This window comes from Ipomoea triloba, chromosome 11 (genome assembly GCF_003576645.1).
Source record: "Ipomoea triloba cultivar NCNSP0323 chromosome 11, ASM357664v1".
NCBI classification, from domain to species: Eukaryota; Viridiplantae; Streptophyta; class Magnoliopsida; order Solanales; family Convolvulaceae; genus Ipomoea; species Ipomoea triloba.
This window is the reverse complement of record NC_044926.1, coordinates 3,761,207-3,832,660: the sequence shown is the minus strand read 5'-3', so window position 1 is coordinate 3,832,660 and position 71,454 is coordinate 3,761,207. Positions and strand designations below refer to the sequence as shown.

Genomic DNA, 71,454 nt, shown 5'->3' with positions numbered 1-71,454 from the left:
AGCATCAATGCTCAACGGTTCAACTCCTCAGCATTGATGGCCAACGTTCAGCCCCTCAGCATTGACTCCTCAGCATTGATGGCCAACGTTCAGCCCCTCAGCATTGATGACAGACGTTCAGCTCCTCAGCATTCAACACCTCAGGTACTGATGTCCAACGATCAACTCTTCATCTTACTTCATAGTGAAGGGAATAAAAAGGCTCACAACCACATAGTGAAGGGGGACACTTCTTACTAGACAATAGATATTACATTCACTTGTACACTGAGCACTACGCTCAATATTGTTCTCAAGTACTCAAACACTGTACCATCTTACTTCAATAATACTTAGATTACATACCCGGTAACACTTTATTACCGTTATTGGTGCTCTCGTTGAGAGCCGAGATCAGATCTCAGGCTAAAATCACAAAATCAAAAAACCACTCAGTTCATCTCATCGCTATCAATGGTATCTGGATCCAGCAGCTCGCGCACACCTAGTCAGGTGAACAAGGGTCACCCCTCGGGTGATCTTCGTGAGCAGCTCAACAGTAACCATGGAGGTGACCTTCGCAGCCAACTCAACAACAACAACCGCAGTGAAGGTGACCTCCGTACCCAACTCAACGACAACCATGGTGGTGGCCGTACTCCCCTCCCAGCAACTGCTGCTCCCGCCCAGGTGGTGGACCTTCAGGCAGCAGCGCAGGCCATCCAACAGGCGGCGGCGACGATGGCCCAACTAGTCGCAGAAATGCAAGGCCAGATCTTACCGCCACCACCCCCTCTGGAGGGAGAAGTGCAATCTCCGAGGCAAAACAGAACTCAGGGGGTGCAAGGATCCTCCAATAGAGGTCCCCGTGCCCAAGCAGGAAAGACAGTAACCAAACGACCATCCGGAGAAAGGATGGGCGAATTTGGTGGATTGGCTCCGCGTCACTCCACTAGACACAAAACACCACAGGAAGGCCTGGTGGAAAGACTCCAAAGGCAGATAGATGATTTGGAAAAGAAAGTAGAAGCAAGAGAACACTCACCAGAACCGGAGGTAAGAATGGCCGCACCATTCTCTCCTGACATAATGGAAGTTCCTCTTCCAAAAGACTTTCAACTACCCACCATCAAGGACTACACTGACACTTCAGATCCGCGTACCCATATGACAAGATACAAGGCAGCCATGGTCATGATTGGGGCAAGCGATGCCATAATGTGCAGAGCGTTCTTGTCCACTTTGGACGGGACTGCTCAAGATTGGTTTAACACAATCCCAGACGGATCAGTTCAGACTTTTGCAGAGCTATCCAAAAGTTTCTTGTCTTATTTCTCAGGGAGTATACAACATAAGAAACCATTCTCACATCTCGGGGGGGTAAAACAGGATAAGGGAGAAAGCCTGCGAGACTTCTTAAGCAAATGGAAAAAAGAAGTCAACAACGTATATGACTTCGATTCGAAGGCAGCAATTCCCATCTTCATCCAAGCACTGAGGTCAGGCGATTTCCACAAACAACTGAACACCCACCACCCACGCTCTTATGAAGAACTCATGAGAACGGCCAACCGGTACGCAGACGCAGAAGAGGCTGACAGGAGAAAGAAGGATGAGGAGGAAGGACGAAAGAGTGAGCGACCTGATAAAGCAGGTCCGCCCAGCCAGACACCACGACCAAACCAACCACCCTCAACGAAGGGAAGAGATGAGCATTCTCGTCTCGCCCCACCGCGGCACTTAACACCGCTTACTCACCCGGTTAGCGTGATTCTAAGTCACGCTGAGGAAATGGGAATGGTGCATTTTCCCTTAGCACCAGCATTTGTTGAGTGTCCGGGACAGTACCAGCATCAACAAAGCCTACCCGACAATGTGTGGCGAAAGAAAGAAGATCCTGAGCCTTCAGCTTCCAACACCAAGAAAAGGAGGTGCGACCTGGGCGAGAAAGCAAGAAACAGTGAGCTAGAGGAAAAGTCCGTGCAACGCAAAAAACATGTAATTCGCTGATGGTCGGTCAAAAACTCTCCAAGTTGGCCGAAGTCAGTCCTCGGCCAAGTTTTTGGCCAAGTTTGGCCGAGGTCAGTCCTCGTCCAAAGTTTTTTTTTTTTAAAAATAACAATAATAATAATATAATTGGCCGAGGTCAGTCCTCGGCCAACACTTGGTCGAGGCTTGACCTCGGCCAACACTTGGTTTGAAGTCGACCACCTCATCAAGTGGCTCCTCAAGTGGTGTCACCTCATCAAGTGGCGCTGCTCCTCATCAAGTAAAAAACTCTATTCCCTTAGGGCCGGCACGAGATCCGGTCTCGCTAGCTACCTGACGGGAGAGTGTTTTCCTGGGACAAGCCAGATGCTTGATTTCAAAAACACCACACTCTAGTCCCTTAGGGCTGGCACGAGATCCGATCTCGCTAGCTACCTAACGGGAGAGCAGACCTTTGATCGAAGCCTACGGCTGGTCGAAGTAAGCTCGCGCACAGAACGTCAAACAAACAAAAAAAAAAAAACAAACAAACAAAAACAAAAACAAACAAACAAACAAACAAACAAAAAAACAAAACAAAAACCAAAAAACAAAAAGAAAAAGAAAACGAAACAAAAAAAAAAAATAAAAATTAAAGATTATGGCCGAGGTCCACCTCGGCCCAAATTTGGCCGAAGTCAGTGACTTCGGCCGATTTGGCCGAAGTCACGCTTCGGCCAATTCGGCCGAGGTGACCTCGGCCAATTTTTGGCCGAGGCGTGACCTCGGCCAATTAATTTTGGCCGAGGTCAGATTCGGCCAAAATTAATTGGCCGAGGTCTGACCTCGGCCACTACGGTTCGAAAAAAAAAAAAAAACAGTCTCATGCAGATCATTCCTCCCAAACCACCTCAATTACTCTCGTTGGCTAGGGAGTGGGGGGACTGGTGACAGGGTAATTGGGTACCCGACCCGGAACTATTGGCAGCACCCAAGACACCTCATCCCTCAGCATCAATGCTCAACGGTTCAACTCCTCAGCATTGATGGCCAACGTTCAGCCCCTCAGCATTGATGACAGACGTTCAGCTCCTCAGCATTCAACACCTCAGGTACTGATGTCCAACGATCAACTCTTCATCTTACTTCATAGTGAAGGGAATAAAAAGGCTCACAACCACATAGTGAAGGGGGACACTTCTTACTAGACAATAGATATTACATTCACTTGTACACTGAGCACTACGCTCAATATTGTTCTCAAGTACTCAAACACTGTACCATCTTACTTCAATAATACTTAGATTACATACCCGGTAACACTTTATTACCGTCAGGTACATAATTTGTGTTTATAGACACAAAATTTTACCATACAAAACATAAAAACTGATAACATAAAAACATAATTACTAATTTGTTTCAAATAGAATTTATATTATTAAAGTACAAAACTTTATAATATAAGATATAAAAATTTATAACTTCAGGCACATACACGAAAATTCAAAATATCCTTCGGCTTTGAAGCTTCAAGGGTTCTTAAGGAGCTCGGTGTGGTGTCACCTTTCGCTGGGAGGGTCTCACGGAAATGGTGGACTCCCCCGTGGGGGATAACCTCTATGTTTCGCAAATTTTCCACAAGACCTTTATTGAGGTTAACGAGGAAGGTACAGAAGCTGCCGCTGCTACTGCTGTTACAATAAAGCTCCGAAGCTTGGTAGTGGAAGAGAAGGTAGACTTCGTGGCTGACCATCCGTTCATCTTTTTCATTCCAGAAGATTTGACTGGAGTCTTAGCTTATTTGTTTCAATAAAAATATTGACACATCTTATTTTAGTTTTTGGGAGGTTAAGAAGAGAAGGTCTTAGCTTATTTGTGCTCAAATGTGCTTAATATAAGATTTAAACTGGAATTGTCATAGTATCTTGAACTATAAGCCGAGTACTCTGAGCTATAATAGACGTTGATGTTGCAATAAGTGGCTTTATCTGTTGCCTCTCGAATGCTTCTCCTATCTTCGTGGAGTTAGGACTTGTCTGTCTACAAATGCTAACTGTTTTTCCTATTTGATAGGGGAGTTAATGATGGATTTAAAGTGAATGCACAGAGTCATCTTCTTCCAATGCTGGCTACATCAATTAAGGTAGTTTTTGGACTGCAAGTATTGTAGCATAATTGTTAACTGTTAATACTCATTCTATTGTTGTGTAGTATGGTGTTGAACTCATTCTTCCAAATTTTCTCCAGCTTTTCCATAATTTTATTATATATATGGTTCTTTTGTAATGATATGATAATGATTGCATCCCCAATGATAAACAAAAATCTAAGACTAGTAAAGATTTTGGCACCATTGAACCATACAGAACTTGTCTTGCTTGATCTCCATATGTCAGTCTTCTAATCCTTAGTCAACTAGGGTTTGTAACATTCTTAAAAGTGGTAGCCTGTATTCTCCTGAATGGGTGATATGCAAGTCTTTCTATATATTTTCTTATCAATCTCTTCTTTTCCTTCTCCATCTCCTTCTGCAAAACATTCTAGAAGCATTGCTACATTTTAAGCATCCATTTCTCTCTGGGTTCATAGATCACTTGCAACAATACTCTTCCTTTAAAATCCATTAGCCAGGATGTTTTATTGTAAATGATTCTGCCACAAAAACCCTTGTGTGGTTCTGTTCTAGTGGCATTGCAAAAAACAGGAAGAATACAAAAGAAACAAAAGGCTCCTTGTGTAATTTATTAGTGCCTGATTCCAGTTATTCATTTCTTGATCCATTCAACATTCTTTTCATAGGCGGAGCTCAGTAAACCAGCTGCTGATTCAGTTGAAAATGGGGCTCCAAGTGATGGGAAGTCTAGTGAAAAGATAAACACTAATGCCAATAGGCATCATTCCCTTCTTCTGCAGGTAATAACCTATAGAGATTTGCATGTTTATTATTCTTGCCCTTATTGTATAGTTTCAAATAATGTGCACTGTTCTGAGAGGCTTGCAAGGCTTATGGATTCCAGATTTAGCGGTTTGACTTGTTGGTCAAATCCGCCAAAAATTGGTGGATTAGCTTTTTACCAAACACCCCATAGTTTTAAGATATGTGTTGAAAACATGAGTTGTAAAGCATTTCTTTCTTTCTTCCAGCTACTTGCTGATCAGGCTGGCTGTGAACCTGGTGACATATGTGATTTTGAGCTGCAAGTATGTGACACTCAACCAAGTCTTATTGGTGGTGCTATGAAGGAGTTTGTGTTTTCTGGAAGACTTGATAATCTTTGCATGTCCTTCTGTTCTCTAAAGGTAACACACATATTAATGCTAATGTAAGGGTTGAGTAAAATATATAAGTTTTCTAAACTTGAAAAGAGTGATGCGTCTGAATGTCTGATGTCTCTTTTGGTGAATTGACATTTCAAGAAATCTCTACTTCTAATCTCTTCTACTGTATTAAGTAATTGAAGAATTAAGCCTATGAATCATGCAATTTAAAAACTGGTACAGTACAAGTTATTACATTAGATAATATGAAATGATTAGATGTGTTGAACATTTGCATCAAGATGCAAGTGTAACTAGTCTATAGAGAACTTGTGGTATTTATTTATTTATTTATTTGTTTATAGTTATCTGGCAACACAATAGTGCGCAAGAAATTAGCAAAAGGAATTTTGATTTCTTAATATCATTTTCCACATTCAACTAATGATGGTTATTGATTGGTATGGAGTATATAATAATGCACAGGGCTGCAACTTCTTTATCTGAGTGTTGGAGCAATATGCAAAGAAAATCTTCAGTTTTTACTTGAATATTACTTGTAATAACTTATCAAAGGCTCTGATGCTGATGTCTTAAGTATTACTCTTTATGCTTTCGCTCTCTTGCATAAATGGTCGCAGCTGCTTAAGCTTGAATTTTGAAAACTGAATTCCCACACTAAATTGAACTAACTGAACTTGGTTTCTGTACTCAGTCTGGCAAAATCAATACATCAAACTTTTGGTTACCAGACCGGGCCAATGCTGTCTTGCAATTATCACTAGCATCTGCATGAAAGTGCACTCGCACATGAAAATACAGATAGGGGGAATAACTCATTTAGAGCATACATCATTGGTTTTCTTGTTAATTTCAAGGTATTTGTACTTGTTCTATATTTTTTCCTTAATGGAATTTGTACCTTGTTGGTCTTTTCAGGCATTGGTAGATTCAACCTCTTCTGAGAACAGTCTACAGGATGAAACTGGTGTAAGAATGGTGGCTTTGTTTGATCATGAGGAGGTTGGGTCCAATTCAGCCCAAGGAGCTGGATCCCCTGTCATGCTAGATGCTCTCTCTCGAATTACAAGTTCCTTTGACTCTGACTCGAAGGTAAAAAGTGCTCTAGAGTCTAGATCAAATATATTCTCATTGTTTGCTTCTGTTCTAATTTCTAAACACAAACCCATGCCCTCATATATTCTCACATTGGCAGATAATAACCCTTTCATGTTTACAAAAAAGCATACTCTATTTTGTTTTGCCAGTCATTGTAGTAATTTGAAAGTCAATCCAATGCTTCTTTATTTGCTAATTTTCATATAATTTTTAAAATTTGGCCTTCTGCCTTTCCAGAAAAATGAATGAAGAAAATTCCTGATTACTTCACCGACTTCATAAGCCAATATTGGAATGAACAAGCCTAAGAAAAATCTGATTCTAGGGTGTAATGGAAAAAAAAAACTTATGAAGTATTTGTTACATGTGTAATATTTTCCTGTTATTGCTGCCTTGTAGCAGAATAGATTTTAGAGCTCATTTTGTCAAGCTTATATCTTACTTTGCTGTTATTACATTCCAGTTGGTCACAAAAGCAATCCAAAAGAGTTTGCTAGTCTCTGCTGACATGGCACATGCCTTACATCCCAATTATATGGTAAATTAATGTTTTAATTGCATTTACGTTAGTTACATACTTGTCTTTTTTATTGCATTTTAAATTGATTTTGTTTTTTAGGATAAGCATGAAGATAACCATCAGCCAAAAATTCATGGCGGGCTTGTGATTAAACACAATGCAAATCAACGATATGCAACCAATGCTGTGACTTCGTTCATTTTCAGGGAAATAGCTGCCAAACACAACATTCCTGTTCAGGTGAGTTGAAAACCATTGATAGAAAAAGAATAGTGAGTGAAAGAGAAAGAATGATTTTACCCCATGAATTAATCACAACTTTTCCTTCCTAGAATTAAGCGGGAAGTTTTGCAAACCTTGGAATTACATTGCCCATATTACTATGCACTTCTTTAGCATTCCCAGACTTGAAACAAAAGATTTAACGAGTGAACATTATATTATTGGTCCTTGTTTTTGATTAACATTGTTTACAGGACTTTGTGGTTCGCAATGACATGCCGTGCGGCTCAACCATTGGACCCATATTGGCAAGCGGGGTGGGAATTTGAACTGTTGACGTCGGGGCTCCTCAGTTGTCAATGCACAGCATAAGAGAGATGTGCGGAGTGGATGATGTGAAGCATTCATACCAACACTTCAAGGCCTTTTTCGACGAATGCTCACATTTTGATGCCAAGATCAACGTGGACATGTAGCCAACACGAGCTGCTAAATAGCTTTGCCCAAATTCCTGCCTTACAAGCAAAGCTTTGATCTGTATTGTATTGGACTGGATTTCCCTTGTTAATCTCAACTTTTAATGATTTGGTATCCAAGTTGGTTGCTCTATTTACTTGTTCACTCCATTTGGTCTGAAATATCCAAAATTTTATTCTCTCTGCTGCATCAACCCCAATACTTAATCCAAGGCTTGCTATTCTTGGAATCGGGCTTGGGACCCAGAAATCTCTGTCCTTCAGCTTTTCGTTGTTAATGGCTCCTTTCAAAATCTCATTTTGTCCTATTAACTACTTCCCATAGCTTCCTACCAAGTTGGACCCCACAGATAAAAGGAAAATTACAAAGGGAATATGTCTTGCACAGATCAATTTGTTTTGTTTTGTTTTTTTGTTTTGGAAAAACACAGATCAATTTTTATTTTTTTTTTGGAAATCACAGATCAATCTGTTAAGAGCTTAGAAGTTAAATTTATCCAACAAATGATTGTAGGACTAAATTTAAGCAAAATATTTTGTGGATCTAGATTCACCTTACAAGGTGGATCCATATATGTAATTGAAGTTTCTTTTATCGATGCAATATCGTTAAATACAAAGACATTAACGATAAGACATAATCCAAGACCCATGTTTAATTATAATTATAATTATAACGATAAGACATAATCCAACAAAAATGGTCATGTCCCAATAATACTAAGATAAAAAATGAATGTTCTAATTAAAAAAAAAAAGGACTAAAATTGAATTATCACCTATAAATCTAGGACTAAAAATAGAATTAACTCCTTTAAAAAATTATAATTCAAACAAAATTAATTAAATCATAGTAATATATAAATATTGAAATTTGATAGGGCAATTATATCCACACACATCACACGTTTACCCGGAGTAGTCTATATATTTTTAAGAAAAATCAAATAAAAAATTACAAGGAATAATAATACTATTTTCTTCTTTTTAAAGCCGGTAGCTTAGGTTATGAAGGCATTGGTGTGTTGGTTTCTTTGAGTTGGAAATAATATCGCAAGAAAATATGAAAGTTTTATTATATTTTGAAAAATTGGTAGAATTACTATAGAATTAGGAAAGTAAATATATTCAATTAATAAGGAAAATCAAATCCTTAACTTATAAAGAATAATAATATAATATTTTATTCTAAAGTCTTTTTAAAGCCTTCTTAGGCACTCCCACAGGCCACAACCATCACAATAGTAATAGAGCCCAATCCTCCCCCTCGCCTTCCGATCCCCTTCCCCTTCCCGTCGTCTATGGCGCAGACAACTCCTATCAGATTTGAAGTTTTTATGTATAAGCTAGTTATATTAGCACTCGTGATAACATGTGCTACATGTATTTTTATGTTGCGTCTAGTTTACAAAGATCCCATAGAATTCCATTTTATTTTTGCACTTGTTCTATTGTTATTTTCCATTGGAATGTACACCAGTATATTTCTTGCCCTTAAAGTCAAGAGGGAAATTAAGGAGTTATCTTCAACCTCCGATCAAATTCAACGTGCTTTTCGAGTGGAGTGGCTGTTTGTGATGGGTAGGTGGAATACAGTAGGCAATAATGCAACCAATTTAACTATTGCTGAAGCCAGACTTTATGTAATTTTTCCTATTTTCAATTTGATAACCTACTCCGGTTTATTTGTCACTATCATTTTGGTTGAATTTCATAGTATTTATGTAGTAATAATTTTTGGCTCATTGCTTTTAATAACCTTGTATTTGTTATGGTTACAAATAATTGATCGGAGCAAAAAGATTTCCATTGCTGTTGCAGCCGCGGCAAAAGCTCATCAAGATTAGGTTTGGTTTTGAAGTTAAGTCTAAACTGAAGAATTCCAAGTCAATTTCTCAATGAAGATTTGATGCAGGAAAGAATTGAAGGTTGAGTTTGTTATATGAGAGATGAAAGATTGAAGTTTACGTTAGAGTTTGTATAGGATTAGCATTAATCCTTAGCTTCGAGTCAATCCTAGTTTTAAATTTTAAATATACTTAATATGTTGGAAAAAAAAATTCGGATAAGAGGAGAAAACAGGAGAGGAAATGAGATCTTAAGGCGTGATATCACTTTCCTATAAGCTTTTAACCTTTCCTCTTCAAAAGCAACGAGGTACCAAGATTAAATCTTATGGGATACAAGAAGATGAAAACAAAGTTCTTAGGTTGCTTTGATAAGAACTTACTGGAGAATTATTGAACTGTGATATATCAAGATATCATGCAAAATAAGTTGCGTTGCCCTGTTTGATCAGATGACACTCCCAGAACTTATAGAGATAAATTCTAACTGTTAGGAGCAGTTACTGGAAGTTTATACAAGTTTAAAAACTGACTTCCAAAGATATATATATAGGAAATATATTCTTTTGGATTTCACCATTCTGGTTCAGACAGTTACGTACACACATGTGGAATATAATTTTAAATTATATTCACATGTTAATATCTCCAAACTGATTTTGGATAAGTATACGTAGGATAAACTTAGAGTGCATGTAATATATAATTCAAACAATTATATAAACACTTTAATATTTCAAAGTGAAAAACACATGCAGACTAGTAAACTCACTGCCTCATTCGAGAGGTAAAAGTCTCTCACGTAACACATTTCAAAACAATGCATGCAAATATACTTCAAACTATTATCTTCATATTTTAATATCTCATATGCATGTGAACATGCAAAACAGGACATATTAAAATACACAAGTGCATGCATAAAACAAAAGAAAGAATGCAAAGTGAAATGTTCAAGCTTGTTCGAGAGGTACATGTTCGAGACATAAAAAGCCTTATATGTTCATGCCTTGCGTGTATACGAGAGGTAAGAGGCAGCGCTCAAAATGCCTTTGAGACATAGTTTCCACGCAGACCTGCGAGACATCGATAGAACGACTCACGCAACCCTTAGTTCGAGACATCGTTTCTTCGCGAACCGATCTCTCGTGCGAACCGACCTCTCGAGGCATCTCTCGCGATCTCTCGAACACCTCTCGTGATCTCTCGAACATCTCGAGATTTCTCAAATAACCCAAAAACATCTCTACCAAACTCAATAATATTTACTACTCCACAACTCCAAATATTATTTGGGCTTTCATGGTAGACATCTGAACCATTAATCTCCATTACTATATAAATATCCAACATAATATATATATATATAGTTTTATTCAAATTAAACAATTTTAGTTATAATAAATTAGAACATTACTTTGAAAAGAAAAATTAGAAAATTGTTATATTTTGCTCGGTCAATGTTGACACTTTTCTTCTAATGATGTGGCGTATTTTCTTTCATTCTCAGTTTTTATTAATGATGATCATCTAATTGTGCATCAAATTTTTTCTTAGAATTAATTTCCAAAATTCTCAGTTTTTATTAATGTTGAATAACTCGATTATTAACATGATGAGCAAGAATATGAAAAAATATTGCAACTTGTTCGTCAATAAGCATGTTCTTTGTTGGTATCAATCCTCCTAAACTTTCTAACATTACACATAGTTTGAAAAATGCTTCCCTACTCATCCTAAGTAGTGAAACACATGCCTTATCATTATCATACACAGTTCGTCTCACATAATCTCGTTTGGCATAAAATTCAATAGAATATTGTTTAATTTCTGGTCTATAACTATGAAAAGATGTCACTGATGCCATCAAAAGTAAAAAACTACTAATAGTAGTATACATCTTTAAGAATAAAGTCAAAGCAGCTGCAATTCGTTTTCTTCTTTCACCCATTCTAGTCAAACTTAAACGAGACATAACTGCAATAAAATATCATATATCATAAAAATGCTTTTAGCTTTTTAACACAATTATGAGATAATAACAACTACTTGCATAATCTTGAAAAGTTGCTGCAAATAAAGAATGCTGCAAAGGATTGAAGGAACATACACGAAAGATGTTGTATATAAACAATGCATATAAAGAATTCTAATTTTGAATAGGTTCTGCAATATAAAGACTTACAGAATGTTGTTTTCAAAAAATTTTGGCTCTGTGTTTTTTTGAAAATATATTCATTCTAAACCATTGATCTAGATTGGATCAATGGATGAGATTAAACTTTCATATATATATATATATAGCGAAGTGAGAAGAGCATCCAAAATTGAAGCCCACCATTTACCTATATAAGAGTCTGACAGGCTCATTGCTTTTAATAACCTTATATTTGTTATGGTTACAAATAATTGATCCGAGCAAAAAAATTTCTATTGCTGTTCCAGCCGCGGCAAAAGCTCATCAAGATTTGGTTTGGTTCTGAAGTTAAGTCTAAACTGAAGAATTCCAAGTCAATTTTTCGATAAAGATTTGATGTAGGAAAGAATTGAAGATTGAGTTTGTATAGGATATGATTAGCATTAATCCGTCAAGTTAATCTACGTACACAGTTTTAAATATATTTAATATCTACGTATATAGTTTTATTCAAATTAAACAAAAAAGAAAAAAAGAAAAAAAAAAAAAAGGACAAACAGAACAATGGTTGGTGAAGATCATGCAGGAGTCCAGGCACTACGTAAGGATCGCCGCCTCTCATCAGGCGTAAAGCTGCATGCCATTGATTTGCTGGTAGCTAAAGTTGATTTGCCCCCTTTGGAGTTGTCATTGCAGGAATTTAAAGCTTTTAATTTTATTTTTTTTCAAAACGGCAGGTTTTGTTTAATTTGTGTGTGTGTGTGTGTGTTTTTTTTTTTTTTTTTTAAATTTGTTTAATTTGTATATATGTAAAAAAAAAAAAAGTGTATTATTTATGTTGTTATGTATGATAAAATTTAGGGGTCAGAAAAAATGAAGACCGATATGATCGAGAAACCGATGACTGATAATTGAATCGACGAAAAATATAAATTTTCGATCGATTATCGGTTATCGTCTTAAAAAAATTCGGTCATTTCAGTTTTTCAATCAGTTATCGGTTTTGGCCTTTGGTCCAAGATCAATGAAATCGACCGATCGAAAAATTAACCTTCCATACTAGCTTAGCCTGAATACAAGTATGGAAGGTTAATAATGTAATTTAGTTTAAGGCCAATGGCCCGGTAGGGAATATTGGTGACACGGAATATGAGATATTTTTTATGCAATCATTCATTAGTACTGGATACACCTCACATCAAGAATTATCCTGACTCTTGACTGCGGGCATATGCTATTGGTGACAAGGAAGTTTCTTATGATCACCTCAGAGTCTTCGGTTGCAAGGCATTTGTGCATGTTCCATCGCACTCGCACGTGAACGACCTCTCGCAACGTTACGATATTGTAGGCACTCCCACAACCATCTATGGCGCAGACAGAACCATGGTTGGTGAAGATCATGCAGGAGCGCAGCCCAGGCAGTGCAAGAAGATCATCAGGCGTAAAGCTGCCAGTGATCTGCAGGCCAGGTACCAATTCAAAAGCTAATTTGTCCCCTTAAAGTTGCCATTGCTAAAATTTAAAGCTGCTTGCAGCTTTTGTATATGTAAAAATAAAATTGTAAATCATTAGTTTCTAGATAATGATTACTATGCCAAACCACGGGTTAATGCAACTTTCTTTTGTAATTTATTATCGAAATCTTAATAGAATTCTATAATATAAATTTCTAACTTAAAATTAAAATATTGAAGTTTTAATAGGATTCTATAATACAATTTTGTATAAATTTCTAATTAAACCATTATTCTACACAAAACAACGGTATATAAACCCTCCTTCTCACTGGTATTCACCCAAAACTAAATCTTCAACACACCATCTACGTGTCAAAATCTTATCATGCTGATTTTATTATTTGTATTTTTACTTATAATTCTATTATTTGTATTTGTACTCATAATGATTACAATCTTCTTTTTTTTTTTTAAATCAATGATGGTGTACTCATTGTTTAGTATAACTTCAATATCATTATGTAAATATATCTATTGTATAATCTGTTTATCTAATCTATACTTGTATTCTTGTATGTAATGTTGTGGTTCTCATTATATTCCTGTATAATCTACACATTTTAGTTACTCCTTACTCCATAGTCTATGATTTTTGAATTTATGTTGTGGTTCCCATTATATTATTTCATATCATCCTTTATGAACATATTTCCAATGGCACAAAGATATTAGTCATGGCAAATGCAGTAAAGTTAATTGATATTGACACACAAACTTTGTGGGTTAGTTGGAGTTTTAAAGTCCGTGTCATTAAGAAAAATGAACCAAAAAACGCTATTGGAACGCATGAGAAAAAGTATATGCTCATCGTCCTTGAGGATGAAACTGTAAGTAAATAGTAAAAAAAATTTCTCTTTATTATTATTATTATTATTATTATTATTATTATTATTATTATTATTGCAAGGTCAACAACTAAGAATTTCACATATCAATAACCGCTTACAAGATGAAGAATATATAATACAATTGAGGTCTAATCTTATACACAACAAGGCAAAAACATGGTATCATATATATCATAACATCATTGCACGAATCATTCTCATTCACTACCTCCAGTAAACAAGATACAATAAAGACATAGCAGCCAGCAAAAAAGAAACTCAACTTCACTAAAGATGGAGAAGATGAAGATAATTCCGAGCGTTAGAAAATGCGCACTAAGAAAAATTAATTTACTCTGCTCAAATTAGTACTCTTTATCCGATTGTTTTCTTCCGATCCATTGGTTGATCATGATAGATAGTCATCTATAGTTAGTTGTTTATTTATTTCTACTTACTTTATTTTATTAAAATATATGAGCATCGAGACAACTTATTTTATTTTATTTTATTAATTTAGCATTTTTTTTCTCTTATTATTATATGACTATACTTTAACCAATTAAGAAACACTAATTTAAAACTACGCATTGGGCATTGGTTTAATCGCGCAACGCGCGTGTGATAACTAGTAATTGAAATATATCCCCATAGCTTTGACATGTGCTTCAATAATGTGAGATTTTTGGTGGTTTTGTGGTGACAAGAAAGGCCCCAAGATTATTCCTCACTCCTTTTATGTAACCCCCCAAAAAAGAAATTCATATTTTGAGAGCAAATATGCATAAATTTATATTATTTAATTGCTTTTAGAGATTTAAAGGCAATCATCTTTAGGGAAAATCTTACTAACATTATGGCATTACTTTGACAAATTCAGATGCTTGTTCACGGCTCCTCCTTTTTACTCCCACTGAAACTAAAGTTGTATTTACAGGAAAATGTATTTTTTTTTTCATTCATAAATTTTTATTCTTTACGTGACCTCCATTCATTAAGTACATATGAATTGACTGATACCACTAATTAAAAAAGTAGAATATGGTCAATATGTAATTTCTTTTCCTTTATTATAAACTCTTTTAATTAAATGATAAAATTATATCATTTCTAAAAAGTCATGATCTTGTGATCTAAGTGACACGCAGTGACTCTTTCAAATAGGAGGTCATGAGTTTGAATCTCGGTGGGAACGATATTAACTCTTTGTGTACCTTCAAAACGTTGAGAAAATAGTTATGAACCCGCAGGCTACTTTGTCCATGTCCAACTGGATGGTTCCGTCCAGTTCTACATTCACAAAAAAGCCATGGAAATCTATTTTTTAATATAATTATTTTGATTTATTATTTTAATAATTTTTTAAAAATATTAATCTATGTGGCATGTGACTTGAAGATAACATGTTATTATAGGTCAAATTAGTTAAATGCAGATGTTAACAAGAGTTTAAGCATGAAGAAAATATAGGATAATGAAAGAAAAATAATTTATTGAATTTAGGTATAAGGTTTATAAAGTTTAAATATGGAGAAAATAAATAAATAAAGTTTAAATAGAGAGATAAAACCTTCATAGTTAGTATAAAGAAAATTTTGAAATTTTGGGTTGGATTTCAACTATTTATATTGAGAAGAAAAAGTCTACAAAAATTTTAAAATTAAAAAGTTTACACAATTCTTTTTTAAATCTTGATTAAATACCACTTAATTTTTAAAAACTTTCTAAAAATTTGAATTTGAATATATTAAAGTTCATAAGAGTAAATCTATTACGGGCTATTTGGTTCACAGAATAGGCAGGAAATGGTATAGCATTCCCAGTAATAGTCTATTCCGTTGTCTGGTTTGCATTTGTATTCCCAGGACCATTGTTCATGGGAATGAACTATTACCTAAGGGTAATAGCTATTACCAGCACCCCCTATATTAGCCTATTACTGACCTATTAGGAATAGATATTTTACTTTATTTCCATTTTTACCATTTTCTAAACCTTAAATTTTTAGACTCATTTTTCTCTCTATAATTGTATCACATCACCTTTCTCTCTGTCATCGCACGCATCTCACTTCCGCCATTGCAAATTGAAATTGTTCTTCAAGGTATTGTTCTAAATTTCTCTCTCTCTCTTTTTTTTTACAAATAATATATATATATATAAACTGTTGCGGTTGCGGTGTGGTGCGTAGTAATAATAATAATAATAATAATAAAAATTTTGTATAAGGGCATTTATGTCTTTTAAATATATATTCAATTTCTATTCCTTTAACCAACCAAACGCTGGAATACAATTCCCAAGTCTATTCCTTACACAAACCAAATACTATAATACAATTTCTATTTATTAGGACTCTCTGAGTTTGAGTCACGTTAGGACTAGCTATCCTACTCTACCTGAGACTCCCCTAGTATATATATCTCCTATTTCTCATCATTGTAATTGTTCAATTGAATCAATACAATATTCAGTTCTCATCTGGTATCAGCTAGCCTAGGTTTATTTTCCAATGGATGACGGCTCTGTTAATTCTTCCGAACGGACCGTTTCTGATGCAGCTATTTCTTCTGCGGTTTCTTCAGCAGCCGCTTCTCTGTCTGCTGCGCATCACTATGTTAGCATTAAGCTAACGAACAAGAATTTCTTGTTTTGGAGGACGCAGGTTATTCCGTTTCTTCGTGGGCACGACCTCATGGGTTTCGTTGATGGCACGAACTCTTGCCCTAATCGTTTTCTTCCCGTTTCTGAAGGCTCCTCCTCCGTTGCTGCTGCTCTACCCAACCCGCTGCATGCTCCATGGGTGCGCCAAGATCAGGCGGTCCTTAGCATGTTAATCTCTTCACTTTCGTCGGAAGTTATGTACCTCGCAATTGGTTGCACTACGTCGCGTGATCTCTGGTTGGCGCTTGAGCAGGCTCTCGCTTCTTCCAGTCAAGCTCGGATTATGCATACTCTTGGACAGCTGCAAACAATACGCCAAGGTGATGCCTCCGCCGTCGACTACATTGCTCGTGCGCAAGTTATGGTGGAAGATCTAGCTCTTGCTGGCCGTGTGGTTCCTTTGGAGGATCAGAATATGTATATTTTCAGAGGTTTACGTCCAGAATATCACTCTATCGTAGCCTCTTTGAATGTTCGAGGTCAGCCGGTGCGTCTTCCCGAACTCGCCGATCTCCTTGGCTCGCATGAGTTCACTACCGGTGATAACTATGGCAGTGTTCCAGCCCCTGCAGCTGCGGCTTTTGTTGGCCAGCGTGGTAGTGGAGGTCGGTCGCGGTCTTGGCGTGGCGGATCGAATCGCCGCGGTGGGAATCAGTCACGTGGCGGTGCTGTTTTCGCCGACCAGCAGCAGCAGGGCGGTGGTGTGCAGCGTGGACGTGGCTCGCATGGCGGTGGCAGGTCACGTGGGCGACGTGGTGGTAATTGGCAGCCTCAATGCCAATTATGTGGCAATTATGGCCATCTTGCACCAGCCTGTTTTTCTTTAATTGGCCGTGGACTCCAAGCTCATTTAACATATGCTGAGGATGCGCCGAATCTTGTGTCTGACTCGCATCTTTGGATTCCAGACACTGGGGCGACAAATCACGCGACCCTTGATATTGCTGCGCTCTCTACATCTGAAGAGTACACTGGTGGTGATGCTCTTCGAGTTGGTGATGGTACAGGTTTGCTTATTAGTCATACTGGTCATGCTTCTTTTTCTACCCCGTCTAAAGTATTTAGGATGTCTGATATTTTACATGTTCCTGGTTTGTCTTCCTCTCTTTTATCTGTGCAACGCTTTGCAAAAGATAATAAAGTCTTTTTTGAGTTTCATCCATCCTTTTTTGTTGTGAAGGATATAGCAACCAAGGCAATTCTTCTTCGTGGCAATAGTTGCGGTGGTCTCTACACGTTGCCCATTCCGAAAAACAGTCCCCGTGCGTTTATCTCGTCCCGTGCTTCCTCTTCCGTATGGCATGATCGTTTGGGACATCCTCATCAACGAGTCTTAGATCGTATTCTTCCTTTTTGTTCTGTTAGTGGTTCTAGTCGCAATAATCGTTCTACTTCTTCTTTGTGTTCTGCGTGTCAATTGGGCAAGTCTACTCGTTTCCCTTTGCCACGTGTAGACTCTGTTAGTTCGAATATTCTTGATTTGATTTATACTGATATTTGGGGACCAGCTCCTGTTTTGTCTTCTTCTGGTTATCGTTATTTTGTTCTTTTTGTTGATGACCATTCTCGTTACACGTGGTATTATCCTATGAAATTGAAGTCTGACTTGTATGCCATTTTTGACAAGTTTCGTGCCTTAGTTGAACGGTCATTTAATCGCAAAATTAAGGCTATTCAGTCGGACTTAGGAGCTGAATACAAAAAGCTACATACTGTTCTTCTTCAGTTAGGGATTAATCATAGACAATTCTGTGCCTACACTCATGAACAGAATGGTCGTGTTGAGAGGAAGCACAGGCATATTGTCGAAACTAGTCTTACTCTTATGGCTCGTGCGTCTGTTCCATCTCGTTTTTGGGACTTTGCTTTTGAAACTGCTGTTTACTTGATTAATAGAATGCCATCGAGTGTTTTGCAGAATTCCAGTCCTCATTTATTGTTACATAAATCTTCTCCCTCATACTCTTTTCTTCGTGTGTTTGGTTGTCTTTGTTATCCTCACTTGCGTCCTTATAATCGTCACAAAATGTCGTATCGGTCATCTCCTTGTGTCTTCTTAGGTTATCCTGAGTCTTTTAGGGGGTACAGATGCATGGACTTAACGACTAATAAGATTTATATCTGCAGACATGTACACTTTGACGAGAATGTGTTTCCCTTTGTTAGTAGGGTTGCTGTGCCATCTCCTCCCTCTGTGCAGAAGCCGTGGGCTGAATCGGTTTTACAAGTATTGCCATCTTCTCTTGCTGATTCTGCTCAGGCTGATTCTCCTGTCACCACCACTGCTGCTCCTACTCGTCAAAGAGGACGACCCCGTGGCAAGTCCACACGTCCGACTGTTCGCTCCCATGCAATGGCTACGAGGAGTCGGTCTGTGGCTCCACTTTTGGCTCTCTCTGCTCAGGCATGTCCTACCGAGCCCACTTGCTACACTCAGGCAATTAAATTTTCTGAATGGCGAGAGGCAATGGATCTGGAGTTCAATGCACTTTTGCACAATCAGACTTGGGTTCTAGTTCCTCCTCGCCCAGGTATGAATGTGATTGGGTGTAAGTGGGTTTTTCGTACTAAACGTAAAGCTGATGGTTCAATAGAGAGGCATAAGGCGAGACTTGTGGCGAAAGGGTTTAATCAAGTTCCTGGTCAGGACTTTTTTGACACCTTTAGTCCGGTTGTGAAACCCACTACAGTCAGATTGCTTTTGAGTTTGGCTATTTCCTCAGGTTGGGTGGTTAGGCAGCTTGACGTACACAATGCATTTTTGAATGGTGATTTGGCTGAGACTGTTTATATGCGTCAACCACCCGAGTATGCTGATGCTCAATTGCCTGATCACGTTTGTCTGTTGAGGCGTTCCTTATATGGCTTAAAGCAAGCCCCACGAGCTTGGTTTAATCGGCTGCATACTTTTTTACTCTCTGTTGGGTTTATAGCTTCAAAGACTGATGTGTCATTATTCTATTACTCTCGTGGTTCTGCATGTGTGTATCTTTTAGTATATGTTGATGACATTTTGGTAATGGGGACTGATGAGCTACTAGTGTCTGATTTACTCTCTAAACTGTCTAATGCTTTCAAAATTAGAGATCTTGGTGAACCTGGTTTCTTTCTTGGAATTGAGCTAGTCAAAACTAGCAATGGTGTTATTCTTTCTCAGCAGCGGTACATGTCAGACATCTTGAAACGAGCTGGAATGACTGATTGTAAATCTCTCGCCACTCCTATTTCTACATCGAAAACTCCATTGCTTAATTCAGATTCATATGAAGATCCAACGAAATACAGGAGTTTGGCTGGTGCTCTCCAGTTTCTCACAATTACACGACCAGACTTATCCTTTGCGGTCAATCAACTGTGTCAACATATGCATGCTCCAACATTGTCTCACTGGGAGCAGCTAAAACGAGTGCTCAGGTATGTCAAAGGCACCCTCTCATTCGGCTTGCGTGTAACTCAGTCAAATTCTAGAGAGCTTCATGCTTTCTCTGATTCTGACTGGGCTGGTTGTCCTGAGGACCGTAAATCTACTAGTGGGTATGCAGTGTTTCTTGGCACCAATCTTATCTCTTGGGTGTGCAAGAAACAGAAGACAGTTGCAAGATCATCCACGGAAGCTGAGTATAAAGCCTTGGCTGATGTTTGTGCTGAGGTCATATGGATCATGTCCTTGCTGCGTGAGATCAAAATTGATGGCATCCTTACTCCCAAATTATGGTGTGACAATCTTGGTGCTACTTATATGTGTGCGAATCCAATTTTTCATGCAAGAACTAAGCACGTGGAGATTGACTACCACTTTGTTAGTGATAGGTTTGCCAATGGAGATATTCAGGTTAACTTTATTTCCACAAAAGATCAATTAGCTGATATCTTTACAAAAGCTTTGCCTAGTCCTAGATTTTCTTTTCTTACTTAGGGACAAGCTTCATGTTAGTAGTTTACCCTGCGCTTGAGAGGGAGTATTAGGACTCTCTGAGTTTGAGTCACGTTAGGACTAGCTATCCTACTCTACCTGAGACTCCCCTAGTATATATATCTCCTATTTCTCATCATTGTAATTATTCAATTGAATCAATACAATATTCAGTTCTCATCCTATTCTATTCCTTACATATTTCATTCCTTATAGAATTGTATTTCTATTCCTTCCAAATTCTGTGAACCAAATTGCGGTTAAAGTTATACACACATTTTTTTTTAAAATTTTTTTGCAATTAATTGAATACACTCCCTAAAATCATGTTTTATATGTGCGTACTTTCCAGAGTTCAGATAAATAGCTTCCTCTTCCACCCGTTCATTATCAGTTTATCAGACGATTCATGTCAAAATTGTAAATCTGTATTGATTAGCATCTTTGCTTTCGTTCTTCATTGATTATTATTTATTTAGGCGAAGGAAGAGGACCGCAACAAACTGTGGTCAATAATGGCGGTGCCAGGTGCTGTTGACCCCACCAATGGTTATTGCTCTGAACCAAGACCTTTCAGAGTCTTAGACCTCCGGTATCCTTGCCTCCGGCCGACGAGCCTCTCTCCATTGCCGAATATGCCATCTCCCTGCTGCGCTCGCCGGCTACCGCCGCTGCGGACACCTTCATTATTGACGCCGCTACCGACCGGAAGCTCTCCTACTCCGATTTCCTGCGCCGGACCAGAGCTCTCGCCGGGGCTATCCGGTCCCGGTTTCCTTCTCTTGCGAGAAACGACGTCGCTTTTGTTCTCTCTCCGACCTCCCTCGACGTTCCTGTTCTGTACTTCGCCCTGCTCTCTCTCGGCGTCGTCGTTTCGCCTGCTAACCCGCTCTCCACTCGCTCCGAGTTGGCTCACATGGTCCGACTCAGTAAACCCGCCGTCGCTTTCGCTACTTCCGCAGCTTCAAACAAACTCCCTTCATTACCGCTCGGGACGGTTATCCTAGATTCAGCCGATTTTTCCGCGATGCTCGAGGGCCCCACTTCTCACCACGACGATTCGTCCGACCGACGACTCGTTCGCCAGTCCGATACGGCAACCGTTCTGTACTCGTCCGGTACGACCGGCCTAGTCATAGGCGTCGAGTTGACTCACCGGAATTATATCGCTCTGGTGGCCACCTTGTACAACAGCAAATTTACCGACGGAAATTCTACAGCTCCGCAGGAAGAAGCAGTCGCGCTCCTCATGCTGCCGTTGTTTCACGTATTCGGCTTTTTCATGCTTATACGAACGGTTTCCATGGGAGAGACGGCGGTGATAATGGGGCGATTTGACTTCGAGAAGATGCTCGCCGCAGTTCAGAAGTACAGGGTGACGTACATCCCCGTCTCGCCTCCGCTGGTGGTGGCCCTGGCGAAGTCCGATTTGGTGGCCAAGTACGACCTCAGCTCCGTCAAGTTGCTGGCCTGCGGCGGCGCTCCGCTTGGAAGGGAGGTCGCCGAACGGTTCAACGCCAGGTTCCCCAACGTGGATATTTCTCAGGTACGCGTGTTTGCACGCGCTTAATTTGTAACCGCCGGATAATAATACTTTTGCCATAGTCAGCGTGGCAGTGTCTTCACCACCACAATGTCCGGAGAATAATAATTTCTCCAAGTTTTATTGACTCTGTTACATGTAGAATCTGTTCAACCCACTCTGTTACATACTTACATGTAGTATCTGTTCAACCAACTCTCAAGTTAATAACTAAATAGAAAAATGATCAATCAATTTTAGCTACCTAAGGAAGCAATAATATTATAAGATCTAGAATGCAATTTAATTATAACTTATAAGTTATGTATTGTGTTTATTTTTATGTAATAAACATAAGTTTGAATTGTATCAAAAGAATAATTTCATCAAAAATACTTTTATATATGTGAATCTGTAACGCAATAACAAATAATTTATACAATGTACTATTTACTAATACATTTTTTTCAATGTTAATAAATCAATTAACATATATTTAAATTTATAATTATGTAAAATGATGTATATATACACTAATACTAGTAATGTCTACATACTAGGCAGGCTTGGCAGGCTCACGTTGGTCCGCAAAGCACGCCTATATGAGACATAAAATTCAAAGCCCACACTGCTTTTTTGGCTTGACATGACTGGCTAGCCTAGCGAGTTAAGCTCGTTTTGACAATTCTAACTTTAAGTGAAATCAAGTTTATAATTTTAGCAGGCCACAATAAAATAAATGGTATCTAGAATTGTAGATTTATAAGCAAAGAGTGAATAAAATTGTAGATTGTATAAAGTGAGGAGGTAGGGACTGATAGCACACTGGCGATTTTTCTCTTCCAAGTTCCAACTGCAGGGGATCTAAGAAGTTATGATTAGTTTAACTTAAATTGTACAGAGTAGCTTAATGTATAAAACAAATATTGATCCGATATTCGAGAATCATGTGTTCTGAATTGTGATGAAAATCATGTTTTGTATATGTGTACTCGCCAGAGTTTAGATAAATAGCTTCCTCTTCCATCCGTTCATTATCAGTTTATCAGACGATTCATGCCAATGTCTTGATTAGCATTTTTGGTTTCGTTCTTCATTGATTATTATTTCGGTGTGAAGGAAGAGGACCACGACAAGCTGTCATCAATGGCGGTGCCAGGTGCTGTTGACCCCACCAGTGGTTACTGCTCAGAGACCAAAACGTTTCAGACTCTCAGACAGCCGGTCTCCTTCCCTCCCGCCGACGAGCCTCTCTCCATTGCCGAATATGCAATCTCCCTGCTTCGCTCACCGGCTACCGCCGCTGCCGACACCTTCATTATTGACGCCGCCACCGATCGGAAGCTCTCCTACTCCGATTTCCTGTTTCGGATCCGCGCTGTCGCCGGGGCTATACGGGCCCGGTTTCCTTCTCTTGCGAGAAACGACGTCGCTTTTGTTCTGTCTCCGACCTCCCTCGACGTTCCGGTTCTGTACTTCGCCCTGCTCTCGCTCGGCGTCGTCGTTTCGCCTGCTAACCCGCTCTCCACTCGCTCCGAGTTGGCTCACATGGTCCGACTCAGTAAACCCGCCGTCGCTTTCTCTACTTCCGCAGCTTCCAACAAACTCCCTAAATTACCGTTCGGGACAGTTATTCTAGACTCATCCGATTTTTCTGCGATGCTCGACGGCCCCACTTCTCACCACGACGATTCTTCCGACCGACGGCTAGTTCTCCAGTCCGATACGGCAACCGTTCTGTACTCGTCCGGTACGACCGGCCGAGTTAAAGGCGTCGAGTTGACTCACCGGAATTACATCGCTCTGATGTCCACCTTGTACAACACCAGATTCATCGACGGCGATTCTACAGCTCCGCAAGAGGAACCGGTCACGCTCCTCATGCTGCCGCTGTTTCACGTGTTCGGCTTTTTCATGCTTCTAAGAGCCGTGTCCATGGGAGAGACGGCGGTGATAATGGGGCGGTTTGACTTCGAGAAGATGCTCGCCGCAATTCAGAAGTACAGGGTGACGTATATCCCCGTCTCGCCTCCGCTGGTGGTGGCCATGGCGAAGTCTGATTTGGTGGCCAAGTACGATCTCAGCTCCGTCAAAATTCTGGCCTGCGGCGGCGCTCCGCTTGGAAGGGAGGTCGGGGAACGGTTCAAGGCCAGGTTCCCCAACGTGGATATTGCTCAGGTACGTACGCGTGTTTGCACGGTCTTAATTTTTAACCGCCGGGGAATAATACTTTTCCATGCTTTTGAATCTCGAAAGTCAGCATGGCAGTGTCGTCACGACTTACGTGCACAAAGTTTACTATTTCATTATAGAATTAATAAGATCCAAAAAATAAGCTTAAACTTTTCAAATTAATTTTTTTTTAAAATATAACTGTAGTATCTGTTCATACATACTTTTCTCAACGTGTTGAAGCACAAAGAGTCAATTCTATTGACTAAGGCTCGAACTCATGACCTTTCATTTGAGGGAGGTCACTACATGCCATTTGAGCACAAGGTGCTTGGCATGTTACATTATTAGTTTAAAATCATATGGATTTGATTGCCTTATCCCCAAAATGTTAGCTAAAGAGTTACTCCTAATTTTTTACTTTTACTCCGATCATTATTACATCATTCCTTAAATTTGGTTCGCATTACTTTTGTCATATGGGCACATGATTATGTTTTTGTCCGATTCTGTCCTTTCGAAATCTATTTTACGTAAAAGTTGTCAAAATATATTACATTTCTAGTTCAAAATCATACTAATTTGAATACCTTAACATGTTTTTGGTGAAAAATGTATGAGTTAAAGGTTAAACTTTACATATTTTGACTATATCTAGTTTAAAATCATACTGATTTGAATAACTCATAATGCTAAGCATCTAATTAAATACTTGTATTCTTGATAATGATAGGGTTATGGTCTGACTGAGACAACCGGCGGGACAACAGGGATGATATGCCCTGAGGAATGTCAAAAGCATGGTTCTGCTGGCCGCATTTATCCAAGCCTGGAAGCTAAGATAGTCGATCCTGAAATTGGGGAAGCAATGCCTCCCGGTCATCGTGGCGAGCTATGGCTACGTGGGCCCTTAGTCATGAAAGGTGAAACTGTAGTAACACAAAAATGTGTAAATAATGTTGGGTTGTTTCATTGATGGCTCAGTTTTAATAAATTTAGTAACCCTTAGTCCTTGCCCACAAAAGAGGCCCAAATAATGTATAAATAATTTTTGGTTGTTTCATTGATGCCTATTTTTTAGTTTTTTTTTTTATTAAAAAAAAAAAAAAAAAACAAATTTAGTAACCCATATCCTTTGCTTGCCCACAAAACGGGCAACCTCTTGCCCCATGGTCCCTCACTCTGGTTCCGACCGAATTATAGAGAGATAAATCGCAGTGATTTAGCGGCTGGAAAAACAGTGTCTAGTATTCACAAAAAGATAAACTCTGCACTGCAATTGTTAGGACTTAATTTTACATCCTCACCTACAATTTTCCATCTAGAAACTAATTTAGTTACTCGGCCCTTTAATCGTTTACTATAACCAGAAACTAATTTAGTAACCCTTAGTCATTTACTGTTGTTTGATGGTAGGTTATGTTGGCGACAGATCTGCCACTTGTGCAACATTGGATTCGGAAGGATGGCTAAGAACGGGTGACCTCTGCTATTTCGACTCGGAAGGGTTCTTGTTTGTAGTGGACAGGTTGAAGGAACTAATCAAATACAAGGCCTATCAGGTGAGTAATTAAACTCAATGGTTAATTGGATCCGCCTATTACCATTCACATAAGAAAAACTTTTGTTTCTCCTATGGATCGGAACAATCTTCAGGTTCCTCCTGCTGAGTTAGAACATCTGCTTCAGTCAGTCCCTGATGTTGCTGATGCCGCTGTTATTCCGTATGTTTCCAACTGTCTTCTCTTATCCCCTAAAACTTTGCAATACTTTGGATTTGAAACTAGAGTGGGCGTGCATTTTGTGTTTGGTGAATATTACTTTATCGGGAAACGTGTGATTAGAGGTGTCATTGAAAGCTAGGCTGCCACACCACGAGCTCGGATTTGTTGGCCAGTCCATTAACTAGATTTGTATAGTCCTAACTTGTCTCATGCGGATTGGTGAGTTAGTCTACAAGCTAAGCTAATTTTGAAAAAAAAAATTGAAGAACCATTTTTGCTATATACAATTTATATATTTAATTTTTTTTATTTTAGAAAAATTTAGAAATTACGTTAAAAATATTACTAAAAAATTAAAACTAAAATTACTAAAGAAAATAAATAAAGGAGAAAGAATTGAGTAATGCTAGACACTCTTAAAATTTTCTACCCAATTTCTCATCGAGATTATTTAGTGTTTAATTAAATGTGTGTGAGATCAACTAATTCATGACATCCAATGAATATAAGTCACATTATGAAGAGAAAATATTAAGAAAACTTAGGATGGGAAAATGACATTTTTTCTTATTTTAATAATATATAAATAGGAAAAATAAGTTAACTTTTATGTACTACAGAGTATATTTTAAAGGATAGTGATTTTTTACTTATAAATATTTTATAATCATAACTTGTATTCATTATTTTTTAATATGATAGTGTACTAATTTTTATTATATAAAATCAATGACAATATACACATGATATGATTTTTTTTTTTTGAATACATACACATGATATGATTTAAAACATAAGGTTGTTTTAAAAGTACATAATGCAAGAATAAACATACAACATTTTACCTTATTTATTTAGCGAAGCTTGTGAGATCGTGAGGCACACTTTGTGGACCAAATTTGTTGGCTTAACCCGCCACAGTACGGGTGAGTCTGGTCCAATTCGTTTAAGAGATGCTAAGTATCTATAGAAGCTTCATTTTCAAGTATGGTAAGTAGTACGTACTGTAATTAGAATGCAACAAACAATCAGTTTTTAAGTCAGAAACATTACAACTGGGTTAAGTTGTGCATAGTACATATGTATAGATTCAAAAAGTAAGTGTAGCAATTATGGTACACTGAAATGCACATGTTGATTAAGGTACTCTCTGGCATTTTTTTGTTTATCAATTTTTCTGGTTTAGCATTTATTGTCCCCACATTTCGTCTTGAATTGAGGTGAAACATACATATAGTCTTTGACACACATACTTGAAAAGTTAGTGCCTAAAAGTTATAAAGCTTTTGATTATCGTTCAATTTCTAATAAGTTCCTAAAGCTGTGCGTGTGTGTTTTTTGTTGTCTTAGTCTAACTTGGAGCATCTTTAATAGTGATTTTTTGTGGAGTCCTGTAAAGGTGGAGGATAAAAAAAAGTAGAAGATAGAGAGAAAAGAAACAGTTGCTCGAACTAACTTTTTGTGAGGTCCACTAAAAAACAACAAAGATATTTATTTGTTGTTCGCATTATATGCACCTATTGGGAGTGCATGCGCCACCTGAACAATAAAAAATAATGGTTTTTTTTTTTTTTTTTTTTTTGGTTTTTTCCCTCTCCCCTCTTCTCTTTCCTTGGTCTTAAAAGAACTTCTCTAAATATCAATTGTGATGAGCTTGCTCTAATCTAATGATTCATTTTTACCTGAGTACTGCAGATATCCTGATGAAGAAGCAGGACAGATTCCAATGGCCTATGTTGTGAGAAAACCTGGAAGCAACATCACAGAAACTCAGATTATGGATACTATTGCAAAACAGGCATGCTATATATTTACTTCACAACACAAATAATATCTATCTATACTCCTAAAATGCATTTGCTAGGGTAACATATAGTTCGATTATCAATTTAAAATTTTAGTTGAAATGAATTGAAACACATTATAACCTTCACGCATGGATTCTTGCTAGCTTCTTGTAAATTAGAGCAAATTAAACGCAAACTATGCCACTTGTTTCTAACTTTTCATGAATGTTTTGAGCATTCATTTATTCATTGCGCCAATGAATTTATTACACAAGAGCGGTTGTTGAGAAGTGGCTACGAATTTTTTGGTAATCCAAAGAGATTTTTTTTTTTTTGAATCCTTGATATTTTTTGCAGGTTGCACCTTACAAGAGGATAAGACGCGTTTCATTCATCAACGCGATTCCTAAATCTCCCGCCGGAAAGATCTTGAGAAGAGAACTGGTTGCGCAGGCTGTTTCTACTGCTTCATCCAAACTATGAAACCAAAAAATTGCAGTATATTGTTGTGGCTGAATAATATTTATTTATTATTATAATATATGAATTAGTCGTTAAGTATGACGCTTTGGATAATGCACGTAATAATGAGTATGAAGTATAGGGTAATATTTAATTGGTTGATTTATAAACTCAAAATAAGTTAATGACTTTATTTCGCTAATAAACATTTGAAAGGGTGAGAAATAATGTATAAACATTTGAAAGGGTGAGATATAATTCCTTTTTATAAAAGGGAGTAGTTGCTGTTGTTCAGCAGTGTGGTGTCAGTATAATGTTAATTGCTACCATGTGTTGACATACACGGAATAAAATTTGATGTGATGATACAATGTAAGTATATTGAATGGGGGACTATGCAACGGAAGAGGAAAGTTTGTGGGGCGTATCTAGAGTCGGAACTTTATATGGAGAGCTCGCAAGAATATCTTACCTACCACTGTTAATCTTAGGCTAAGAAGGGTAGAGATTTCATGCATGTCTTGTGTGCTTATCCTTATGCACACCGTGTATGAGCTGTACTAGCCAGTGATGCCGGTATCTCTCTGTCTACCGGTGGTTCCACTTACGATTTTGCCCTCTTTTCTGGTGTAGGAATGTTTGAAGTTGTTGGTAATGGCCCCCTTTGGTGTATTCAAGAGCCCCTCAGGGCGGAAACACTAGCAATGAAGGAGGTTCTAGGATGGATTAAAATTAAAAATCATTACTTAAATGTACAGGTTGAGTCAGATTGTTCTATTTTCTTTGTCTAGTTTGATGGGCTCTAAGGAGAACCGGATGTATGTTCGCTCCATTATCCATGATTGTCTTAGACTTATTAGTAAGATAGTTGGCTATAGTGTACGTTTTATACATAGGGACTTAGTAAATTCATTAGAGATGATACGAGGTAAAAATATGAGAAAATATAACTACATTCAACTTATTATTATACAAAATGTTCTCTGCCACCTAAAGAAATGATAAAAGTAAGTAGAACATAATTTTTATATCAGAAAGTGATCAAACATCTTTCCAATGCTTACTGTAAATCTGCTAAAATCAAAAACCTTACTTGATATCTAGAATTCAGTTCTCATCCTATCCAACAAATAATCTATTCTTAATATTATAAAATGTAACTTACCTTTCACCAAAAAACCATTAAATAGAGTTGCTCATATATTCCTCCAAGAATCTCTTTCTATGACTGATTGTAAGAAGGGGTGTTTACCACTTCCTTTTATTGTTATTATTTTATCTTCCAAAATTTTAACGAAAATTTATGTGTTTTTCTACAAAAAATATTGTAAAACGTACCAAAAAAAAAACATAAAAACATAGTAAGAGAATAAATTTAAAAGGGAAATGCAACCTGGTTAGCTAGATTTTAAAAAGGTACATTAGATCTTACAGTCATCTTCCATTTATACTTAAAAAACTCTTTGAACAAATTCTAAAGCACATGCAAACCACCAAATTAAAGTAAAACTGCAGATTCACGGTCATTCCAAAGCTCCAGTACGCAATGGTTGTGAATTTTTCTGTCACACAACTACAAACAATATTTACAATTTGACAAAGGTTTTTTTCTTTCCCCTGCGTACGTTGTTGACTGTTGGATTAATTCCATGCATTCCATAATCCTTAGCTTGTATTTCACATTTTCACGTACCTATAAGGATAGAGCAGCCTCTGTATCTAACCTCCATGCATGTCCGCCGCCGCTCATTCTCCACACATCACAGAGGAGAACTTTAGAGCTCTTCTCCTTCCCGCACGTGACCACCCTTACACGGCACGTGAACGCCGCCGGGCTGGACGGCGGTAGCCGTACGCCGTCGCCCATCACCACGCACACCACCGCTTCGCCGCCGTCGGTGGCGCGCTGACCCAATAGGTTACGGTAGGCGGCGTTGGCCCACCTCACTCTGTTCTGGCCGTCGGATATGAAGGCCGGACACGTGTCGCGGTCGAGGTTTATTATTTTCTCTTGGTCCGTACGGCCTAAGCAGTTGCCGTGGTCGACCCACGTGCCGGTAATGCACTCCACCCGGACCCACGAGCCAACCACGCTCGCGGCCGGCGGGGTGTTCGCTGGGCCCACGCCGTACCGCACGTGCCTAGGCTTAGGCACGTGATGACTATCGCTCGGTTCGCGCGGTTGTTGGAGTTGGTTACCGAAGCTCAACCAGACCGGATCCTTCTGCTCTTGCTTCTTAGATTCCCTCGCCGGAGTCTCCGTCGCCGGGAAATCCTTCCGTTCCGGTTTTTCCGGCAGCAAAGGCAGAGTGATAACCGTCTCTCTCTCCAAACTGGACACCGACGAGCCACCGGACTCCGTCTTACCGTTAGACTCGTTTTCCTTTTCCTCCTCCGTCACCGCCGTCACCGCCTTCCTCTTCTTACAAGGCCTTCTGTTAGGGTTAACGCCGGTCGCCGTTTTTCCGGTAGACTCAATATCTCTAACGTACCTCCGCTTTCTACGGGCGGCCGTTGTACGGACCTCCTTATTTTCCGCGACACTAGATGCGCCGGAAACAGATCCATCCGCCGCCGGTTTCGGGGCGATCGGCCGGAATCTCAACATTATTCTCCCCACTTTCGACGCATCATACGCCGCTCCTCCCGTGTACCTCGCAATACAGCACCCCCCTCGCCCATCCATCTTCCTCGACGAGCACATACACTCACGTACTGTTTCACCTTCACCGGAGAACGAAAACAGCCGGCGGCTATGTGGATCGAAGCGACAGGAAAACGGAGCGATAATTTATAGAGACAGCGGAGAGAGAGAGAGGGGACGCGTGGGGAGGCGGAGGACACGTGTTGGAAGAGGGGTTAGCAAAGACGAGATTTGATTGGGTGGCGAGATGAAACGTGGCGAAGCGGGTGGGGAAGGGACCCACGGTAGGGTGGGGCCCGGGAAGGACCAATCAGGTGAGGGGGAGTGTCGCGTAATGCGTATGGCATCGGAGACGGGGGCACGTAGTGGGGTTGTGTACCTCGTGAGGCGTGTACGGCGGAGCGAGTTCGAGAAGGAGGTGTACGTGGTCCAATCTCCGACCCGAGCCCTTAAACGCTGCCTCGCGATTGCACCACGTCGACGCCCGATTGGGACAGCAATTTAAGGTCTTAGATTCAGACTTGACTTGCCAAGATTTTTTCTGTTTGTTCCTCTTTTGGTATTCCAATTCATTTTTTTTTATTTACATTTTTGCTACTTTCCATGGCAACAAATTTTTTACTTTATTTTATTTTATTTTTTATTTTTTTTAATTAAATGACTCTCGAACATCTCATGATATTTATCTATAACACGAGTTAGATCAAAATAGAAATGTAATAATTATATGATAAAATTTAATACTAATAAAAAAATAAAGTGTTTGTTACTTATAAGTGTAATGCAATACTTTTCAATTAAAATGTAAAAATATTACATTTTTCTTATAAATATCAAACACTTTATTTCTTATTAGTATTATATTTTCTAGTATAAGTATTATAATTTCATATTGACTCAACCCATCTCATATACAGAGTTTTTGCCTATTCTATTTTATTTTTGTGACGAGGTAAATTCTCAATACTTTATAATCCTAATGGACAAATAATCCTGCATTAGAACTACCTTATTATTATTATTATAACTGCTATTTGAATGTGCACATTAAGTGAAACTCAATTATCCTAGTGACCATAAAACGATTGACTCAAACCAAAAAGTTCAATAGACAACTTGTACAGAGAGTTGAACTTGAAACCTTTTAGTGACCAAACCAACTATTCAACCAACATGGTTGGGTTGTCATATATTATTCTAATTTTATCTTATAATATTAACTAAAAAAAATCAAATTTTACTAAAAAAATGATTAAATTACTAAAATCAGCAAGAATTTAATTTACTAATAAATTTTCCAAAGGTAAAATATTGAATCCGTAATTATATAAAATTATATATACATAAATGTTTTGGTAGATAGGGCAGAAGTTTGTATATAAACCAAATTAGGAGTACGTGAGATAGGTATTGGGCGTAAGTTCTTTATACTTACACTCATTTTTAAATATTAGGCATAGGTTACACTCAATTTTTACATCACTTGCCCATTTAATACATGTGTTAAAGATTAAATTTTAGGTTAAAAGAAAAAATTTAGCTGTATACCATCTTAGATGCTTTCAAAATTAGGTTTGCATTCATTTTTAGTTCAACAATTGTGTTGAGAATTAAAAAGAATTTGTGAGGGGACAATTCAATTCAAGTCAGCAAGTTTGTCAAGTTGTTGATTTGATAACCATAAATTTACAAGTTCGACTCCTATATATTGATCTTATTAGTTTGAGCCAACGAGATTTACTTTGTGCACACTTTTAAATTGATGCAATTATTCATACCTGTTATCAGTATTTGAAGTTGTATATTTAATAAATTTAATTATAATTGATCGACTGAAACTAAAAAGAAAGCATATGAAAATACTTACAAAACATGATCATATATAACAGGACGGCTGCAAATGATGACCAGAGAGAGATCATATGAGATCACAAATGATATGATTTACTGTTTTGGAATTGTAGGTGGTGGAATGGTATTGGGACGTATATGTAAGAGGTAAAGACGGAGCGATAAAGTGATTACGATGACATAGAACAGTGAGTCAGATTGACAAGATTGTGCAGTGGTGCTATATATGATTTACATTATGTATGATTCCTTTTTATTTGATGGATATATGGGGAACTAGGTAGCTTAGCTTGATCCAATGCAAACAAGACATCTTTCAAGTGCACCAACAATTATTACTTCAATTTTGCCCCATTTAATTTAAAGCTGATTTCTTGCGGATTTTTGGGATTTCCCGTGGCTGTTTTTTTGTGGAGAAGGGAGAGAAGACATATGAGAGGATTATTTGTCTATTGTTGTTGACTTTTTTGTTAAAATTTTTTTAAAATTATATTAAACTTGAGGAGGCTTCCACTTTTCACGCGCTAGATGGTGACCACTCGATCAGTTCGTTGTTGATCGATCAGTTCACCGGGTGACAATTGAGCTGACTGAGATTATGTTGTATTATGAGTAAAAGGAGATTACAAATGATATAATGTTGCAATGTAGAGTAAATCACAAGTGGTGTGACGTTACAGAGTAATGAATATGACAAGTGATGGGAAGACCCCTATTTATACCAAGCAGGTCGACTAAGAATTTAATGCTCCATATGCAAGTGGCTTGACGTGACATGCTCTTATTGGTCTGCTCAATCGATCACTCTATAGCTACATGTAGACTGATTGCTTAGGCGGTAGAGTCATCATTCCTGCACGCTGTCAGTGCCTTTCATTGCAGGCACAAGTGATCTCCTTTACTTGTAGCGTAAGTTAGGCCCTTCAACTTGCAAAGTGGGTCACTTAGCAAACCGACCAGGTGTCCCTGACATGACCAACCAGGAGGCATAATGCGCAAGTGAATCTCCTTTACATGTAGTGTAATCTAAGTCTTCCAACTTGCAAAGTGGACCACGTAGTGAATCGATCTGGTGGCTCTGGAGGACCGGTGCCAAGTAGCTAATTTGGTGGACTGATCGAATGGGATTCTGCCGGTGCGATCCCACAGGTAATCCAGGAGAGTCTTTAACTATCACTAGGTTTTTTAAGCTTCCTCGGTCACAAGCAATTGTGCTCCACCCGACCGATGGTTCTAGCGGACCAACTAGGTGGTTCTTAGCAGACCGATTGGGTGGCTCTGTCAGATCGATTGGACGATCCCACTGGTAGTCCTTGTACGTATTTATCTATTAATACCAAACCGTGCTTGCAATCTCTTCCCATGTGTCCATTCATCTAAATCATTAATTTAAAGTGGTCGATAACACTTCATTATTGCGTCTCAATAATGCAAAAAAGTTGTAAATTTTTTAAAAAATTGACCACTTTTTAGGTGATTAAGAAAAATCAGCTATGAGAATGTACGTGTTATTGGAACATAATTTAATTTGTGTACTACTTAACATGGCATGCCATGATGATTAGAGCCTTACTACTAGTACTTTAACTATGTCATCTATGTTTAGTTTATAAAATACTCCGTACTAAATTGCCTCCAAGCATATGGTAAGTGGTAACGTGGCAAAGGACTAGCCTATTGATGATGGTGTCCCTATAATGTCACAAGCCATGTTTAAATTCTTTTTAATACATTTAATCTCTTTTTATATTTTGAAAATAAGACATTAAAATTTTTAATTTAATAAAAAACTAATCTTAAAATTTCAAAACTGCTGTCCAAAAAATATTGAAAGAGATAAATTGTGAATCATTCCATCAGTCATCAGTCACTGACTTTGGCTCTTGACCCTACGTCACGTGAATGGCTATATCCACAAATTTTCTAAATATGAGCTATGGAAACACTCGTGATGAAATGTTGTTTAAAAAAATTAAATTTCATTTTGTATGGAATTTTTTTACTATTCCGTATAATGCACTGTTGTCAAAATTCAGAAAAATATTATTATTAAATGTTGACAAGACATCCACATAGTACGCTGTACAAATGTAATTGCATATATTATAGTAACATTATAGTTACAATCATTTTTTACACATATAAATGGAGTATCATTTACGGTATCATACATAAATGGGAAAAGGGTCAAATAAGCCCTCCAACTTTACCTAAGGAGTCAATTAGGCCCCTGAACATTTTAAAGTAGCAATTAAACCCATCAACATTGTATTTTGATGCAAAAAAGTCCATAAACCTGTTAATGACCTGTGATCACAGGTCACTAGGATTCCGGTCAAATTTTCAGCACCCATATTCCGGCACAAAAGTCAAGGGCGACCGTTCGACGGTCGCCGGTGACTCACTGGAGAAGGCAACCACTGGGTTTTGTGCCGGAATATAGCCTGAGTGTGCCGAAAATTTGACCGGAATCTTAATGACCTGTGATCACAGGTCGTTAATAGGCTTATGGACTTTTTTGCATCAAAATATAATGTTGATGGGTTTAATTGCTACTTTAAAATGTTCAGGGGCCTAATTGACTCCTTAGGTAAAGTTGGAGGGCTTATTTGACCCTTTTCCCTACATAAATAAATATCTATCAGAAGATTTCATAAAGAACTTAAATTACTATATTAATTTTTTTTTTGAGTACAAATTACTATATTAATTAATTTCATCCTTTTAGGTAAAACTAAAGGGTGTGTTTACTAACAGGAAAATTTCTGAAAATTTTGAGAATTGAGAATAAGAAAACAAGAACCATGTTTACTTTAGCTATTTCTCATTTTGAAAACAGAAAACTCTTCTCTATTTTATGGAGAATTAGAAACACAAAAAAAAGTTGTTTTCTAATCAGAAACAAGCGGATGAACAGTAAAAATAAACATAGAGCATAGCATCGATTCCTATCACAAGCAATTTTCTCTCCTCTTCTTCTTCTTTCTTCTTCTTTCGACCTCACGTCCGATCCCCTCCTCTTCCAGTCTTCCCTTGCCTCACCCGCCGACACCATCATCGACGGCGACTTCCAGCCCAAGATCTGTTATCATCCTCGTCAAGGCGAGGGCTCCAGACTGCATCTCCGAAGTCTTCGCCACAACTGTTATCATCGGCCACATCTCCGTTGCCGCATCTCCGCCTCGTCAAGGCGACGGCGACTTCCGCCAGACCTCTTCCAGTCTTCCCTTGCCGCATCTCCGCCACATCTCCGAACAGAAAACAAAATAGAAAATGGTAATGGTAAACAAAGTTTTGAAAATGAAAATTTAAAAATAGAGAAAATGAAATAGAGAATGAAAACAGAACAGAAAACAGGAAATTTAGAAAACTTGGTAAACAGACCCAAAAAGTTTGGTTTCACAGACCGTATACCCAACATGCAGGCCACCACTGTACTGTTGAAACAAAATGTTTCACATGCAAACCGTATATCCTTTTTAATCACTTTCATTTTTATTTTGAATGATTTTCTTTAATTTTCAAATGTTTAACAAACAATTTTAAGAAACAATATTGTATTATATGTATAGTACTTTGCCACGATTCAATCTAACATGTACTAGTGCATGATCATTGAGTGTAACTATAGCTACCATATATTGATGACTTAGTCGAGCTTCTAGATTAGCCTGTTGAGTTTAGTGTTAGGCTTTGCGGTAATTTCCCAACATCATGCCAATATAATTATATTCTAGAAGTTTTATAATGGTGACAACTATAAATTTTGTTGTATCTATAATTAAATTATTGGATGGCGACATTAATTATAAATAATTGACAGTGAATATTTATTACAGAAACTTTGATTTACGAGAAGGTTCGCAGCTTGTATTTAAATGTGCGCTCTGAGTGAAGCTCGATCGTTTTGTGACCTTAGCTGACAAAAGACTACAAAAAGGTAAACCAACTTAGAACAATATCAGCTGACATGTATTGTAAGAAATGTTTATAATGTGTTTGATTGAAACTCAGTTTAAAAATATTAGAATATGTTAACAAAAATAATAAACTATTTGCCAATAAAGTAAAGGGCAATATACTATTACGGGTATCCGTCGCTTTAAATATAGGCAGGGAACAGGGGAAATATCTGCTTAAGATGCTAATTACATGATAATTGTCCTTAAATGCAATGCTAATCATCCATTCCACCCGTCGCTGTCTACTGAGATTTCGCTACCCATTTGATTATTTGATACGGCACTGTCATTGCCCCATGAGAAGGTGACTTCTAAGATTTATTATTTTAGACAAATCATTCTTCTCATTTCAATTCTTCTCGACACCTTTTTTTTTAGTCGTACATATTCATCACTTTAGATCTTATCAAACACCAAATAACTGGCCTTTTTCTAGGCTATCCCATCGGCTAAGTTGACACTGAACGAGTGAATTGAATAAATTCACTATGTATAACTTTCACTGTAGACCCTTTTTTATTTCTTTTGAACCTTATCAAGCACGGGGTATTAATTTCCCACTACATACACACCGGCCTTTCAATGAGAGTACCAAATAATACGATACTCAAGTCAAGTTCTTAACTCAACCGCAAAAGTTAGCTCATGAGTGAAAATTCGACCCAAACTTAAGTACCACTTACAGTCTACAATCGTCTCTTGTAGAGGTAATGTGTGATGTATCATTATCCTACTACCCTATCATTCGACATTCTGACCCAACCCATTCCATTCGTAACTGTTTAGAAGTTGATGATTAGTTTTAAAAGACTTAGAGATCGAATTTAAAATTGAAACTGATTTTTTTTTTTGAAAAAGTTATATATTATATATGTACAAGCGACATATACTTTGAGGGCGAATTTTTATGCAAGATTGAATGACTTTGTTTAATCATAATTTAAATCGAGTTACATTTTTACGAGTTTCTTAATCCATCAAATAGCATTCCATTCTCTTCTCTTGATTGTGAGTTTTACGACGATTGCGTGATCTTATTTTATGCAATAACCCATAATTAAATGATTGTTTATATAATACATATTAATTAAATGGAAATATCTTCAACACTAATCGATAAACATGCAATACCCCATAAAATGATGCCTCGTATACATTTCGGGTTTGGTAATTGACAATGAATCCAGATGATGTCATACATTCATGCATGCATATGAGCCCATAAAGCAATTGCTAATGGCGTTTGTCCACGTTTATTAATAAAAAATGCTTTAGAATTATTATTTTATATACTAATAATGGGTCGGTCCAAACAACCTATAAGTATTTTTATTCCAAATTCCGCTTTCCAATGCTTGGAATAATGTGATCTTTGCTAAACATGGAAATACTATATAATATGTTATTATAGGACACTTGTTAAGTTATGGTTATTTGCTTCTTTTAGTGCAACCATAGTTGTATATTTTTTTAGATTTTCTACTTTATGCATATATGCGGTGGATGGCGTTTGCATATATATTATTATTATATTATATATACTATTACTAATTTTAGGAAATTTCAACAATCTCATATGCTTACACAGTGATGAGTTCTTTTGTATGCGTTATAAAGACGAGATAATATAATTTTATGAAAATAAAAGTATATTGAAGACACTATTATGTAAAATTTATATTAAATTTGTGGTTAATATATAAATAAATATTTTGAATTATAACATATAGTCTAATTGAGTCGTGAACTTATCAACATATTTAGCCTACTTAGCTCCAATAGCTTGACTAATCATGGATGCGACGATTAATCTTATTCAAGAATCAGGATATATATATAGTTGTTAAGCAAGTTTCACTCTATGCCGCTATTACATATATAGTATATCATGTGATGGGAAATATTTCCCGGGCCTACGACCGAACCTTCCTTAACGAGCTCGAGTTCGAGTCACCCTATGCTCGAGCTCGACTCGACTCATTTACACCCCTACTTTAAACAGACCAAATCCTCGTAAAATTGCTCTCAACATGAAGACGTCAGACCTACGAACTTTGCCTTTAAATCTCTTCTAATTAAGACAAACAGAAAAGAGTCATTTTCGACATTATATTTAGCACCCACCTTTCATTTCAATTACCCATCAATAGACCTACCAAAAAATTAAAATAATTTAGTGACCTTGGATAAGATAATCTCACCCAGCAAGGCATCCCCTAATTGGATCCTGCAGGCCACCTAGTATACAAGGTTTCCAATGACCTAAGGAATTAGGGTTTGAAAATTGAACATATCCATCATATCACTTTGCCTACTCATAGAATATTTTAGAGTTGTAGTATATATCACCATGGTTTCCAAAGAGGGATACAACATTTCAAAATATACCCACTTTAGTTACACTTTACTCATACATGCATAATTATATATTGTTAATTTAGAATATCACTTTTTTTTTTTAATAAGATTGTCCAATTTATGTGAAGTTATTACTACACCTGAATATAAATATATGTGGAAGCTTAGTCAGTATCGTTGAAATAACAGTAACCTATTAAATATGTAAGATATATCTCAATTGCATTTTTTTTGTCAGAGTCTCAATAATGAATTTTTTTTTTGTTAGAGTGCTTAATTGCACTATTTACTCAACTTATGGCTTATTTGATTTTTTTAAATTTATCTTCATTTGATTATTGACCATTGAGAATGAGTCGTCACTATATTGTGGAGGAGGATTCACCATATGCAATGTGGATCCTGATTCAAATTATGTTATTGTAGTTAACATATTATGTGCATTCAGCTTGTTTACTTACATACAATTCATATATTATGAACTTAGAATAAGGTTAGAACATGTACATGCATAATCGGTACGGGTGTAAGGAAACAAAACATTCGGTAAACTACTCGTGTTCGTGTTCGTGTTCGATAAACGTTCATTTATTAAGATAAACGAATATAATAAAAAATTTAGAGATTGTATAATAAACGAACACTGACAACTTATTCTTTCTCATATTCAATTTGTTAAAAGCCCTAATAATTGATTAATTAAATGTACATATTATATTAAAATTTAAAAGTATAGTTGCAAAATCTAGACCATGATTTATAATGTGAACCGTGAATATTGGTTCAATTATATATATTAGCTGAGAATAACCGGATGATGTCATGCATATTGAATTGGGTAGACTCTGCCGTGCATGGATATTAGCCCATAAAGTAATTGCTAATGGCGTTTGTCCACGTTTATTAATTAAAAAAATACTACTTAAATTATTATTTTATAAACTAATAATAGATTAATAGGTCGGTCCAACCCAAATATAATATATTTTATTTCGAATTCCTCTTTTCAATGGTTGAAATAGTTTGATCTTTGCTAAACATGGAAAAACTATATATGGGACACTTGTTAATTCATGGGTATTTGCTTCTTTCAGTGCAACCAGTATATATATATTTTTTATTTTTCTACTTTATATGGTCGAGTCTAATATATTTTTATCATTGAAAGGTGTCATTAATTGCTACATAACTACAAGAAAATAAAATTACACATTTGCTATTAGATATTGATTTTTGGCGTAATAGTAAATGTTTGATTTTGACAATGGGTACAATAGCAGGTCGCAGGTGTTGTGAGGATCAAAAATTATTTTTGAGGACTGAGTATGCTATACAAGTATAAGAAGGCGTTACTAATTATTATAGGGATGAATAAGTCGATAAATCGTATTTACTTATATAAAATAAATAAATAAAAGTAGAGGGTTTGAATCCTGAGAATATAAACCCAATGGAAAATCCAAACCTTGTGTACTACACACCCTCCTTAAAATCAAAATTCGCTACCTCACGATGATGTTAGGAGAGTTGTAGCGTCAACATACCAAACTTTATAATATTGTTTCCTATATCAATACTTAGCTTCCAATTTGTGAACTTTGTGTTCTGTTTTGATACGAAACTTATTGTTATCTTATATGCTTTATACTCAAACATTTTGGGATACAAGCCCAACATACAATACACTATAATAAAAGAAAATGAAAACAGACCGAAATGGAAAATAAAAACTGATATGATAAATATTGTTGATATATGATATGAGTGAAGTGAATTATTATATGAATCTCAGACTCAGAGCCTGGAAGGTCCATTGTTATTAGGATGATGGATGACGATGTGACTGTAAGCATCCAACGTCAGGAAATCGTCCAACGTTGTGGCCGTGCATTGGCGGGTGAACATCTTGCATGCTTCCTTGTACTTTCCATTCTTGAACTTCTCTTTTCCCACTTCTTTCTCAATCCTACCCATTTCCTCTTCCACCACTCTCCCAAACACTTCCTTGCTCACCTTCACGCCCGCCCCGTCGCCGTCCAGCTCGGCGCCGTACCTTAGCCACTGCCAGTTCTGGACGCGGCTGATCTCCGCCGTGGCGGCGTCCTCCATGAGGTTGTAGAGCGGGACGGAGCCGGTCCCGGTGAGCCACGCCGCCAGGTACTGGATTCCCACTCGGGTGTTGAGCCGCAGGCCATCCATGGTGCGGGAGCCCCGCGGGATTTGAAGGAGGTCTTCCTCGGTCAGGGCGGCGGCGTCGTCGCGCTTGGCGGTGTGGATTTGGTTGGGAATGTTGTTTGCCATGTTGTCGGTGAAGACTTGCATGCAGGCCGGTATTAGCCCTGGATGCGCCGCCCATGTTCCGTCGTGCCCTGCTTTCACCTCCCGCAGCTTGTCCTTCTTTACCAGCTCTAACGCCGCCTCGTTCGCCGCGGGGTCATCCCGGATCGGAATCTGAGCCGCCTGTTCACACAAAACAAAATCAGAATATAATGTTGGATCGTGCTTACAACTTCGTCAAAAACTACATATTTAACAGCAAAGAGTACATAATTTTATTTCTTTATACCATCGTTATACATTTTGGATGGTGAATACCAGACTTGACATTTTAAGTCTTTTATCACCCTCCGCCCAAATATTGTCCAAGTGGTTTGAAGCCGACAGGTTGACCTACACTCACCCTACGGTAGGGCGAGTTAGGACTACAAAAAATATGGCCTGCTAAAGGGTTGGCCTAACTTTCGAGTACAAAAAATATAGCCTGCTAAAGGGTGGGCCTAACTCGCGGGCCCACCAACCCGCATGTGGCAGGCTTGGGTTGCATGAACCCTAGTCTAAAGGGTTGAACCGCAAATGTCTACCAGAAATTAGGTTCACCGTGAAATGATTTAACACGCTTTGACAGTATTACGCATCTTATGCAGCTAAATTAGTGACTTGGTAATCATAAATTTATAATTTTGACTAATCACTGACATTAGTTTTTTGGTTTGAGTCAATCAGCTATAAACAAATTAATTTGATTTATTGAGCGATTAGAGTTATAATGCAAGATTTACCATGTGCACAATGTGAGAATATAGACTAGACTAGAAATATTACCATGCCTCCCATGGCGTGGGCGCCGCGGCGGTGGCAGGTGCGGATGAGGAGGTCGGAGTAGCTTCTCATGAAGTGTTGGGTCATGCCGACTTGGACGCGGTCAGGGAGAAGGCGGTCCGGGTGGGCTTGGAAGGTTTTGACATAGCTGAAAATGTAATCCCATCTTCCACAGTTAAGCCCCAGGGAGTGATCTCTCAGTTCATACAGGATTTCATCCATTTGAAACACTGCTGGGAGTGTTTCAATCAGGACTGTTGCCCTTATGCTACCTTTCTCCACTCCACCCCATTTCTCTGCTCTCGAGAACACGTTGTTCCAAATCCTTGCTTCCCTGCATGTCCAATCACAAAATATACCATGTGTTCATTATTCTCCAATCCAAACTTACCTTTGTAGTTTTTACATCTATGTTTTATATATTAAATACTTAATAAGTTGTGGGCCAATTACTTTTTAATATGTTACATGTATCTTTTTCTCAACTAAAATAATAATTATATGTTGAAAAAGCCTCGCTAAGCTAGTCAGATGCTTAATTTAGTAACTACAACTTTTCAAATTGATTCTCGGTGAGAATAACAATCTAGACTAATTTATTTCCTTTAAAGTTCTTTATTGGTTAAAGCCACAAAACGAAACTTACATAGTGCTCAGTATCAGGTAGCAACTATGAATTTCTCCCGTAACCTAATAAAATAAAGTATAATTATATGCTTAACATGTCCAAATTAAAAATATAATTGAATAGGTGATATGTGTTAGGTCTAATTGGTATACCATGGACCCAGGTCAATTTTGTGCCGTCATAATTTACATAATGTTCATAATTTACCTACGGGATGTTTACGTATCGCCATACTGGGTCCACCTTACCTTACAGTAGGTAAACTATGAATATTCAAATTTTGTGTGCTCAACAATTCAACATGTCCAAATTAAAATTTTGATTTGATAGCTACACAATTACTACTTAACAAATTACCTGGAGTGCTCCATTTTGGGGAGGTAGAAGAAAGGGCCATAGCCCTGACCTTGATTCTTGCGGAAGTTGTTATAGTTGTGGAAGAAATAGAGGCCAAAATCAACGAGGCAGCCGATGGCGGGCTCGCCGTCGATGAAGATGTGAGATTCCGGCAAGTGCCAGCCTCTGGGCCGGACAAAGAGCTTGGCAGTCTCATTGTTCAGCTTGTATATCTTGTTTCTAGCTTGGTCATGAAAGGTTATGGTCCCGTTAACGGCGTCCCTCAAATTCACCTGCCCTCTCATCAGATTCTCCCAGCTCGGAGACAGCGCATCTTCAAAATCAGCCTGACATTTAATCAAACACATTTAAGGCAACTTTTAAAGTTCAATTCCAAGAGAAATTCAGCGATTACGCACCATGAAAACTTTGGCTCCGGAATTGAGAGCATTGATGACCATTTTCCTTTCGACCGGGCCGGTGATCTCCACCTTCCGGTCCGCCACCGCCGGCGGAACGGGAGCGCAGAGCCACTCCCCTTCCCTTATGTATTTAGTGGCGGGATCAAACCCCGGCAACGCGCCGCCGTTGTACCGCGACTTTGCCGCCTCTCTGCAACTCATGGCGTACTTAACATGGCCTCTGAACTCCCTGTGTAGATCGGCCACAAATCGCAATGCATCCTTGTTGAGAATTTTGGCGAAATCGGGGTCGAATCTTCCCCTCACGTCTACTCCCTCCGGCACGTCGTACCCCATCTCCCCCTTCCCTTTACCGGACTGAATGAAATTTTCAAAGCCTAACGACATCTTGTAATGGTATTAATTACTTCCTTGTTTTGTATACTGAGAATGAAGAGTGCAAGTTTGAAATGGTGGAATATATAGAGAGTTTAGAGTGGAGGTTGATCATTATTCATTGATGTCAGTATGGATAGATACAAGGTTATGATGAATTTCGTTATCCCATTTTTTGTTTTAATATATCTTTTGGGTAGAAGTTTGCTATAGGTTGTGCATAAACATGGCAGTTTGGTATTACTCAGTTGGATGGTTTATTTCCATGCCAGTAAACCAATCTAGGTTCTCTAATTCATCAAAGTTAGGTCACTTTCACCGCAAGTCAAACTTATAACATTACAATGTACATTAGATAAATATAACCAGAATCAACAAAAGATCACGAGGTGATAACTAGACTGAGTTGTTATTTATAATTGTCCAGTTCAAATCAAGAAAGTAAATAGCTTAAACAAAAAATACCAGAAATTAAACTTATAACTTTATAATTATTAAGTTAATAGCCTTGCTAACTTATAATTGCTCATATATTTAATCTTTTTTGTTATAATGGAGTGGTGATTACTAAGCACTGAAATGTGACTCGAATAAAAGACTAAAACAAGTGGAATAACGTGATGGTCTAAAATTAGAGAATGCATGGCGTTATGTGCGTCAGAGGAGATTAGGCTGATAAGAAGGATGTTGCATCGGGCCAGGTCACGTACAGTAGATAATGATCTTGATAAAATTCAAACTTGGAAGGGATAAAGTTTCAGTTTTTGAGAATTGTGCCTGCCTCGAGAATTGCAATTCCTTTCTGCCCATAACTATTCGCAACAGCCAACCACGAACCACATCACAAACAACTCCATACATTTTCTTTTTGCTCTCACAATTTATCGCTCAAAAATCAACTGAACTATCCGTGCGAAAGGGAAAGAAGAAGAGGGTCCTGCCACCTTGTATTTACTCAATATTGAGAAATTGATGTGTATATAGGAAAGATCTGGTGCAACAAACTATAAAACGAGTCCAATATGAAAATCCAGTGAGTTTAATATAAACAGTCTTAGTACAAACCATTCTCTTAGTTGGATAGAAAGACAAAATGCAGTGTTGGTGCCTTTGGTTCAGTCCTGATATGATATAGCTCTTCTCTAGGGTGGTAAATCAATGTAAAACTTGCATGCCATCTGACACTTTGTTCCTTAAGCAATAGTTTGCACCGCTCTGTCAAAATTCTCCTCTGCGGAAGATGAGCGTTTGACAAGCATGTGATTTGGATGAGACAATTTCAATTGGCTGCAAAACAAAGTGACACAAAGCATGTGATTTGGATGAGACAATTTCAATTGGCTGCAAAACAAAGTGACACAAAACAGGGGTTACGGTCAGTAGATTTATTTTTAGCATTGCTGTTGAGGGAGAGGTAAAGTTGATGAAGTTTCAAATCCACCTGAATTCTAAAGAATTATAACTTTGTAATAGTAATGAAATGGATATTCAACTCTGGGCAATGCTCATAGCAAGCCTGATTTCAGTAGGTCAATAAGATGATGCTCGCAGAGAATCATAGAATTGAGTTGCAACATACCCAAGAGAATTTTCTCGGTCAATTTGAGAGAAATTTTTACTACCAACTTATAGTGAAAGATAAAATATGGGACTTCCAAAAGAATTATGGGCATCAATAACCCGGCACCATCTCATCCAAGTAAAATGACAACCTTGGTGTCACTTGTCATAAGCCAAGAGAAATTCCTTTGCCTTCTTGTTGGCATTGTTTGTGTTTAGAGTATGTTAAAAGTGTGCAACCAAGTTTCAATCACTTAACCATTTTCTGTACTTGTTCATTGAATTGGAGGATTTGGAGCTAAAACTAACTATTTAAATAGTATTACTATTATTATTTGATAGTAAAAAATTAATTTTTAGTTTTAATTTATTAAGAGGAATATTTTTAATCCCCTTTTTCATATTATTATGGCTATTTACTGGCTTATGGAAAAATTCTTTATGAATCAGGAAAAGAACAATTAAAATGTTGCTTTCTCTAAAAAAAAAGTCATCAAAGGAAATCTAATGTTTCTATTTGATTAGATATTATCCACATAAATAGAATTAATTGCTTTTTATTCTCTCAATCCTTTAAGTATCCTTATGAGCTACATCCATCCCACAACACTGATCACCACCATATCAAGATTAAAGAGAAAAGGTGTATACATTAAATAAAAATATAGAATCTAGGGATTCAGACTCAACACAAGTAACACAATGACAATTAGGCAGGGAAATATTGCATTTCTAGCATGTCCTGTCTAAAAGCTTTGGAACCAGGATTGAAGACTTACGTCCTGTCTAGATAAACAGTTTAAATAAGCACTTTTCAATAGAGAATTCTTCTCAATAAACGATTTTCAACAGATCAGAATAGCGCTCATATTGGTTTGCCATTTTAACTAGTCCTTGAAAAACATTTTTTCAGCTTACCTTAATTATCTCCTTGAAATAGCTTATCAGAATGAAATTAAAACAACCTTTCAAAAGCCATAAACTCTGTATTAAGCCTATCCAAACATGTTTTAAAATATCATCACAAGTGCTTATGAAGTATAAAGCTCATGCAAACTTGGCACAAAAGCATATAAGCTTAAGCTAGTTACTAAACCATAGTTTGCTCATCTAAAATCAACGATAACTATTACTACAAGTGTCAAGGTTAGCGCAAAACAGAAACCAGTAACATCGAGATTTCTAAGGAGTGACAATTTTGTAAAATGCCAAACCAAACCAACCAAAAAAGTGGCCCCTAAGCCAACAATTTATTTGGTACATGCTCAAGGCTCAGTTTCCGATTTTGTGCTCAACGTTATGGTTAAAGCCTCTCATAAACAATCTCTATCTCTTCCACTGAGAATATGCAGAGCTATTGGCTAATGTGCCAACACAGATATTTCATAGCTAATTTCCAGTATATATCATCATGAATAAAGAATCCCCCTCTCTATGGCTCCCACCCCATATTTCAAACTTCAAATTTAGTTTCACCATTGATAAGGTTTTCTTTTAAAATCTATTTATCAGTCTTTGACCATTTATGATTGCAGGTTTCAGGTCTCAGCCAATAATGACACTTCATGTCTACGCCTAAACTCTGAACAGGAGAATTCTGATGAAATATGCCGGTTAACTGACCACAACCGATTGGCTTGGTTGGTTGGTTATCAAAGACCCATAGGAATTCTAATTGAGCCCAAAAATTTCAGTTAATTTGATTTTGGACGGAATGACTGAACCAAATATGTTCAACCCTAGTTCTAACTATTTAAAATAGTCAGTAATATTCAGAAATGGATAAGATATTCCAAATTATATGCACTATCCTACTAGTAATAGATGAATCACCTGAGATAGCGTGAGGATGGTTTCCCAAGGTGAAGACTGCAAACAACCAGATTTGCCAGTGTTTCAGGATCCTTTGCATCCTGCATTATCATTAACAACAAATTAGAAATAGAACCGTGAATCCTTGGATCCAAAATATTTATGCATAAGAATGAAAGCTAGGACATTAGGACATGTCATGTCAAGGAGTCAAAAAGAGATTATCAAGCACTCAGAAAAAATTCTGAACCAAGGAGTAACTACAGTATGTCTTTGAGTCTTAACACAGAGCAAGGACAAATAATAATTCTTATAGGAAGCTTTATCACGCTAAACTAACCTTGTTTAAGGCTTCAAGCAATAGTGTCTCAGCCTCATCAAAATTTCCCATGTGCATGCAGCAAACAGCCTTGCCATTCAGGACCAAGCTAGTCATAGGGTACTTCTCAGAGAAATCCTGGAAGATAAGATATGCTTCCTGTATCTTTGACCCACCCTGATTCAAAAGAAAGTAAATCAATGCACTAATAGGTCACTTCTTATTAGTCAAGAAAAGAGTAAAATATACAGTGAGTACCACAGCCATGTTTAACCAAGCATTTGCAAGTTGGGTCAGTGTATGGTCTTCATCAATTTGTTGCATGATCCTCAATTGTTTCTCAGCATAATCTGATCTGTGCATCTTAATAAAGATCTGGACATTCAAAGCATGCCTACAGAAACGGAACACATACTGAGTCTGGAAGCTGATTCCCAAAAAAGATGGTTATATACACAAAATAGAAATGTAGACAAAGTAGGAAGCAATCAAGCATTACTGCTTAATTCAAAGAACACAAGGGAGAGGTCCAGGTCATATATCTCTATGGAAATGAACTGTGAGAAAATGCAAAAATACAGACTCACAATTCCATAGTTCCTCCAGCATTTGTATACTTCAAAGCTTCATTGTAATCCTGCTCATGCATGAAAATGATCCCAGCAATAAGGCGCAAGATGGGATTGCTTCCAACAGCTGGGTCCCCTAGCAACTCATGGAGACTTGAAATCACCATTTCCTACACAACAAAGAATAGAGTGATCAGAAAAGACTTGCCTCTGCTTCCAATATGGTAACCATTCTATACGAACTATGTTTAGTTGTGAAAATATAGAAAACTAAGGGTGGCTCTCTACAATGAAGAATGTGCTTAGTCTAGTGAGTCAAAAACAACCAGCAAACTATAGGCTGCGGAAGCAAATCATATTAGTTACTAGTAGACATGAATGTGTTTAGTCTAATGAATAAAAAATGATCAGCAAACTATTAGGAATAGAAGCAAATCATATTAGTTACTTGCACTCCCCTAGGAATGAGATCAACACAACTATTCTCATACACAGTCAAACAATTAACATTCAAAAGCTTGTCTTTTTAGCTTCCAGTGAAAACCAAAACGGAAGTTGAAAAAAAACAGAGATCTTCAATTCCATTGAAATGCAAATAAAATCGAACCACGGCTAACACAATTAAAGAGATCTACGCGTTCATTCAGATAAAATTCGAAGCATTTGGAACGAAATTAACCAAGTCGAACTGCTGAACCACAAAATCAAACCTAAAATCCTGAAATTTCCCAACCGGATCCACCATAAAGGCAAGATCGAAGTCGAAGCAACAGAGAGAGAAGGGGAATTCGAAACGACCTTCTTCTCGGGGCCGGAGAGGTAAATAGCGAGCAATTTGACGGCTTGGAGAGGAGTAGAGGCTGAGGCATCGATCTCACTGATGACGAGCTGGTAGCTGCCGAGAGCAATGTAGGATCTGAAGACGAGAGCGTCTCTCTCAACGACGTCGTCCGGGGAGAGATTAGGGACCTCGCTGTTGTTGATGGCGGCTTGGTATGCCCCCAAGTAGAAGTTGTTTCTCAGTCCAAACAACGGGTCGGGTCCTGCAACTGCCATTGTTAATCTGCTTCTCTGTCTCTCTGGTGATCGATTGGATTCAGATCGCAGATTTGAGCTTCAAGCAGAAAGAAAGCAAACGAGAATGGTTAAAAATGGAGGGCTTAAATTACTCATTGATCCCTTAATTTCTTAATTATTTACTATTGTCCCTAACATATTGCTCTTTAGATATTCACCCCTAACATTTAGACTTTATAATTTTTAATTGAGTATGGTATAATTTTTTTCATACTCATAGGAAGGGGCAAACCCAAACAAAATACAAGGGACCAGCTCCCTAGCTGGGATTACACATTAAACGCCATGAAGAGTAGTCTACGTTATCAAACTCTAGTAAGCTACATAAGTTATCAGGAGGGTCCTTTAAGACGTGGAGACCCTTAAGGGAATTCTTCGTTTTGCCAGCCACGAAATCAGCAACTGCATTAGTCTCACGAGGTACATCAATAATCTTCCAAATTTTGAGCTGACGCATTTCCTATTTGCATGCTCTAATGATGTTGCAGACCACATCGTTGGGAATCGAGTATTCATCCATTCTATCAATTAATTCATGCAAGTTACCTTTAAAGGTCACTCTTTTGAACCCCATAGCGATGACTAATTGGATGCTTCTAAGCAATGCCCATGCCTCTACTTGTAGTGGAGAACAGGATCCAATGTTGTGTACGAATCCACCTTTCCACATACCTTGGAATCTCTAATCACACCTCCACAACATGCGCTTGCCAGGAGAAAGATTGACTGAGCCTTCAAAGTTGATCTTAACCATTCCATTTTCTGGTTTGGACCATCTGAGCTTTTCCCAGTTGTACGAGTGAATTGTACGTAGCTGGCTTCTCCCTTTCTCAAAAGCTAAGGATACCTCCTCCAGTTGTGATTTAATACCAGAGATCTTGGAGTAGTTGATGGAGAGTGTGTTGTTAAAGATTACTTCATTTCTCCACTCTCACCATATTGATAAGGTGAATATGCTGTTGTCATTTTCAAGTCTATGGCAGATACCCCAGTCCAACCAATCTAATTTGAAAGCTAACCCTTTAGACTTCGAGTGGAATAGAGGTAGGATTCTGCACCAAAATTACCTTTGTAGCGGGAAATTTTCGCACAGCATGATCGATTTCCAAATGGCGTTCCATTTATTTGATGTCTACATTTAATTTCTTATACAAATCATACCATATAGGTTTTGTTTGACACACCTAGCTGAAAAACTAGTAGCTAATAAGCTAACAAATTAAAATTAAAGTGTTTGGTACAATTAATTGTTGAATTAGTTGATAAATGTAAAAATATATAAAAGTTTAATTAATGAAGATATATGGTGTCATCATATTTATAAATTTGTAAATTAATAGAGATAAAAAGTTTTTTTTTTTTAAATTAACAGAGTCAATAGTATTCATAAAAAAGTTTTTAAAAAATTAGGAACTTTTTTTTTCACCTAAACTTCACTCATGTGATTAATTGAGATGTCCATACATGCTGGCTTTAGGAGCTTATTTTGAAACGCTATTTGGGATAGTTTGTGTATTAAGTGAATCAACCGCCAAATGGGTAGGATTGCATGAAATTGATTAATTTAAAGAGCTAATTGTAATTTTTTAAGTAACTCAATTTCATTTTCTCGTGTAGTTCAATTGCTTATTTGACTCTTTTTTTTTTTTTTTTGATAATGCTTATTTGACTCTTATTCCATCAAAATTAGTATAGTAACTTAAATAATCTAGTTTGCATGACTTAATTTCGGTCATTACTTTAAAAAAATTAATAATCAAAATATAAGATACATCCATTTTGAACATGTTATTTGCACATATTAAAATCAAGCCGATCAAATTAAATTTAAAAAAAAAAAGATTAAAAACGTTAAATACATAGAACTATTGGATTAAGTAATCTCTTCTGATGAGGAATTAATTAAAATACTATACCTCAACGAAATCAGGTCCCTAACTATATAACCTTACCAACTAAACATGGTTAGGTTATAGATATGTAAGTACTAATAATCCATTAACAAATAACAGACATAAAAAAAATAAAAAAATTGTCCACATTATATTAGCACTGCACATAATCATGAATAGAACTTGTAATCTTTGGCTTGCAATATTATCTGCCTCAGTGCACCTATCGGAGCTAACACCATCAAAGCAACCCCAATTACAATGCATATCTGCAAAACCCAAAAAAAAAAATAAAAAATTATACTTATACATTACATACATACACACACACATACAAGTGTTAAAGGAAATTCTAAGGCGACAATCAATAGCAAGTTAGTAACCATAAGACTACAAGTTCACTCTAGTGGAAGTGAAATATGCCTTTTTGATTTGAACTGGTTAGCAATGGACAACATATATTGTTTTACCTCATGTTATCGACTAAGGTCACAAGGTAATAAAGTTTTTTAATGCTCACGAGGTAAAGTTTTTTTAATGCTCACGGTGCAGATTTCTTTTAACACTCAAAAAAAAAAAAAAAAAGCTAGGGCAAAAACATACCACATTTATGAACCAAGTCAAGCTTAAGACCTTGGGCTTCTTAATCTTGAGCCAGATGATGCAAGGAAGCTGCAACAGTAGTATTAGTAATACCAAATTTAATTTTTTTTCGTTCCCAAGAAATTTAGAGAATAATTAATTAAGAAAATTAAAATATATAACACGGAGACAAAAATAAGATGGCTTACGAAGTAGGTTGTAGGAGCAAAGGCAAAGCCTCCAAAGAAACCAAGTAAACCACCAAAGAAAGGGAATGTGCAGCCCAGGAAACAGGTTAATACTGCATACATGCATTCAAAATAAATAAATACATAAAAGTTCTAAAAAAAACACAAATAAAAAAAAAAGAGTAAATAATTCATCACCTTTTCATTAATTATTATTGGCGATGTTATTCCAAAAAAGAAATGTAGAAATTAAAAACTCACCAACGTAAATAGTCCTACTACAAATTCGGAGTAGTAATGTCGGCTTAAAATTCCTAGACTTTACTAGCCACCCTTCTACGGTGTCAAAAAGGGGCATTGCGAAAACCTACATAATAAAAATCAAAGTATTATAAAATGGATAACACATCAAGGTATTACAGATATTAAGGGTGGTAAGTAGAAATGACTGTAAAATTATTGAAGTATTAGAATAACAGAGCCGAATTTTAAGGCGTGTAAGATGGCAACAACATAGCGTCCCAAAATTTTAGGGACCCCCAATAGTTAGTACTTATTTGTGATTATATTGGCTCAAAATTAAGTTTTTTACATTTTTCTCTTTCAAATTTTTCTTCAATTTCCAGTTTATTTATACTTTGATAGGGCCTCACTTATTTACCCGCACCCTGATAACACATCTTAAACGAAACAACGAAACAGGTACAAATAACATGCCACAAGTATAAATTAGGGTATTAAGTAGTACTATCAAAATGGACTGAAGCTCGCGGGCTAGCCTGCACTCGTCCCGTGGTGAGGCAGGTTAAGGCTACAAACAAGAGGGCCCGCAACCCGCACGAGCTAACCCGCACGGGTTGCTGGCTGACCTGTGACCCACCTTTCTTTAATATATATATATATATATATATGAGTCAATTCCTTTTTTGGTCCTAAACTTATGGTGTCAAAGACAATTTTAGTCCTCTATAAAAAAATCGGACACTTAATGGACATAGTTATTGTGACGGGGACAATTTTAGTCCTCCGTCTGTATTCTCCGTTAGATGACCGTTTGAGAGGGGGCAATTATGTCATTTCACGGTAACCTTCGTCTGTATCCTCCCCTGCCCCTCTGTGTTCTCGCCGCCTTACCCACTCTTCCTCCCCCAACTTCGCCCTCTCTATTCTCACAAATCCCAATCTCCCACAAAAACAAATATGAGCGAAGATTCCAAGAGAAATGATGGCGGAGCTCTCGTGGCCAAGCCGCCCGCCGCCGACGATCGGAAATCTGCATCCCTTTCGGCGTCTTCTATTACCGTGTCCAAGAAAATCATCATCAAAAGTGCCGATATGAAGGACGATATGCAGAAAGAGGCCGTCGACATCGCTATTGCAGTAAGTAATTTCCTCTTTTCTCTCCATCAATTTCTTTATTATTATTAAATTCATCAGTTATATATTGTTCTTATTGGCGTAATATGTATGTGAGTGAACGTGCAGGCATTTGAGAAGAACAGCGTGGAGAAGGATGTAGCTGAGCATATAAAGAAGGAGTTCGATATGAAGCATGGCCCAATTTACCCGACTGCCATGGCTGCCAGACTCGGGTCAACCACACAAACCTGAAGGATCGACTCCAAACCCTAGAGAGCTATTGGTGAATCGTCCTCCTCTGTAAGAAGTGTATCAAATTTGTCAATTCCGCACAAATATGCACCTACTGCTTTGAGGAAACCGTGAACTTGGACTATTTCACATGCGGCCGCTGCAAAAGGTGTATCCCCTCTTTAACATCCACCAATTTNTTGGTGGATGTTAAAGAGGGGATACACCTTTTGCAGCGGCCGCATGTGAAATAGTCCAAGTTCACGGTTTCCTCAAAGCAGTAGGTGCATATTTGTGCGGAATTGACAAATTTGATACACTTCTTACAGAGGAGGACGATTCACCAATAGCTCTCTAGGGTTTGGAGTCGATCCTTCAGGTTTGTGTGGTTGACCCGAGTCTGGCAGCCATGGCAGTCGGGTAAATTGGGCCATGCTTCATATCGAACTCCTTCTTTATATGCTCAGCTACATCCTTCTCCACGCTGTTCTTCTCAAATGCCTGCACGTTCACTCACATACATATTACGCCAATAAGAACAATATATAACTGATGAATTTAATAATAATAAAGAAATTGATGGAGAGAAAAGAGGAAATTACTTACTGCAATAGCGATGTCGACGGCCTCTTTCTGCATATCGTCCTTCATATCGGCACTTTTGATGATGATTTTCTTGGACACGGTAATAGAAGACGCCGAAAGGGATGCAGATTTCCGATCGTCGGCGGCGGGCGGCTTGGCCACGAGAGCTCCGCCATCATTTCTCTTGGAATCTTCGCTCATATTTGTTTTTGTGGGAGATTGGGATTTGTGAGAATAGAGAGGGCGAAGTTGGGGGAGGAAGAGTGGGTAAGGCGGCGAGAACACAGAGGGGCAGGGGAGGATACAGACGAAGGTTACCGTGAAATGACATAATTGCCCCCTCTCAAACGGTCATCTAACGGAGAATACAGACGGAGGACTAAAATTGTCCCCGTCACAATAACTATGTCCATTAAGTGTCCGATTTTTTATAGAGGACTAAAATTGTCTTTGCCACTATAAGTCTAGGACTAAAAAAGGAATTGACTATATATATATATATATATATATATATATATATATATATATATATATATATATATATATATATATATATATATATATATATATATATACACACACACACACACATTGTAAGTGAATATAAATATATATTTATATTCCTGTGTACACAATATAATTAAAAAAAATAGCGAAACCAAAAGCTCGTGCCGATCTAAGGGGTCCACGGGCGCCACAAAAATTCGTTAAAAATTAGGCCCGCAATAGGTCGGGTCGATCTAATGAGGACGGGCCAGTCCATTTTGACCGTACTAAGTATTATGGTATATATGTAACAAGTTCCAGATGTATGAGAAGCTATGCTTACCTGGTAGCTTCCAATGACGTGGATGACAACAAACATGTTAGCAGCAGCTATGAGGCAAGCGGGTTTTTGGAGGGAAACGAGGATGTTATCCTCAACCGAGTTTCCAAACACCCAGTATCCGATGATGGCCACCGGAAAGTAGCACAGAAAAACGACGGCGTAGGCCACCCAAACTCCCTTCATCATGGGTTTGTTGGACGGCTTCTCCGGCGTGGACGGGATGGTGGCCTGAATCTCCAACACCACGTTGTGGCCGGCGTAGGCGAACGCCACGTCTCCCAAGGCGCTGAAGAATTGGAACACTCTTCCTACGTCGGTTGAAGCCCTGGGGGTGTATTGCACGTCTGCTATCACTCCCTTGTTCGCTGAAGCCACCCATGCTATGGTGGAGTAGCTGTTACACACAATACAATTAGTATATATTTAGCTGTTACATAGACATACAATACAATTAGTATATATTTATCTCTATCCGCACGAGTAGTATATATTTATCTCTATCCGCACGAGTAATTAAATTGGTACTGTAGTGTAAGGGTACTCTAATGTGGGTGAGGCCGGCTACTCTCTTTTACCCATTTACAATTTTGTGGAGCCCAATTTGCCCCTTCACTATCCATGGGTGACTAGTTACTCTATTCTGGAGCCTAATTTGCACCTCTACTATCCTGTGGAGTCAAGATATACCGACTCATCTATTATAATTTACCCATCCACTGTGAAGCCTGATGGTGTGTGAGTTACACTCAATATGGGTGGGTAGCCTCCATGATTTATTAGCTTATAGAGCCTAGCATGGAAGTTACACCCAATGTGAACATCATTTAATGGGTGACCTATTGCTCCGATCTACTCTTTCATATCTTGTTGGATCAAGAAGTAAAGGTTGACTTAGGAGGGCAAGTATATATGTTGAAAAGACCAATAGGGGCTGGACGCCTAGCTAGCGCCTAAGCGGAGAAAACCTAGCTAGCGCCTAAGCGGAGAAAACCTAGCTAGCACCTAAGCGGAGAAAACCTAGTCGATGCCTAAGAGGCCTAGACAGCTAGCTGTCTAGCTGACCGACCCACTAAATCATCAATTATGGCACTAAATTATCAATTATGGTGATAAAAAATAATCCAATGATTACACAACCCGAACAGTGCCAGTCGGCTGTAAGCCAGCAGCCGCCTAAAGCACCGATTATGGTGATACCGGCCAACACCTAGGCGTGATTTTTACCATACTAATACATTTTAAATATAATTGGATTAAGAGGGGGAGAGTATATATATATATACGTAAGGGTGTACGTACCTGAAGGACATGACGGCGGCGGCGACAGAGATCACAGTGACGGAGTTGAAACTGGGGAGATGAGAGAGGACCAAGTGAACAGAACCGAAGATCATAATGAAATAGGTTCGTCTGATGGGCGTGCAGGAAGGGCAAATGGTGTCGTGGAACTTCTTGAGCGAGGTGCCGCCGGTGACCATGTACACAATGTTCACTCCGATCTGCACCATCAGCTGCTGCGGCACCACCACGTACAGCCCCACCTTCTCCCCGAACGCGTACTGCCCTAGCTCGTGGTACCGGTCCAGCCTCTTCCCAGGCTCCGGCTCGTGCATCTCCACCATCTGCCACAGCGTGTACAGCGTCATCACCCACGATATCGCCAGCGCCGCCACCCCCGGACCCCTGCACCCCCCATTAACCATGCATCATAAAAAAACTTTTATTATTATTCTGAAATCGAAGGAAACCCGTGGTCACTATTCAAGAAAAATATGTGACAGTGACTAAAAAAGTGTGCACAATTAAATTTTCCCCAAAACCTGCACCCCCATCAACCATGAATGATAAAAAAAAAATTTATTATTGTTATGAAAATTCGGAAGTAACCCATGACCACTATTCAAGAAAAATATGACAATAACTCAAAAAGGTGTGCACAATTAAATTTCACCTGGACCCCTGCGGTCCACCCATATTAACCATGCATGATTAAAAAAATAAAATTTTTATTATTATTATTATGGAAATCCAAGGGAAACCTACATGTAATCCGTGACCACTATTAAAAAAACAAAATCGGTGACAGTGACTCAAAAAAGTGTACATAATTAAATTTCGCCTCAAATCAAGAAAATTGGCTGAGAGAATTAAACTTATGACACTGTGGTTACTAAGTCAGCAAACAGTTTAACTAAAGTGTAACATATTAGGGTATGTAAAAATAGAGGCATATTAGGCGCGTACCATCCTAACTCAGACATGGCATAAGGGAGGCCAAGAACGCCGGCGCCGACCATGGCGGTGACGTTATGGAAAGCGGAATACCACCACTTTCCGTTCCGAGAAGAAGTGACCGGAAGCCAATTGTTGAGATCAGCTTTCACATCCTTCTTCTTGGACGTTTCTCTGCTATCTCCTTCCATCAAATCTTTAGTTTATGATTTAATTACTTTAATTTGGGTTTATGCAGAAGAGTAGAATAGAACTAAATAAAACCCTAATGCATGCAGTGCAGCGATCTGATCGAATCTATGGTGTATTTATAGGATATTGAGGAGAAGATGAGAGAGAGTTAGTTTCTACAAGTAGGGATCTGGGTCGATAAATAGGAAGCCTATCTACAGAACACTTCAATTTGCACACTTTGTAATAGAGAAGGAGTCAACCAACCTATACATGCATATTTCACGCTAAAAATATTATCCCTATTGGGATAAAAAGAACTATCCGAAGTAGACTCACTTAAATTAATGTATATTAAAAAATCGAAACTTATCCGATCCATTATATTTATCCACTAATTCACCAACTAACATTATCTGTTTTAATAGGATTACACATCTTTTGTCTGACATGACACTATTTGATTAGAGAATACAAGAATATTCATCAGTAATGCTTTACCTAACAATAAAAGTAATTGGAGTTTGTCATTATTAATGATATATTTCATCTCAATTAAATGTTTTAACTCAATAATCAAGACTCAGACACTAATGGTGCGTAGGCATGCATATAAACATTAAGTTTTTTTTTTTTTAAACACATTAAGTTAATACACCTTCTCAAGGATGTCTCCCAAAATACATACCCCAATTAAAGATAAATTATATTGCGGATCATTGTTTACATTACAATGTGAATTACTGATAAATGTTTATTTTTAGTATATTGAATATTCATGTTTATATATTATATTAAAAATAAACATGTATATCAGTAATCCACTTTATATAATGCAAACCATAATTCACGGTTTAATAATTGTTAAATTAAATTTCTAAGCCTTCATATACAATTTGAATCTTTCTTATGGTGGAAAAGTTTGTATATTGACATTTTTTGTTTCATATCGGCACCCACACTTAGAAATGTGGAACTAAGAGCACCCATAACTATAATTTTTAAAGTTTTTTCCGAACAAGAAATTGAGGGAGGGATTTTTTTGCTCAATTCTTATACCATGGACCAGAATTCACAGTGCACTGTAGACCCTAGTACATGTGTATGTGTCTTATGTTGTGAATTTTTGTATTTTGTATTATGAAATTATGGATTTTAAGAGTTTGAATTATGTACCTGACTGGCAAAAACCAAGATCAGAATCATTTCAATGGCATCAGAAACAGCAGAACAAGACTTGGAGCAACTAAATCCAGTTAACTTCAAATACTTAACAACAAATTGTAAACGGAGTACATGAATATTACACAACAATAATCAGAAAATTAAATTACTAAAACCATGTGTACAACAAGTGAGAAGTCCGCCAGAACTTATTCTCTCTCTTTCTCTATACCTTTCAAACAATAGGTCTTCGCTCTGCTGAAGCCTGAGATACTCCTGCATATCGAACCTCGGACAAACTTCATAATCACCGTTGCTGTCTTCCTCGGCTCCTCCGCTTTTATTAAGCTTGATCATTTCATGATACTTCATAATTCCGGGGCTGTAGCTCCCCTGACTGCTGTTGGAATAACAACTTTGGTCGTATTCCAAGGCTGTCTCCTGAGAAAAGGAAAGTTCGATATAGTAGTTATTTTCTTCTACTCCATGCAGCTATGGTAGGCCATGCTCTGATTAGCATAAGTTTGGCACGAACAAGATGGAGATATTGTTATTACTATTACTATTACAGTGTGGAATGAGCACTTTTCGAGGCACTTGTGACTTGTGAGTAGTTACAGTCACTTTAGGAGTGGTGGGGTTTTAGTTATTTATCCGATACATATCGAAATGAGGTAGGGAAGGAGGAATGTATTGGTTTTCTCTTTCTATTTTTTTGGAGTTTGGCTACCATTTGAAGCACAGTCATATCGTCTCTCCCTTGCTTTCTTGTGGAACCATTTTAGCTAACTGCTAATTAGTTGAGGCTCAACCTACTGAAGCCCAACGAGTCAATATCGCCCCCACCTATCCATACCCAACGACCTCCCATTTGGGAGAGTCACTTCATGCCGCTTGACCACAAGGTCTTTGGCAATTAGTTGAGGTTATAAACAATGTTCAAGGATGTGGAGTGTAATATACTAATATGCATATTAGACATGAGGGAGCTAGAAGCACTGTAATAGTGTAATTGTAAATTGTAATTTACCTGTTTTGCATCCCAGATTACTGATTTTTGACTAGGAGGAGTCTTTATTTCAGTCTTGCTTGACCCATCATTGCTCGTCTCCCACTTTAACCAGGGCAATTTAACTCCATCCATTTCAACAGGACGAAAATCAGATCCTACTGGAATATGGTAACTCTCAGTTTCTGCACAAACCACGCCATCCCTTGCCCTTATTATGCCTCCTAAAGTGGAACTGCCATCACTTCTTTCTCCATCAAAAGAAGATATATCTGTATCTTCTACATTTGAAATGAAATCCTCTAAATATTTCTCAGCTTCCACAGTTAGTTGTTTTGACATCCTGCTTCGGTCATTACTCTTCTGTAGAAGTGTTGAAAGCATAGCGTTACAGCAAATAATAAGTGATTAATGTTTACCCTATATTACAAGAATCAATCAAGTTTATCTACAGCCATTTAATTTTAAATCTAAAGGCGAAACACACCTTTCTGGTTCGCGATTGTTTGATCCCAGCAGTGGACTTGTTCGTATCAGGAAGTAATTCTTTGACAATCCGAGAAAGCTCCCTACCCTTTTGATCTTCCAACAGTATCTCAGCAAGAAGATCTTGCTTGCGCTTTTCAGACTGTTAATTTCACATAAATAAGATCAATCTTCAGTTACTGATTGCTTGATGCCAAATGCAGTCAAGTTTATTTTATTCATCCTCATAGAATATCAAACACCTACTTTTACTGTATGTCTAACTTTGGAGAATGTAGCTACCACTACTTATCTCTGGACAATGAAGAACCATTACCTCCTCCACCCCTCATCCCACCAAATAATAATAAATTTAAAAGATACGGCACTAATTGCAACCACCGGAAGGAAGATACATACAAATAAGGAGGGTAAACATGGAGAAACAAACCTCCTCCAACTTTGTGGCATAGCTACTTCTAACTGAAGAATCCAGTGGATAGTGATTACCATTCTTCCTTATAATGCCCTGTATAAGATGAAAAAAAGTTATCATACATAAAGGATACACCTATGACTTGCAATTGTACTGTTATCAGAAAATATTTTTTAGTTGACTGATATATTGAACCAGACTTGTTCAATTTCAGTTTTGATTTCTTCAACAGCATATCTAAGTTCTTTCTTCATTGCTTCATACAACCCACTATTTACATCATCTTCAGTAGGGTGCTCAGCCTGTCAAAGAAAGAGATGAGTCACAGAAGCAGTGAAGCACAGCACCGCACCACTGTCCGCTAAAGCAATAGTTTCTTTCAGAAAAACAAAATGTCCTAACCTTTTTCTGGGAATATACAGCCTTAATTGTTTTCTCGTTCCCATTTTTACAAGGATGATCCTTTATTTCATCATCAGTTAGAACAGAAGAGTGACTCTGAAAGGAAAGAAAGCTAGGCGATAAGTGTTTGAAAGCAGGTAATTGAAATCCAAGAAATGACATTATCATGGCAATTTTCAGTTAGAAGGGATCCAATTGGTCAACTAATTGAAGTTACATAATACTGCATTGTAACTTATAAGCAGTTTTCTTACAGAGTAACCATCTTGTAGACGTAACAGGTCTTTTTGGTTTAATGGTCTCCTTAGTCCTGAACCGTTAGCAGCTGTTGCCTTATGTGAAGGAATATCATTTTTTCCATTGCCAAGACTCTTCATAGTAATCAGGTTTGCTTGTTTGCGAGAATGATCTGCATCACTCTGTCATGTAATCAATAAATATATTTGTCAAAAACTTATTGGTGTCTCTCACTCTCTCCTTTGACTAAGGTGGAAGGTATGTGCTGTAACTTATGGTTGAATTTATATTTCAAAATTATTTAAGAATTCCAAATATTTCATAGATAGCAAAACAATTTTAGTTTGGTTTCCATTCCTCACTTTCTATAATGAACTCCCAGAGTTCCATATTCTAGTTCCCATCTATAGAAGTCACCTATATAATCCTGAACCACATTTTAACAAAATGACTTCTTTCTGTGCAAGCGGTAGTTTAAGGAACAGGGATCAAAAGTTTAAAACTTTGTAGATTTTATAATTTTATTTTCTAATATTCAGGGAGCATTGGTGAATTCTAGCACAAATACCACACACTTGAACAACAAGAAACAGTTTTAAGGAAATTAGCATAGATTTCAACATTCTATTGATGCAAACTGATTAAACACGATGACTGAACAAAGCTTCCGGTCTGCAAACAGTATTTTACATGATCTTACAGAAATATGCAAAACAATATCAATATTATGTAATTATTTATACGGTTTTCAAAAGTGTAATTATTTATACTGTATTACCAAATAATGCGCTCTCCAGATACAAATATCAAATGAGGTCGAGTGCCCAAATTGAATTCAAATATGACTAAAGAGTTGTTCACTACAAAATTCGACCAGGATAAAGACACAACCTTTTTCTCTAATTCATATACACTTTTAAACTTAAGTAATATGGAGTACCTATCTAGTAATCTATTCAATGCAACCTCGCAGTTTTTAATTCAACTCAAAGTTTCTCTATTTAGATTCATTTGCCTATTAGGTTACACTCCAGGAGCTTAGTGGCATGACTAATACCAAAAGCTCTGTGCTTTAGCTTCAGTTATATCGCTAGTTCAATCATGGAACAAAATTCAAATTCTAGGAAGAAGAAAGGAAAGTAATTTCACCTCAGAGTCGCTAATCTGATATCTAACAACTGAAACCGATCTCCTCCTCCTCGAATTACTCTCCGGAAGTCCAGTATTAACCCTAGAGCGATCAGAAACGACACTCTTTCTATCCCCGCTAGTCTTCGAGCTCTGCCGAGACACCGACCTCCCACGCCGCTGCGACGACGCCGTTTCACTCGCCCATCGACCAATTTCGGAGCCGCGCCTAGCGGAGGAGCGGTTGCGGTCGTGGTCACTGCTACCTGGATCTTCATCCCGCTGGGAGAACAGCTCAATCGCGAGATCATCGAGGCTGATCTCAGGAAACTCCGATCCTCTGACCGTATTCACGAATTTCCTCCTCGGAGTAGCTTCAACGCCGTAGCTGGGGTCCTCGCCGAACGGAAGGCTCCGCGAGAACCGGCTGAGACTCCTCGATCGGCGGTGAGCTCGATTCGCTGAGGAGGAGGAGGAAGAGGAAGAGGCGGCGGCGGAGACCTCGTCGGAGCCACCGAACGGCGCTCTTCTGCTCGTCGATTTGAAAGCCGATGTCGCCATCCGCGTGATCGCTTCAACACATTAATGGCATTGAAGTTCGAAGCAGAGTTCGTAGGTGAAGTGCCGTGCAAGAGCGTTTGAAAGTTTGATTTGGGAAGACGATAGTTTGGCGGAGGGATCGAAATGTCGGGAAATTTTGAAATTGAAGGTAATTAGTGACCTGACAACTTTATCTAAACTAAAGTTTAGGAATTTCGTAATTGCCATTCAATGTTGTTTGAACTCGTTGTCCAAGGTTCACCTGATTTACTTTTCTTGTACGATTTATGAGTTATTATATGAGAACCTAATATGCATTCAAATAGTAATCACGAGTTTCTCTCGTCACTCAAAAGAAATGACAAAAATTTTGTATATTCAATTGTAAAGATAAGTTCCTATATATTTCCTTTTTGTATTATAACTAAACTCTTGCTAATTACATTATAATTGAACTGTAACTCGACTATAACTAAATCTTGCTAATTATATTACTCCGTATAATTGAACTGTAACGCGACTATACAATATAATTACAAACTCTATTCAAATCATTCGCTAAAGAGTAGGATTCAGATAATCACCCCTCAAGCGCACATTGTTCATACAACAATCGTTATACCCTGCACCACAGTGCATATAGCAATGTGCACCACGTACGTAAAACGACGTTGTTTCGGTGTTAGTGGACGCGGACGCGAATGACTCAGGAAATTCATTATCTATAATACACATAATCATTATCTATAATACACATAACGTTTGCCTAGAATACACAGAATGTTTGCCCAGAATACACAGAATATTGACACAAAATACACAGATGTTAGTGGGCGACTGGGCGCGGGCGCGGACGACTCAAGGGAATTCATAATCTATAATACACATAATCATTATCTAGAATACACAGAATGTTTGCCCAGAATACACCGAATATTGACACAAAATACACAGATGTTAGTGGGCGACTGGGCGCGGGCGCGGACGACTCAAGGGAATTCATAATCTATAATACACATAATCATTATCTAGAATACACAGAATGTTTGCCCAGAATACACCGAATATTGACACAAAATACACAGATGTTAGTGGGCGACTGGGCGCGGGCGCGGACGACTCAAGGGAATTCATAATCTATAATACACATAATCATTATCTAGAATACACAGAATGTTTGCCCAGAATACACCGAATATTGACACAAAATACACAGATGTTAGTGGGCGACTGGGCGCGGGCGCGGACGACTCAAGGGAATTCATAATCTATAATACACATAATCATTATCTAGAATACACAGAATGTTTGCCCAGAATACACCGAATATTGACACAAAATACACAGATGTTAGTGGGCGACTGGGCGCGGGCGCGGACGACTCAAGGGAATTCATAATCTATAATACACATAATCATTATCTAGAATACACAGAATGTTTGCCCAGAATACACCGAATATTGACACAAAATACACAGATGTTAGTGGGCGACTGGGCGCGGGCGCGGACGACTCAAGGGAATTCATAATCTATAATACACATAATCATTATCTATAATACACATAACGTTTGCCTAGAATACACAGAATGTTTGCCCAGAATACACAGAATATTGACACAAAATACACAGATGTTAGTGGGCGACTGGGCGCGGGCGCGGACGACTCAAGGGAATTCATAATCTATAATACACATAATCATTATATAGAATACACAGAACGTTTGCCTAGAATACACATACTGGGCGCGGACGCGGACGACTCAAGGGAATTCATAATCTATAATACACATAATCATTATATAGAATACACAGAACGTTTGCCTAGAATACACATAATATTGACATAAAATACACAGAACTCATCCTCCTAATATTCGAAATACACAGAAGAGACCGCCCGAAACGGACGATTAGTTTACAATGCTCAAAACGACGTCGTTTAGGTACGTGGTGCACTATTAGATAGTCATTTATTTTTTTTTTTGAAGGAGTTCACCTCCCGTATAAAGGGAAGGGTTTGATGTCACTGGACTACAAGGTCCTTGGCATTAGATCATCATTTATGAGTCATGTTTTATGTCAATTATTCACAAAATTTGCTTTCTTTAATAAATATGACATAACTTTTTTTTTTTTTAATATCAATTCTCATACTACGTTTAATATTATGATTCATCAAAATTGTTATATTTATCTTTTCATCATGTCAGATTAAGCTTTTATTAGTAGAAGTAACTTTATCAGTTTTCTAAGATTATGACAAAAAATATGAAGAAGGGTGCGTTCATGATTGGCAAATTAACGTAGAATTTGAAGCAATGCGACAATTATTGGGTTGGGCCATGACGTTGGCAAGGAGCCCAATATGGAAAATGAATACTCGGCCCTGTCCACTGAGATTCACAATTTATATTGTGGACCATGATCCACAAAGCATTGTGGGCCATGATTCAAAATGATTGTGAGGCAGCCATTTCTTTACTTAAAGAAATGGTGACGTTTTTGGACCATGATCTGCAAAGTTTTGTGGACCATGGTCCACCATATAACGACGGACTAAGATTGGCAAATTATACTGTTGTCTATTGACCATTAATAAATGTTTATTTTTAGTATATATAATATTCATTTTTAATATGTTATAGATTCATTTTTAGGTAATATATAAAAAATAAATCTTTATATAATACTAGGTAAGCCTCATATCATGCATGACCCTAGTCAATAAAGGGGTACAAAGAGATAAAATAATGTTGTCCATAACTAACTAGCTCAAATTAATTAAGAAAATTAATAAGACACTCCTCGAGATCAAACTTGTAACCTTAGGGCATCTTCAATAGTGGATTTTTTTTTGTGATTTTTGAGAAGTTTTTGTAAGTGTGATTATGAAAGAGAAGATGGAAGAGAAAAAAATAAATAAATAAAACAAAGTTGATTTCAACAAAAAATAAAAAATAAAAAATATAAACCGCGCCAGTCACGTGCTCACTGGGTGCAATTGTTACAACCATGCGTAGGCGGCGAGATTGACACAACTCTATAGTGGATCTCACAAAGTCTGAAAAATCTCTCATTTACGGGGAGATTCAACTCTCTCTCTCTTTCTTGTTGACAATTTTTATCTCAAAAACCATGAATAATCCACTAATATGGATGCCCTTATATATATATACATGCCAAATCAATAAGTATGAGTAACTTGGTTGAATGTTACTTTACATATATTCCAACATACCACATGGGTCATGTACTCTGATCTATAGAAAAGGACAAACATTTTTAATTTCCATACATTTCAGCCTGTAAGTCCACAAAATTAAAACAAAAAAAACAACACTCAAACAAATTCTACACAACAACCTACCAAGACAATACTACACATATACTTGGGAAGAAAGACTACACATATACTTCCGAGACAAATTTCACCTGACCTGATATATTTTAACTGAGTAATCATCATATTAGAAACTTAGATTACAAAATATAACACATTGAGTGAGATTTAATTTCTTTCACGAAAGAGTGTCTCAGAGAAATTTCTAATGACGAGCGTATATATAAGGGGTACAGGACTAGCGGGCGGTGGAGATGGTGAGTTGGTGGGGGGTGGTGGGGGCACAAGCAATGCAGGCAAGCAAGAGAATGGCAGAAGAAGCACCATCTTCTTGGAGATCAGAGAAGCTCCTCTTGAACTTGTGGCCTCTCCCTTTGTTGCACAACATGCCTTGTACGACCTTGTTGTGTACTTGAGTGTTCACTCCTTCTTGTTGTTGCCTTGTCTTGTTTGCTTCTTCCACCCTAGACACCATCTTTTTGCTTCTGTAATTTAATTTCAGAGAGAGACAAAGAGAGAGAGAAAGAGAGAGAGAGAGAGAGATGATTATTGAAGGTAAGTGTGCATGGGAGCAAAAGGTTATGTACCCTCCCCTCTATTTATATAGCCAACACTCCATCTACAGTCCAATCCGATCTAGTCAACAATTCAAATAATTCAACATAGGATATTTTCGAAATTATATTTAGAACATTTTAATTTGCCCCCTACAAGTATAAAATAATTGTGTCGCTTGAGGTTTAGTATGAGAGTCTCAATATCGCTCGCAGTCATAAGACAGGGGTTTGAATTCTACTGGATCTTTGGTAGATACACAAATATATGACTCACCAAGACACAATTCACTATTTACTTTCTCTATAAGGCTTAAGGGGCAGGGTAGTGGAGGACCCTCCGAGTCTTCGACCTAGTTGAGGTTTAACCTTTTGTATAAAATAATTGTCGGATTATCATTACAACTTTTCTCATACCCAATTTAATATCTCTATTTGTTTAATTGCCCACAAATATGAAATTTCTTCGCCCCTTAGTCTCTCACACTTGACCTGACAGGATAGTAGAGAGATAAGTTACGTTGACTCAACCCATTAGGTAGAAGTTCAAGTGTTTGGTGCCCACTACATTAGGTAAAACTCCCACACTACAACTTTCAAGCTCAATTATCTTGCGTCCTTACCCACTATGTGGGAACCAATTGAGTTATCCTCGCGGACAGTATTTCTATTTGTTGATGATCAAATTGAGATAATAAGATCCCCTAACACGAAGTTAGGGGGTTGATATGTACTTAAACAATTACATATGTTGAGCATGTAATTAGGTGTATGTATAGTCAATTGTTATCTATCTTTGCATTGAACTAAAAAAGTGATGTATAAAGTACTCCAACCCAATGAATTGAAGGTGATATGTTGAAGGAGTCATGTGTGGTGGTGTAAATTGTGAGTCATAAATGTAAGATATTATATGTTATTGTTGGCATTCACAGGGCACAAGTAAGATGGAAGCCATAAATACAAATTTACTTTACAGAGGGATTCAAGTTTAAATCCTCTTTTCACAAAAAAAAAAAGTTTAAATCCTCTCCCACCAAAACCAATGAATTGAAAACTATTGATTGATACATACAAAAAAGTAGAGAAAAAAGGAAACAGTGAAAAGGAAATGTCTGTGAATTCCATGGCTAAGTTGAATGTTTGGTTAGACAATGCACACATCATAAAGTGCCATAATTATTTGTACTGCCATCCATTCAAAATTATGGCAAACACTTTACATAGAGTCCGTAATATATATAAAATCTTCTTAATATAAAATCTCAGTATTATTTATCTCGCTTATATAATTTATGAACTATTGTAAAAAATAAAATTTAATTCACACTCTTAAATAACAAATATGAATTTCAATCTTTATCTTAAAAAATATGGCAAACAAACACCCCATTGAGAGACCCAGTGGATAAAGCTAAGCCAACCGCCCAACAACTCTATCTTTATTCTTGTTTTTTTTTTTTGGTGGGGTGGTGTTGATAACTTTAATATTGTAATGTATTTTTCTAATTTGATATTTCATAGGCACTGTTTCTTTATTTATGATTATATATACACACCCGCGCGCGCACAACAATGGCCATTAATATATAAAATAAAGAATTATATGGATTAATTGTAAATAATTAAATGATAATTTTGAATTTTTATATACATATAATTTTTTATTAAAAAAACATTTTAAATTAGCCTTGAAATTAATAGTTATATCATGGACTCGGGTCAACCTTGCAAGGTGTACCGTGTCCATCTACATACTTAATATTCACAATTTGAATTGTAAACATTCAGTTGTGAACATTCAACATATAAATTGTGAATATTCAATATGTAATTAAATTGTGTATTTTGAACCTGTGTCTATATAAATTTATCCTTTGGGGTAGTGCACATTCAAACTTTAGTTATAAATTAATTCAACGTTCGGTATATCTGTCTATTAACTGAGATAAGTATATCACATTGTTGTAATTATTTAGTGGATTTAAAATTAATAAATAATTTTGAAGTCAGGAAGTCATCAAAAAGTAAAAAAACCAAGCTAAGGGGCCCTTTCCAACGTTGGGCACAGGATGAGTGCTCATCTCGCCTGTCCTCAGGGGCCGGTCTTGAATAATGTGGTCTCTTAACTTTAAAAGTAAACACATTTAGACATGATCATTCTATGAGTCTTTGCCATCGAGGTTTGATCCTATGATTACCCATTTAAAATGATAACAAAGATGGTATCATACTACTTAATAGTTGTCACTTTAACTAGCTATGTTATAATGATAATTTTGCGTAGCAGTCTTTCTTTTTCTCTAATTATATTATTATTATTATTATTATTATTATTATTATATGTTGAAGACCGTAACATAAATTTTGCATTGAGATACATACTAGATCTAGAAGTAATAAGTTCATGCATCTAACCATGAGAAAACATGATCACTTACACACCACCACATGGGGAATTTCAAATTCAGATGCACATACGGCATCCTATCATTTTCTATGTCCATGGAATTGCATGAACTCATCTCAGCTTCATCCTTAACTTCATTTTGTCTTTTTCCTACTACCTATTTTTATTTGTTTGTTTATTAGATGAATAAGAAATCCATAACTTCCTAAAAAAAAAAAAAGAAATTCATAACTATTATTTGAAAATGTTTATGGATAAATTCACTTTTATGTAATACAAATTACATTAAAAAAATTTGAAAATGTTTATGGATAAATTCACTTTTATGTAATACAAATTACATTAAAAAAAATTTGTGAAGAAGATTTTGTGTGATAGGTTAAACAAAAGAAAAATATTGATAAGAAGTAAGAATGATATGTTTTTTTGGGAGAAGAAGAATGATATGTTATTTTTTTTTTCTTTTAGGGAAAATCAACATTTTATTCCCTTAATTGTTTCTCAACTATTAATGTAATCATTAATTTTTAATTTCAATTAAATTGATTATCGAATTGTTTAAAATTTCATGAATTAAACTCTTTCAGGAATTAAATGAATGAAATTATAAAAATGTGGAAATTACCATTTTGATTCTTGAAATGATGGAATTTTAAACAATTCGATGATCAAATTGGTTGAAATTGAAAACTAGAGACTACATTGACAATTTGAAAACAATTGAGGGACTAAAATGATGATTACTTTTTTTTTTTATTCTATAAATGTTGTATCTCCAACCCCAAGACCCAAGTATCCCAGAGAATCTAGGAGGATGTAAATCATGGTAACTAAGCTGAACATATAGGTTAGACTTTTGCTTATTGTTCACACTTTGAGATGTTGCTCCTACATTATCGTTGATGAGATTTAATATTTTTTTTTTCAAATTTTCACCCATGTGACCAACTGAGTTGTCCACGAGTTTTTATTATTATTATTATTATTATTATTATTATTATTATTTTAAATTTTATTTAAGGGGGTAGGGGTTACCTCGAGAAATGAGATCTCCCATCACCACTTTTGAGAGAACAAATCCTAAATTCGAAAGAGACAAAGCCCTACACTACTGAGATGGGAAAAGTAGTTTAATTTAGTCACAAAAGGAAGCATATAAACAATTCAAAATTGAAACCCATCCCTTAGATTTTGAATGGGGAATAAATAGAGATCCGTGACTCCGATATTAGTATCCATAGAAAATATTAAAATAATAGTTATTATCTATATGTGTACGAAATAAATATAAAATTGTATTAAAATTAAATTCATGATTTTTTAAATTTGAAAGTCATGTTCCACTTATTTCAGCTATTATTTTCAAGACTTCAATCCAATATTATCTTTTACATAATATTATTGGTACCTTTTAATTAAAAATGTTGTTTTTTCTCTTAAATAATTTACCTCATAATGTTTAAATTTTAACATAATAATAAAACTCTTTATATTCATTGGCTACTTGTAAATAAGTTGATCACACCCCAAATTTAAAAAAAAAAAAAGAAGAAGAAGAAGAAGAAGAAAATAATCCATGTAATTAAAAAAAAACATATTGGTCTCATAGATATACATAAAATTCTGCAAAAAGCCATCAATACCATATAAGTAACGAGACAAATATTAAAAAATAAATTTAAAATTGAGATATAACATCACTCATTCACTCGTATTTCATTCATAAAATTAAAATTCACGATAATATTTATATATAAAAAAAAAACAATCTCATTTCATTTAAACCGTGTATCGTTAGTGTCATTTCAACTATATCTAGACATTAGCTTGTTAGTCAAAAATTAAGCAACAAGAATATCAAAAAGATACAAAAATCAAATCATCCATCATTAACATATAGAACAAGAAAGGACTAAGTAACCATCGACCATATCATGCACAATTATGTAAAGATGAATAGATTTAATCTAATTAGCTGGACCATTTTGGTGATATATAGCATTAAATTCCCATTATAATGATTAGACAATCATAAACACAATTATGTAATAATGTAATCATTGATCTACTTTGCTTATTCATGGGTTTACAGCATATGATGATAGTATTAACATAATAAAAAGGATCATATAAAATGCATTAATGTGTAAGCATATAGCATAATAGCCATGTGGTGAGGGTGTATATATATACCAAAGACCAATAATACAACTCTATAACACAACGTAACAATTATGCGACTTCATTACACGTCGTATTAAAAATTTAGACGGAAAAGAATTTACACGTCGTATTATGCAGTGTTTTTTTATACTAAAATCCTTGATGAACGACTAAGATCAATCATCATTTTTTATTGAGGATTATATATATATATATATATATATATATATATATATATATATATATATATATATATATATATATATAATCAAATGACACAACACCTTCCCGTGATGGTGAGACACAACATGAGTGCACACAATTTACTACACGGATGCACACAGCCTAGAGTGTGTGCACTTAGCCCAACATGAGTGCACACAGTTTAGGGTGTGTGCATTCG

The 71,454-nt window shown here is 37.2% G+C and overlaps 7 protein-coding genes and 2 pseudogenes across 9 annotated transcripts; 3 read left to right on the top strand and 6 right to left on the bottom strand.

The window, feature by feature from the left end:
* The first annotated feature begins 3,538 nt into the window (after positions 1-3,538).
* Positions 3,539-7,690, top strand: LOC115996996 (annotated as a pseudogene).
* A 13,176-nt stretch (positions 7,691-20,866) lies between these two features.
* LOC115997536 lies at positions 20,867-28,486 on the top strand (annotated as a pseudogene).
* A 1,008-nt stretch (positions 28,487-29,494) lies between these two features.
* On the bottom strand, positions 29,495-30,885 carry LOC115995698. Its single transcript, XM_031234801.1, has one exon. The coding sequence runs from the start codon at positions 30,822-30,824 to the stop codon at positions 29,814-29,816; it is 1,011 nt and encodes a 336-aa protein (XP_031090661.1). The 5' UTR covers positions 30,825-30,885; the 3' UTR covers positions 29,495-29,813.
* Positions 30,886-40,538: 9,653 nt separating this feature from the next.
* On the bottom strand, positions 40,539-43,862 carry LOC115996669 (malate synthase, glyoxysomal). Its single transcript, XM_031236019.1, has 4 exons — positions 43,418-43,862; positions 43,020-43,345; positions 42,038-42,368; positions 40,539-41,395 (listed from the first exon to the last, which is right to left on the bottom strand). Exons 1-4 carry the CDS (start codon positions 43,805-43,807, stop codon positions 40,730-40,732), a joined length of 1,713 nt encoding a protein of 570 aa, XP_031091879.1. The 5' UTR covers positions 43,808-43,862; the 3' UTR covers positions 40,539-40,729.
* Positions 43,863-44,717: 855 nt separating this feature from the next.
* On the bottom strand, positions 44,718-49,192 carry LOC115997408 (coatomer subunit epsilon-1-like). 2 transcript variants are annotated; one of them, XM_031236958.1, is made up of 6 exons: positions 48,854-49,192; positions 48,074-48,225; positions 47,745-47,880; positions 47,508-47,663; positions 47,189-47,268; positions 44,718-45,136 (listed from the first exon to the last, which is right to left on the bottom strand). In XM_031236958.1, the coding sequence occupies exons 1-6, from the start codon at positions 49,109-49,111 to the stop codon at positions 44,989-44,991; spliced, it is 930 nt and encodes a 309-aa protein (XP_031092818.1). In that variant the 5' UTR covers positions 49,112-49,192; the 3' UTR covers positions 44,718-44,988. The 2 variants fall into 2 exon arrangements, with proteins under 2 accessions (XP_031092818.1, XP_031092819.1); XM_031236959.1 differs by having other exon boundaries at positions 44,718-45,082; positions 48,854-49,191.
* A 2,002-nt stretch (positions 49,193-51,194) lies between these two features.
* On the bottom strand, positions 51,195-57,110 carry LOC115997175 (lysine histidine transporter 1-like). Its single transcript, XM_031236683.1, has 7 exons — positions 57,043-57,110; positions 56,098-56,481; positions 54,799-55,192; positions 52,056-52,161; positions 51,816-51,907; positions 51,628-51,696; positions 51,195-51,293 (listed from the first exon to the last, which is right to left on the bottom strand). Exons 1-7 carry the CDS (start codon positions 57,093-57,095, stop codon positions 51,195-51,197), a joined length of 1,197 nt encoding a protein of 398 aa, XP_031092543.1. The 5' UTR covers positions 57,096-57,110.
* On the top strand, positions 52,754-53,573 carry LOC115997177 (dynein light chain 1, cytoplasmic-like). Its single transcript, XM_031236685.1, has 2 exons — positions 52,754-53,174; positions 53,280-53,573. Exons 1-2 carry the CDS (start codon positions 52,995-52,997, stop codon positions 53,403-53,405), a joined length of 306 nt encoding a protein of 101 aa, XP_031092545.1. The 5' UTR covers positions 52,754-52,994; the 3' UTR covers positions 53,406-53,573.
* On the bottom strand, positions 53,593-54,359 carry LOC115997176 (dynein light chain 1, cytoplasmic-like). Its single transcript, XM_031236684.1, has 2 exons — positions 53,991-54,359; positions 53,593-53,885 (listed from the first exon to the last, which is right to left on the bottom strand). The coding sequence occupies exons 1-2, from the start codon at positions 54,168-54,170 to the stop codon at positions 53,760-53,762; spliced, it is 306 nt and encodes a 101-aa protein (XP_031092544.1). The 5' UTR covers positions 54,171-54,359; the 3' UTR covers positions 53,593-53,759.
* Positions 57,111-58,438: 1,328 nt separating the features above from the next.
* Positions 58,439-62,742, bottom strand: LOC115997405. 2 transcript variants are annotated; one of them, XM_031236952.1, is made up of 8 exons: positions 62,064-62,742; positions 60,932-61,096; positions 60,678-60,773; positions 60,476-60,577; positions 60,291-60,368; positions 59,862-60,002; positions 59,396-59,737; positions 58,439-58,806 (listed from the first exon to the last, which is right to left on the bottom strand). In XM_031236952.1, the coding sequence occupies exons 1-8, from the start codon at positions 62,601-62,603 to the stop codon at positions 58,519-58,521; spliced, it is 1,752 nt and encodes a 583-aa protein (XP_031092812.1). In that variant the 5' UTR covers positions 62,604-62,742; the 3' UTR covers positions 58,439-58,518. The 2 variants fall into 2 exon arrangements, with proteins under 2 accessions (XP_031092812.1, XP_031092813.1); XM_031236953.1 differs by lacking the exon at positions 60,476-60,577.
* Between the last annotated feature and the right edge of the window lie 8,712 nt (positions 62,743-71,454).

Excerpts from the sequence above, each read along its gene's own strand:
- LOC115997175 (XM_031236683.1), bottom strand. The coding sequence starts at position 57,095 with ATGGTCGGCGCCGGCGTTCTTGGCCTCCCTTATGCCATGTCTGAGTTA. Across the intron at positions 52,162-54,798 it reads ACGTCATTGGAAGCTACCAG|GTTTTCGCAATGCCCCTTTT; the intron begins GTAAGCATAGCT and ends TTTATTATGTAG. Across the intron at positions 51,294-51,627 it reads TGACTTGGTTCATAAATGTG|ATATGCATTGTAATTGGGGT; the intron begins GTATGTTTTTGC and ends TGGGTTTTGCAG.
- LOC115997408 (XM_031236958.1), bottom strand. The coding sequence starts at position 49,111 with ATGGCAGTTGCAGGACCCGACCCGTTGTTTGGACTGAGAAACAACTTC. Across the intron at positions 48,226-48,853 it reads TCTCCGGCCCCGAGAAGAAG|GAAATGGTGATTTCAAGTCT; the intron begins GTCGTTTCGAAT and ends TTTGTTGTGTAG. Across the intron at positions 47,881-48,073 it reads GCTGGAGGAACTATGGAATT|GCATGCTTTGAATGTCCAGA; the intron begins GTGAGTCTGTAT and ends CCGTTTCTGTAG.
- LOC115996669 (XM_031236019.1), bottom strand. The coding sequence starts at position 43,807 with ATGTCGTTAGGCTTTGAAAATTTCATTCAGTCCGGTAAAGGGAAGGGG. Across the intron at positions 43,346-43,417 it reads CCGGAGCCAAAGTTTTCATG|GCTGATTTTGAAGATGCGCT; the intron begins GTGCGTAATCGC and ends ATTAAATGTCAG. Across the intron at positions 42,369-43,019 it reads CCCAAAATGGAGCACTCCAG|GGAAGCAAGGATTTGGAACA; the intron begins GTAATTTGTTAA and ends TTGGACATGCAG.
- LOC115997177 (XM_031236685.1), top strand. The coding sequence starts at position 52,995 with ATGAGCGAAGATTCCAAGAGAAATGATGGCGGAGCTCTCGTGGCCAAG. Across the intron at positions 53,175-53,279 it reads CCGTCGACATCGCTATTGCA|GCATTTGAGAAGAACAGCGT; the intron begins GTAAGTAATTTC and ends GTGAACGTGCAG.
- LOC115995698 (XM_031234801.1), bottom strand. The coding sequence starts at position 30,824 with ATGTGCTCGTCGAGGAAGATGGATGGGCGAGGGGGGTGCTGTATTGCG.
- LOC115997176 (XM_031236684.1), bottom strand. The coding sequence starts at position 54,170 with ATGAGCGAAGATTCCAAGAGAAATGATGGCGGAGCTCTCGTGGCCAAG. Across the intron at positions 53,886-53,990 it reads CCGTCGACATCGCTATTGCA|GCATTTGAGAAGAACAGCGT; the intron begins GTAAGTAATTTC and ends GTGAACGTGCAG.
- LOC115997405 (XM_031236952.1), bottom strand. The coding sequence starts at position 62,603 with ATGGCGACATCGGCTTTCAAATCGACGAGCAGAAGAGCGCCGTTCGGT. Across the intron at positions 60,369-60,475 it reads TCAAAACTGAAATTGAACAA|GGCATTATAAGGAAGAATGG; the intron begins GTCTGGTTCAAT and ends CATCTTATACAG. Across the intron at positions 59,738-59,861 it reads AACAATCGCGAACCAGAAAG|AAGAGTAATGACCGAAGCAG; the intron begins GTGTGTTTCGCC and ends ACACTTCTACAG.